We start from the raw sequence: 69564 nt of genomic DNA on the forward strand, positions 1-69564 counted from the left end.
GTGGGTGTGTGAGTGTGGCTGTATGTGTGTGTGTTTTCTAAGCAGGAAAGAGCAGAGCCTACACCAGGTCCAGGAAAGGAGCAGGGAGGGCCCCAGGCTGTCCCGGGTCAGGGCCCACCCCCCTCAACCTTCCCCCTCCTGCTGCCTGCCCTCTGAGGGCCTCCCACTTTTCTGTCCCCCTGCCAAGGTACACAGCAGCCCCGCCACTCCACAACGGGGCCTCTCACCCTCACCTACCGTCAGAGCCTGGCCTACTCCATCCCACCCGTCAGAATTGGGGGTAATTGCTAGGGGTCTTTGGGTGTGGCCTCCTGGCCTGAACTACAGGGGACCCAGACTAGGGCGCTGCCCAGAGAAGGGAGGGGTCCTGGCTGGCAGGGTGCCAAGGAGGACACCGACTGAGGGGGGATTACTGAAGCCTGACCCCGAAGCCGGTGTGGAAACTGGACCCTGCATGGGGGTCTGATGGGGGTTGAGTGTGCCTGGGGATAGACTTGGGAAGGGGTGGGAGCTAGGCAGCAGGGACTAAAGGTTGACAGCAAAGACCCTGGAGTTAGACTGCCTGGGTTCAAATCCAAGTGCCACCACCCAGCAGCCACATGCCACTGGGCAAACAACCCCTGGTGCCTCAGTTTCTCCATCTGGGAAGCTCTCATAGGCATGTTGTGAAGATGACAGTCAATCCATGCAGAGCACTTTACTCTGAGTGTGAGCTGTTCAGAGAGAAGGGAGGGAGGGCTGCATGAAGTGGGGCCTGGTGACACAAGTGGGCAAGGGAGAGACACGCTGTGTGGGGAAGGGGCTCCCACGGGCTTCACACCCACACTCGGACACAAATTCAGCTGGTCTCCCACTCAGATCCCACCCCTGGGTCTCCTGACTCACTCCTTATACTTTTCCTGGGGTCCTCAGGCCTGATTCTATGAGGTACACACCTGTCCCAGTCCCCTCCCTTTCCCCCCAACCCCTGCCCCACCTGCCCCTGCCCAGTGCCTTGCAGGGAGGGAGGGCTGCAGCTCCTTCTCCTTTCAACCAGCCCTGGACGCCAAGTCTGGGCCCTGTCTCGTGGCCAGATCCTGTGGCCCTGGTGTTCACTGGCCATCAGGGGCCTCCCCAACCCCGAGAGGTGCCTCAGCTCCCCATCCCCCAGTAGAGGCTGACAGCTGTGCCATGACCTTGTGGCCGCTGTCTCCTTATCCACCAGCTATTTGCTCAGAGGTCGTGGACTCTCACACCAAGGCTCATCTCTTGACTAGACAAGGCCAAACTCCCAGCCAGACTCCTCACCCGCCCCTACCAGGGGCTTCCACCTTGGCCTGTCTCTGGTGGTGTCTGGATATCAGTGGGTCAGCTCTGCCTGTGATCACCTGCTGTGTGGCCTTGGGCAAGTTGCTACCCCTCTCTGGGCTTCAGTTCCCTCAGCCACAACAATCAGAAGCTGGCCAGCAAGGCTTCAAGGACTGCTCTAGGCCTGGGCAGGGGTATCAAATGGGGTGGGTGGTTAAACTGAACCAGACGCAACATGTAACTTGCTTAGCACGGCCCCTGGCAGAGTCAGCTCTGGCACCAGCCTGGTGGTTCAGACAGTGGGCTGAGGAGTCCAGCAGACCTGGGTTTGGATCCCAGTGCTGCCTGTCTGTAGCTGTGGGCAAGTGACCTCATTTCTCTAAAACCTCAAATTCCTCCTTTATGAAAGGGAGATAACAGCCCCTGATGACGAACAGCAAACACTCAGGGCTCTTGCCCCATGCCAGGCACTGTTCTGAGCGCTTTATGTGGATTAACTCATTTAATCCTTACAACAGCTCTTTGAGGTTGGTCTCTTTATTGTCCCCACTTTGTAGATGGGAAAACTGAGGCACAGAGGGCTTAACTCACTCACTCATGGCCACACAGCTGGGAAGAGAGAGCTGGGATGTGGCTCCAGGCAAGCTGGCTCATCATCTTCCACTTTACCATTGTGCTATCCCGTCTCTTAGAAGAGATAGTGAGCTCCGCCTGTAATCCTAGCACTTTGGGAGGCCTAGGCAGGCAGATCACAAGGTCGAGAGATCAAGACTATCCTGGCCAATATAGTGAAACCCCGACTCTACTAAAAATACAAAAATTAGCCGGGAGTGGTGGCAGGTGCCTGTAGTCCCAGCTACTCAGGAGGCTGAGACAGGAGAATTGCTTGAACCTGGGAGGCAGAGGCTGCAGTGAGCTGAGATCGTGCCACTGCACTCCAGACGGGCAACAGAGCAAGACTCCATCTAAAAAAAAAAAAGAGAGAGAGATAATGAGCTCTCTCCACCAGGTGAGGATACAAGAAGACACACATCTATAAACCATGAAGGGGCTTTCGTCAAAAACCTGACCATGCTGGCACACCGATCTCAGACTTTCAGGCTCTAGAATGATGAGAAATAAATGTTTAAACCAAAAGAGAGAGAGAGAGAATAATAAAGGGCTTAATACAAGCCTGGCACATAGTAATGAGTCAATAATAGTTGGGCATTTAATAATAATAAATGCAGTCACAGAACTTTGGGAGGCTGGAGCGGGAGGATCACTGGAGCCCAGGAATTTGAGACTGCCCTGGGCAACATAGTGAGACCCTGTCTCTCAATAAATAAATTAGCTGGGCTGGCCAGACGCAGTGGCTTACGCCTGTAATCCCAGCACTTTGGGAGGCCAAGGCGGGCAGATCACCTGAGGTTAGGAGTTTGAGACCAGCCTGACCAATACGGAGAAACCTCATCTCTACTAAAATACAAAATTAGCCAGGCGTGGTGGCACACGCCTGTAATCCCAGCTACTCAGGAGGCTGAGGCAGGAGAATCACTTAAACCTCGAAGGCAGAGGCTGAGGTGAGCAGAGGTTGCGCCACTGCACTCCAGCCTGGGCAGCAAGAGTGAAATTGTGTCTCAAATAAATAAATAAACAAGCAGGATGTGGTGGCACACATCTGGAATCCCAGCTACTCAGGAGGCTGAGGTGGGAGAATTGCTTGAGCCCAGGAATTTGAGGCTACAGTGACCTTTGATCATGTCACTGAACTCCAGACAGGGTAATAAAGTGAGACCCTGTCTCTAATAATAATAATAATAATGATGTTAGTAATCCAGCCAGGTGCGGTGGCTCACACCTGTAATCCCAGCGCTTTGGGAAGCCAAAGTGGGTAGATTGCTTGAGGTAAGAAGTGTGAGATCAGCCTGGCCAACATGGTGAAACCCTGTCTCTACTAAAAATACAGAAATTAGCTGGGCGTGGTTGTGGGCGCCTGTAATCCCAGCTACTCGGGAGGCTGAGGCAGGAAAATCGCTTGAACCGGGGAGGCAGAGGTTGCAGTGACCTGAGTTAGCGCCATTGCACTCCAGCCTCGGTGACACAGCGAAACTTCGTCTCCAATAATAATAATAATAATAATAATAATAATAATAATAATGTTAGTTATCCTGATTACTATTACCTTATTTTCCTTTTCCTTCTAAATTTCTATTGATCTGCCAATAAGAAAACCCTCTGAGCCCCAACCGCCCCAGGTTGGAGCCTGGGAGGTCCTGGATGGGACCCTCCTTTGGCCCTCCTTTCTGTCTGTCTGGCAACCTGAAGGGAGGAGTGTGTGCACAGATGTGTGGCCCAGGATGTGCAGATAGTCTGGGGAAGAGGTGTGGTGCTCTGTATTCCTATTCCACCAAGGCCGGCCCTTCACTCCCCACATCTGCTGGAGGGCTGAACTCGTGCTTCTAAGATTCCTGGGAAGTCCTTCCCTCTGTCTAGCTCTCCTTCCTTCTTTTGAGTTGCCAACAGCCTCTCCTCCCAGGCAGGGTTGATGGAGACCCCTCCTGCAGCCCCCACCATTCTCCCTACTTCCACCCCAGGGGATCTCTTGGCCTCATCCTCAAAAATCCCAGCAATGCAGTGGAAATTAAAGTTACCTTAAATATTCTAATCTTATAACAATTTTGCTTCAATCAACATCTAAATGTGACCACATGTGTCTAGACCACCCAGCGGCCTGGTTGGTGTGGGGGAACAGAAGACAGAGGGCTGCTCTCAGACATGGGCCTGGCTCTGGGGGGCTTCCTGGGGAGAGGTCTGCTGGTCTTTGGGTCCTTCCCTCGGCTTTCTCCAGGCCTTCCCACACTGAGCTATCCTTCCCCTCTTCGCCTTCCCTCAGATAGCCCAGGGAGCCCCAGGCCTTATACTCTCTCCCTAACAACTTGGCTGGGGGAGGCTGGGGGGCAGAGGGGCTCCATAGGCAAGCGGAGGTCAGAGGTGGTTTCATGGGAGTCACACAGGGCTCCTCACTCCCGAGGGCCTGACTTAACGCTCTCCTGGGTTGTCTTGGAGTTCATAATAATTTCTGAACTAAGGGCTTCATGTTCATTTTGTGCTGAGCCCCATAAAGTATATCCTGGTGGAGGGCTCCCCTGCACTCACACCTCTCTCTCTCTGTGATCTCCCCACTCTATACTCACAGTCCATACCCAGTCAAGGCTGGGTTCAGTGGCTCACATCTGTAATCCCAGCACTTGGGGAAGCGAAGGTGGAAGGATTGCTTGAGTCCAGGAGTTTGAGACCAGCCTGGGCAACAAAGTGAGACTGTCTCTACAAAACATTAGTCCCAGCTAGGGGGCAGGAGGACCACTTGAGCCTGGAAGAGTGAGGCTGCGATGAGCTGGGATCACACCACTGCCCTCCAGCCTGGGTAGCAGAGCGAGACTCTGTCTCTAAAAAAATAATAAAATAAAAATTAAAAACATGTATTTATTTATTTTTGAGACGGAGTTTCACTCTTGTCACCCAGGCCAGAGTGCAATGGCGCGATCGCAGCTCACTGCAACCTCTGCCTCCCAGGTTCAAGTGATTCTCCTGCCTCAGCCTCCCGAGTAACTGGGATTACAGGTGCATCCATGATTACAGGTTGCACCATCCCAGGTGCAACCATGCCCAGCAAATTTTTGTATTTTTAGTAGAGACAGGGTTACGCCACATTGGCCCAGATGGTCTCAAACTCCTGACCTCAGGTGATCCACCCGCCTTGCCCTCCCAAAGTGCTGGGATTACAGGCATGAGCCACCGCACCCAGCCAATAAACATTTATTGAGCACCTACTTTGTGCTGACAAGCTGTGCTAGATGCTTGGGGCTACAGTGGGGAACAACGTAGACATGCCCTGATTTCACAAACTTACCCTCCTCACACATTCAGACATTCACATATCCATCCATGCAGTGGTTTTGCAAGATGTTCCCCAATAACAATCAAGCTCGTCATAACTGCCAGTTAGGGAATACTCAGCATAGGCCATGACATTTATATATATCATCTTGTGTCATCCTTAAAACAGCCAGCAAGGGAGGCATGATAAGTCCCATTTTCCAGATGAAAAAAACTGAGGCTCAAAGGTCAAATCATTTGTCCAGTGTCACATGGCTAATAACTAGCAGAGCCAGGACTTATCCTATTTCCTCATTTTCAATCTCTCTCCCTGACCCCACATTGCATTCAGCTGCTTCCCCATGGGCAGAAGCTCCCGGCAGGTTGGGCTAAAGTCTAGGTCAGCTCCACATCCCCAGCCCCTAACACAGAGCTACATTTTTGTTAAATGAAAGAATTCAGGCCGGCTGAGGTGGCTCACGCCTGTAATCCCAGCACTTTGGGAGGCTGAGGAGGGTGGATCACGAGGTCAGGAGTTCCAGCCAGCCACAGCCAAGATGGTGAAACCCCGTCTCTACTAGAAATACAAAATTAGCCAGGTGCCTGGCCAAGATGGAGTGAAACCTGTCTCTACTAAAAATACAAAACTTAGCCGGGCATGGTGGCAGGCGCCTGTACAGCTACTTGGGGGGCCTGAGGCAGAGAATTGCTTGAACCCAGGAGGCGGAGGTTGCAGTGAGCTGAGATCACACCACTGCACTCCAGCCTGAGTAAGAGTGAGACTCTGTCTTTAAAAAAAAAAAAAAAAGGCGGTGTGATTGGCTCAAACCTGTAATCCCAGCACTTTGGGAGAGGCAGTAGTGGATCCACGAGGAATCAGGGAATCCAGAACCTCCTGGCTAACATGTGGTGAAACCAGATCTCTACTAAAAATAAAAACTAGCGAGGTGAGTGGTGAGCCTGTAGTCAGCTACTTGGGAGGCTGAGAGGCGGGGAGAATAAGCGTGAACCCGGGAGGCGGAGCTTGCAGTGAGCCGAGATCACGCCACTGCACTCCAGCCTGGGAGCACAGCGAGACTCCGTCTCAAAAAAAAAATAAAAAAAAAATAAAAAAAATAAAAAAAGGAAAAAGAAAAAGAAAGAAAAGAAAAGAAAAGGAAGAATTTGGCCAGGCACGGTGGCTCATGCCTGTAATCCCAGCACTTTGGGAGGCCAAGGCGGGCGGATCACTTGAGGTCAGGAGTTCAAGACTAGCCTGGTCAACATTGTGAAACCCCATCTCTAAAAAAAAAAATACAAAAATTGGCCGGGCGCGGTGGCTCAAGCCTGTAATCCTAGCACTTTGGGAGGCCGAGACGGGCGGATCACGAGGTCAGGAGATCGAGACCATCCTGGCTAACACGGTGAAACCCCGTCTCTACTAAGAAATACAAAAACTAGCCGGGTGAGGTGGCGGGCGCCTGTAGTCCCAGCTACTCGGGAGGCTGAGGCCGGAGAATGGCGTGAACCCGGGAGGCGGAGCTTGCAGTGAGCTGAGATCCGGCCACTGCACTCCAGCCTGGGCTACAGAGCGAGACTCCGTCTCAAAAAAAAAAAAAAAATACAAAAATTGAGGTGGGGCATGGTGGCTCATGCCTGTAATCCCAGCACTTTAGGAGGCGTAGGCAAGCGAATCACAAGGTCAGGAGTTCGAGACCTGGCCTGGCCAATATGGTGAAACCCCCATCTACACTAAAAATACAAAAATTAGCCAGGCATGGTGCCACACGCCTGTAGTCTCAGCTACTCAGGAGGCTGACACAGAAGAATCGCTTGAACCCGGGAGGCGGAGTTTGCAGTGAGCCGAGATCATGCCACAGCACTCCAACCTGGGCAACAGAGCAAGACTCTGTTTCAAAAAACAAAAAACAAAAAAAATTACCTTGGTGTGGTGGCATATGCCTGTAGTCCCACCTACTCAGGAAGCTGAGGTAGGAGAATTGCTTGGACCTGGGAGGCAGAGGTTGCAGTGAGTTGAGATTGTGGCACTGCAGCACTTCAGCAGCATGGGTGACAGAGCCAGACTCTGTCTCAAAAAAAAAAAAAAAAAAAGGATTTCACACCAGACACAGTGCCCAAGGAACACCAGGAAACAGACACTGAAACCCAAAAACATAAATACATAACATGTAATGTACTGGATAAGAGCTTTGTGTTCAAGTCCTGATTATCTGGGTTCAAGTGCTGAATCCACCGTATACTAGCTATGCTCCTCAGTCTCCTCATCTGCAGATAGTGGTAGGGCTGTGGTGAATGCTAAATGAGAAATACATGTGAAGTACTGGCCTATCACCTGACTAGCGCTGGCACATGGCCACTCTGCAATAAAGATTAGCTATTGCTATGACTAACATTCATCCACACTCACTGGCAAATGTCCTCCCGCCCATGCGCACCACCCTCCCAATCCCTCCTCTAGCCTAGCTCAGTCATAGATGCCCTCATGATTGACAGTCCAGGCTCCCAGAGCCAAGAGGAAAGAGCAGCTGCTTCTCTGCATCCCCTGGGCTGTACCTGGGCCAGCCCATGTGAGCTCCTCACCAGCTCTGGGTTCCATCAGAGATGGCTTCCTGGAGGAGGCCTGGACCCAACGTGGGTGAGGGAGCCAGGGTGAAGCAGGAGAGTGCTACTCTGTGTCCTGGCTCCCTCCATTGTTCTTCACAACACCCTCTCCCCCAGCCTCTGCTGCAGCAGCCTCCCTCCACCCCCTTCCCCCTTCCCACAGTAGAAATTTTCCTCTCTCCTCCTGCCAGAGTGTAAATTGCCCCCAGGAATGCACTGAGTCCCACTGCTCCCCTGGCAGTGGCCGGCGGCTGTCCTGGGGTCAGGCCTGGCCCTACATCAAAGGCTGGGGATCAGTAACAGCAGCTCCTTGCCTGCCACCACCCTCCCCTCCTCTTTCCTACCCTCCCACCGGCCCTTTGGCTTCCAAAACACAGCACATGGTAGCACTTAAGCTCTGGGAGGACATTTTTCCTGCACCCCCACCCCCTACTAGCCACAATGAACTACTTGTTAGGAGACTATTTTAATTTTACTGAATGCAATTTCTGCTCCTGAGGCTTCTGTTGCCACCCGCTTCTTGGCCTTGGATGCCCAGTACAAACGTAGGGGAGGCCAACCCTCCAGGAGAAGATGAAACCTGAATGTGGAAATTTCACTGGTGTTGGAGGTCTGGGGCAGGAATGGGACAGTGTTACATCAGGGGAATGGGGCTGGTGCTCTGGCCTCCACTCAGGAAGTAAGGGGGGTTGATTAGGGGAGGGCTCAGAGCTAGCTTGTACAACTCAGGAGGCCAGCATGAGAGTTTGAAGTATGTATGTGACCAGACATCCTTGGCCAATGCTCTCTTCCAATGCCCTGGCTCCAGTAGGCAGGCGCTTAGCCTGGCAGCTATATGTGAGCTTTGCTTTCAGGTCCTGTAGGGCTGATTGGAGTGGGAGCACTTCCAGTCTCCGGTCAGCCTCTAAGATTTGCTCCATCAGGTGCATCTTCTAGCAAATTCTGAAAACCAGGGGTCCAATGGTCACTTTCTGGGACAGTACAGTGGTGGTTTGGAGACCCCTGGTGGCCAAAGGCTGAAGACCGAGACCTTTCCTTAGAGCTCCACCCAGCCAGCCCCAGGCCCGAAGGCCACCAGCATCAACCACCCAGCTCCAGAACTCCCCCAAAATCCTCATCAGTCAGCCTCTCCCATATAGCCAGGCTCACCTGCCCCATCTTGCTGGGAGGGAATGGCCTAGCCTAGGGGGCTGTCTCAGCCTCATAGTCATAGTAAGAGAGGGATGTGTAATCTACAACCAATCAACGACATGGGTGGGGACCAGGAAGTTAGTTTGCTGGGGATTGCATGCTCCAAATACTTCTGCAGTCTCCAGCTCTTTCCTTCCCTCAGCCCCAGTCGTGGGGCTGTAACTGGGAAAAGTCACTAAGGGAGCTTTGTTTCCACAGCTCCCTAATCCTGTAATGTTGCCCAAGTTTAACGTTGGGAAAGGAAATATCTAAAACCTCACAGCATACAAACCGCTGCTCAAAAGTAGGCTGTGGTACCCAGAGGAGAGGAAGGGCGAGGGTCCCCCTGGAGAAGGGAAAGGGCGGTGCGGCTGACTTTTTTTGGCAGGGTCCAGACACTACATAAAGCTTTCCACATCTGGGCCCCAACATTCATTCCCTTAATCTCTTTCATTCATTCAGACTCCATTGTGACCGGACTGAGACCCACACCGAGTGCTGACACAGTTGACCAAAATTGAGTCACTGCCCTGGGACCCCAAATTATAATATGGAGGGGGACATAAAGAGGCTCAGAGGATGTCCCTATATTTGGAGACATGAAACTGACCATCCCTCCTTGGTGGCCTAATCCAGCTAGAGCAGGTAAGTCCTGTGCAAACTGCCCCTCTCAGTGGTTCTGAAAACCCTGGTCCTTCCCTTGCACAACCAAACCACATCTCAAGCACAATGCATCAAAAACTGGCTCCCCCCATCTCAGGCCTGCACACAGACTTCAGGCAAGGCCTGGGACCCCATTTCCTTCCAACAACCTGAGTGTCTAAACCTCAGGGCCTTAGGCTATCCCTAAGCAGTGCTACCAAATACAGCCTGACACAATCTCTTGCTTCCTCCCTTTAAAAGCTATTTCAAGCTCTCTAAGCCTGGGAGAGGGAGCTGTGGGCCTGTTCCCTTTTCCCCCACAGTGCTAACCTGGCAGTAAAAGAGAATCTTCATTAAGAGCATGGGTTTTGCCCTTTGGCCCAGCTTTGAACCCTAGCTTTTCCACTTACTCACTGTATGACCTGGGCAACTTGTGGCCTCCACTCTAAAAATGGAATTCTTGTGAGCTGGCTAATGCATGCAAACTGTTCAGTAGTGTATTTCAAGTGGTAAGCACTCAATAAATGGCACCCCAACAACAGGGTCTACATGGCCTTTCTAGCCAAACCTTCCAACTTGGTGGCCAAGTGCCCTGGACAGTTCATTTTAGGTGCGTCTGGAATAATGGTCTGCTTCTAGATTTTGCTGCACACACTAGAGCCAAAAGCGACTCGGAAGGGGCTTCAGTTGCTTATACTGGCTCCCAGGTTTCCCAGACTCTCTCATCTCTGGAGAGAAGCCACTGCTAAACCAAGTCAAACACAGACAGGGCCCATGAACCTACCTGGTCGCCTCACACCATTGTAACAAAACACCTGGGGATGAGCAGAAAGAAAACAGGACATGATTGGGATTTCACTCAAGAATGTGTCTTTATTGAAGAATTTGTAAGAAAAAAGGATGTGCCCTCTGTAAAAAGAGGAGATGTTGCCTCCGAACAGCAGGGAGGAATGAGAGCTGGGTGGCTTCCCAGAAGTCAGTGTTTCCGGCATGACTGGCTCCTTTCCTGCAAGCACTACAGTGTGTCACACTACAGCTAGCAGCTCCTCCCCACTCCCTCCCAGCCCTTCCTCCCTCCACCCCACAACCCTACAGCCATTTGAGGCAAATGGCTTTTTAAAGGCCCAGGGATAGCTGTGCCAGGCTTGCCTCTTAATGGGGTCAAAGTGGGTTTTGCTTTGGAAAAATTCAAACAGGAATGTAAAAGGTTTGAGCTCTTTCTAGTCCAACAAAGGGTGATTACATCTGGCTCCTCTCAAGGGAAAGGGAGCAGAGACTGTCACTCCTGAATGTGCACACATGGGGTAAATGGACTGTACCACAGTCTGCTCTTTATTTGAATGGAGAATGGAAACAGGTTATAAGAATATGTAACATCCATGTTCAAGAGTCACTGAGTTCTGGAGGGCAGAGGGAGCACAGAGGCCTGCTGATTCCAACAGTGCTTCTGCTGGCTATCCTCGAGTCCTAGGGATGGTTACTCCTCTCCAGCTGGAAGATTGTCCTCAATCCGCCTGATGAATCTCATCCGGATTTCTGTCACACCGTCTCCTTTCAGGGTGTCCTGGACAAACTTTGCCTCCACAGCCATCTGGACCTGGGGGATAGGGAGAAAATGAAGGGGTAACTGCCTGGCCACGGCCTCTAGGGAACCAGTGGGGATGGGGCATAACTGACTCATCCACGGCAGCCAAAAAAGCGAGGCTGGTTTCCCACAAGGACAGGATTGACAGCGCCAATGTTCTGTTGCATAAGACAATGGCTCCAACCCTTAAGGAGAAACTTAGCAAAGAATACCCAAGAAAGAGACTGTCACCAAATAAGCCTATCTGAGAATGGATGTTCCTGGGCTTTGGGGACTGACAGCACCACCTTCCAGCCTGGTATGGAGGAGCATCACCATGTAAAGATGTCCAACTTGGATCCTACCTCAGCAGACTCACCATCTTAGACAGTAAAGTGCTGGGGTGAGCCAAAGCCCTGAATTTTCTCTCTTTCATTCATTCATTTATCAAGTCCCTATTGCATTTCAGGTGTCCCAGAAGATAAAGAGCTGCACTCACCATCTCCAAAGCTCCCCGCAATACCCCACACAAGAGATTGGAATAAATAAGGGATGAGTGGTTATCAGGAAGTTCCACAAAGTCCACCAAGGGGTTATTTTCCAAAATGAGGGAGAATTCATCACCAGCTGGGCTCCAATTAGTAATGCTTGGAGTGATGCCCAAGTACATCTTGAACGCCACCTGTCAGGGGACACAAAACAGCGCTTTAGGGAAGAGCAGCAGGAACTGTACCACTGGGAAGGTGACAGAACTGGCAAAGGGGAAGTGGCTCAGGAACAAACCTGTGGCCTCCGCAAGATGATGCTTTGGACACTCAGGGCAACAAAGGAGAAGCATCTGTACGTGATGCTGCACCCCTCTCCTTCACGGCATCATACAATTTTGGCTGTCGCTTTATTTTGTTTTCCCAAAAATATTTTTCTTTCTTAGGCATCATACAAGTAAGCAACAACTCACTCACTGTCTGCCTGTACTTCTCAGTGGAAGGGAGCACTAGTCTTCCGACACCGTGGCTGCCTGAGTGCAGAGGCCCCTAACCCACTTCCCTGTCCTCTGTCTGTGCTCCCTGAATGTACCTTCTTAAAAGTGAAAACACATTACTGGGCAGAGAAAAAGTCCTACCCTATCCGCCCTCCTAATTCCAAACTCTCACAAAGCTCTCTCCACTGTCAATCCTCTTTAGGATTTGGGTATGGCCAGCAAGCTTACAACAGAAAGACCACCTTCAGGTAACTGACACCACAAAGTTATGGGTGCTATGTCATTTATTAATACTGTAACAGACAGCACTAACACTAGTAATAGTAAACATTTACTATATGCACAACACTATGCTAAACACTAGCATTTAACCTAAATGTTCATGTCCATTATTGATTTACGCCTTAAAACAGCCCTGTGGGTAGCTCTTATTTTCTTCACGTTAAAGATTAGGTAACTGGTGCCAGGTACGGTGGTTCATGCCTGTAATCCCAGTACTCTGGGAGGCCAAGGTGGGCAGATCACCTGAGGCTGGAAGTTCGACACCAGCCTGACCAACACGGCGAAACCCTGTCTCTACCCAAAATACAAAATTAAAATTAGCCAGGCATGGTGGTGCATGCCTGTAATCCCAGCTACTCGGGAGGCTGAGCCAGGAGAATTGCTTGAACCCAGGGGGCGGAGGTTGCGGTGAGCCGAGATCATGCCATTGCACTCTAGTCCAGGCAACAAGAGCGAGACTCAGTCTCAAAAAAAAAAAAAAAAAAAGATGAGGTCACTGGTAATTAAAGAAATTTAAAATAACTTACCTAAAAACACATAACTAGTAAGTACTGAAGCCAGGTTTGTGAGTCTGTATTCTTTTTTTTTTTTTTTTTTGAGACGGAGTCTCGCTCTGTCACCCAGACTTGAGTGCAGTGACCTGATTTTGGCTCACTACAACCTCCAGCTCCTGGGTTCAAGCAATTCTCTGCCTCAGCCTCCCGAGTAGCTGGGATTACAGGCACCTGCCACCACGCCCAGCAAATTTTTGTATTTTTAGTAGAGACGGGGTTTCACCATTTTGGCCAGACTGGTCTTGAACTCCTGACCTCATGAACCACCCGCCTTGGCCTCCCAAAGTGCTGGGATTACAGGCATGAGCTACCATGCCCGATCAAGTCTGTATTCTTTGCCCCCATGCTACTCTGCTACACCTTCACAGTGGAAAAGCTCAGGCTTTTATTTCAGTGGGGCTTTAATCCACGGGGATTAAATAATCTATGCTATTCCTTAATGACCTGGAACGCTTTTTTGACCCAAAGAGCTGCCTAGCCAGTCTTTTGGGAGATTAAAGGCTCTCTAAGGGAGCTAGAAAGAGTGGTAAGCAGTGCCTTCCAGCAGCAATTCTTCAGCATGGACAGGTGGCCCAGAATAATGACCTTGGCAATGACATCCGCAGTTTCCCGAAAGTCATGGCACCTCCCGACATTTGACCGAGCCAAGAAATCTTCAATTAGCCGGACTCCAATGTTAAAGCCCCTGGGAAGGAAGTTAGAGAAGAGACTATGATGGAGTCTAAATGTCTTTTGTTTGAACATAAGGTTGTTGGTAGTAAAGGGAAAATGGGGATAATCTCAAAAACATCCCAGTAAATGAGTTTAGTGAGAAATGTACCCAAAATGTTGGCTGAGAAAGACAGAGAACCCTGTTTTAAGCTCTAAAGGACAATGTAGACTCAATGTGCTGGGAGGCCCCATTTCTGTCTCTCCTGTGAAGGAGCTCACTCACATTTTGTCCAGCTGTTTATTCACATCTTCATCATTTTCATAGTCCTTGCATAGCTGGGTGACCAGAGCACCATAGGTCAGGGTGAAGAGCTCAGAGCTCTAAAAGAGATTCAAAAGGCAGTTGGGACCAAGTAGCACAAAAGAGAAAGTGTGGTGAGAGTCTGTATCAGCCTTGATGCAACTGTCAGGATTCCCTCTAAGTGTGTCTAGAGGAAAAGAACATCATCCCAACGGAGGAGCCAGAAAATCTGGCCCACAAGGTCAAAGTGGCAGGGCTGCAGCCAGAACTACTGCAAAATGGGCTGTAAAAGGCACCTCACGCACTAAGCAATCACTCTTCCAACACACCAAGGTAGGCTTCAGTCAACCCAAGTCTCCACCACAGCTGTCAAACCTCAGGTCAGGTCACCAGAATCTGGTATGGGAGCAACAGTCATTCACTAGAAGCTGTGAAACACTGAAACAGACATTTACAAACTCATCTCTGTGGCTGGCAGATGTGACCAATGGCTTCCACATGTCTTAGAATGTCCTGGCCTAGAGTAAACTGCACTCCCAAGGCCCCTCCCAGGAGAAACAGAGGACCCGGGGCCCAGTCTATGGGGAAGGAAGGAAGTCCCAGATCAAGTTCATCACCCTGATGACAACCCCTTTCCAAAGTCACCAGCATGGGAGAAAAGAATGTTCCTCTTAACGCACAGCTAAAATATTTCCAGGAAAAGAGGTGACTCTTCAGAATCAACTGGTTCCTATTACAATAGCAGCTAAAATCACAGAAACCCTTTCTCAGATGAAGAATTCTGGGGCTGGGAGCAGTGGCTCATGCTTGCAATACCAGCACTTTGGGAGGCCGAGGCGGGCAGATGACAAGGTCAGGAGACTAAGACCATCCTGGCTAACACGGTGAAACCCCGTCTCTACTAAAAATACAAAAAATTAGCTGGGCGTGGTGGCGGGCACCTGTAGTTCCAGCTACTCGGGAGGCTGAGGCAGGAGAATGGCGTGAACCCGGGAGGCAGAGCTTGCAGTGAGCCGAAATCGCACCACTGCACTGCAGCCTGGGCGACAGAGCGAGACTCCGTCTCAAAAAAAAAAAAAAAATTCTGTCACCTATCTACCAAGAAATCAATGTAGAAGGTGAAATGAGTGACAAATACCAAGACCACAGAATGAAAGCAGCAGGCAGGGTGAAAGGTATTATCAGGGTTAAAGCAAGAAACATATTAACAGCACATCTGGACCAATGGATTAACTCAGAAATAAGGCTGAAAAATCAGGATAACCACCCACTGACTTCCTTCTGAATGGAGGCTTGTCAGATTTGAAGCAAAGAACCTTGTCAGATTCGAAGCAAAGAAGCTTCCTCTCTTCAAGTTTTCTGGGGAAGAAAGTGTAAGAAATATAAAAGCCCAGGCTCTCAGAACCCAATGCTCCTCATGCCATCCCCATGACCTGATGATGGGGGCATTACAAGAATAACAATTTGAATGCCTTTTGCTTAAATACTGCATTCTACTTGTATCTCATTATCTATCCCATGATAACACAGTAATCTAGGAAAGGCAAGAATTAATCCCACTTTAGAGATGAGGAAACTGAGACCCAGAATGGTTAAAGAATGTGCCCAAGGGCCGGGCACGGTGGCTCAAGCCTGTAATCCCAGAACTTTGGGAGGTTGAGACAGGTGGATCACGAGGTCAGGAGATCGAGACCATCCTGGCTAACACAGTGAAACCCCGTCTCTACTAAAAAATACAAAAAACTAGCCAGGCGAGGTAGCAGGTGCCTGTAGTCCAGCTACTCGGGAGGCTGAGGCAGGAGAATGGCGTAAACCCGGGAGGCGGAGCTTGCAGTGAGCTGAGATCACAGCACTGCACTCCAGCCCGGGCAACAGAGCGAGACTCTGTCTCCAAAAAAACAAAACAAAACAAAACAAAACAAAACAAAACAAAAAGAATGTGCCCAAAGACAAACAGCTAATTATTGAAATAAGTAATTTGGGGAGGAAAAAAATCAAAGGTTTCCAAGCCAGAGGTCAACCTATCCACTCTTCCCCACAACTGCAATATTAATAAGCCCTACTCAATAAAAAGAAAAACAGGAGGAAAAAAAAATACCCAAAAAACTTAGCAGTACTAGAGTCAAAGAAAGTAAGTTTCAGGATCAGGAGGCCCTTTGAACTCAACTAAACAGTCAGATCAGTATCTCCAAGAGACTATTTACCAAATATGGCAATTAAGGGGAAGCTGTTAAGGAGGGGAAGGATTTTTTTAGTAAAGTCAAGGGCTTGGCACTAGAATGGTTTGGGCATGAATGGATGGAAACAATCCAGCAGTTACCAGTCCAGAGAATTGGCACCACTGCATTAAATCAGGAGAGCTTTCATTCCATTATTAATGAGCCCTTGGATGGAGACTCCAAGAGCCTCAGGCCACCATGATGCCAAGTGACAAGCAAATCATGATCTTATCAAGCACCTTATACATGCAGCTACCTCCTATTTACCAATAAGAAAAATCAAGGTCCTGGACAGATCTGCTGGTGGTCATGGAATCAATATACCTGGGATCTGGGAATGGGATCCCTAAGTTAGGCTCTCCATACCCTCTCTTGATTTGCAAGTCTATCTTCATCTTCAATTACGAACCAAGCCTCTGTGGAACCGTGAGTGACATAAATGTATAACTTAAAGGCCTTTATGCTTTAAAAATGGAAGGGAGGGCCAGGTGTGCTGGCTCACACTGGTAATTCCGGCACTTTGGGAGGCTGAGGCGGGAGGATCACTTGAGCCCAGGGATTTGAGACCAGCCTGGGCAAATAGTGAGACCCCCCAACTTGACAAAAATTTTAAAAAATTAGCCAAGCATGGTCGTGGATGCCTATTGTCTCAGCTACTTGGGAGGCTGAGGGGGAGGATGGCTTGAGCCTGGGACGTCAAGCCTGCAATGAACTGTAATTGCACCACTGTACTCCCGCCTAGGTAAAAGAGTGAGACCCTGTCTCAAAAAATAAAAATAAATATAAATATAAACAAATAAAATAGGAGTGGGCTATGGTATAATGAAAACAAATCATTCATTCAACATTTACTGTGTACCAGGCTATCTAACAGGAGGGGAAGAGACAACAAAGCCAAATAAAATACATGATTTGCCAAACGGTGATAGGTGCTATGGAGAAAAATAAAGCACAAAAACAGATTGGGGGTATTTATGTGTGTACGTATGTGTGTGTGTGTGTGTGTTGGGGGGTGGTTAATTTTAATAGAATAATCAGGGAAGGCCTCACTAAGGTAGTATTTGGTAAGCCATGAAGATATCTGGATAGATATCTGGTCTAAAAAAATTCTAGGCACTATTTCTAAAGATTCTGAGGTAGAAGTATGCCTGGTGTGTTTGAGAAACAGCGGGAGACTCTTGGCATTAGAGACGAGTAAGCAAGAGAGAACAGAAGAGGAAATCAGATAAGTGACAGGAGGTTGCAGAGTCGGAAGATCTGGGTTTTCAGCCCTTGTGACCTTTAAAACAAAAGTTCTCATGGGATCATAAACGTCAACCAGCCCAATCTCTTCACTGAACATAAGCACCACATCTCCGCTACCACCAGAAACATGAATATCTTCTGCAACACATCTATTTTTGAGACAGAGTCTCGCTCTGTCGCCCAGGCTGGGGTGCAGTGGCATGATCTCAGCTCACTGCAAGCTCCGCCTCCTGAGTTCATGCCGTTCTTCTGCCTCAGCCTCCTGAGTAGCTGGGACTGCAGGTGCCCACCACCACGCCTGGCTAATTTTTTGTATTTTTAGTAGAGGCAGGGTTTCACCGTGTTAGCCAGGATGGTCTCGATCTCCTGACCTCGTGATCCGCCCGCCTCAGCCTCCCAAAGTGCTGGGATTACAGGCGTGAGCCACCGTGCCCAGCCAACACATCTATTTTGGTAACAGTTTCTCTTAACAACCATGAGAGTCTAGCGGCACAAATATTATTCATCCCCATTTAACAGATGACAGGTTAAATAACTGAAACTCAACAGCCTTCTTATAGTTGAGCATTTATCCTGTAAAAAGCTTTGTTATCCTAAGCTGCTGCTTAACCTTCCTGAACATTAGTTTTTCCCATCTGTAAAATGGTGACAATGTTACCTGCCTTTCAGAGTTACTGTGCAATTCCAGCAAAATTCCAATCAGATAATGATGTTTGTGGAGCACCCACTGCACAGCAGGTACTCAAGAAATACATGCTTATTTTTATTCTTAAACTGGTTCCATGTGGTGTGGTGCTAGAGAGCACCCTGAACTAGGTTCAAGGAGGGCAAGTACAGCACTTTGGGAGGCCGAGGCGGACAGATCACCTGAGGTCTGGAGTTTGAGACCAGCCTGGCCAACACGGTGAAACCCATTCTCTACTAAAACTACAAAAATTAGCCGGGCGTGGTGGCAGGCGCCTGTAATCCCAGCTACTTAGGAGGCTGTGGCAGGAGAATTGCTTGAACCCAGGAGGCGGAGATTACGGTGAGCCAAGATCGCGCCACTGCACTTCAGCCTGGGAGACAAGAGTTAGACCCTGTCTCAGAAAAAAAAAAAGGAGGGCAAGTAATAAGGAAAGAAAGAGATTTTGAATTAATATAAACAACTTTCTGGCTGGGCATGGTGGCTCATGCCTATAATCCCAGCACTTTAGGAGGCCGAGGCAGGGGTCAGAAGTGGTCACCTGAGCCCAGGAGTTTGAGACTAGCCTAGGAAACACAATGAGAACCCATCTTTAAAAAAATAGAACAAATTGGCCGGGCGCAGTGGTTCAAGCCTGTAATCCCAGCACTTTGGGAGGCCGAGACGGGCGGATCACGAGGTCAGGAGATCGAGACCATCCTGACTAACACAGTGAAACCCCGTCTCTACTAAAAAATACAAAAAAATAGCCGGGCGAGGTGGTGAGCGCCTGTCGTCCCAGCTACTCGGGAGGCTGAGGCAGGAGAATGGCGCAAACCCGGGAGGCGGAGCTTGCAGTGAGCTGAGATCCGGCCACAGCACTCCAGCCTGGGCGACAGCGCAAGACTCCCTCTCAAAAAAAAAAAAAATAGAACAAATTAGCTGGATGTGGTGGCCCATGCCTGTAGTCCCAGCTACTCAGGAGGCTGAGGTGAGAGGATGGCTTGAGCCTAAGAAGTCAAGGCTGCAGTGAACTGTGATTACACCACTGCATTCCAGCCTAGACGACACAGCAAGATCCTGAAAGCCTGATTCGGAGTCTGGACTTGCTGCTTAACAGCTGTGAATACTTAGGTAAATCAATTCACTGGGCTAAGCCTCAATCTTCTAACTCAAAAAAAGTAACAGTAAAACAGTAAAATCTGCCATGCCATTCACAGGGCTGTTGGTAGGATCTAGTAAGATAATGGACTTGAATGTGCTTTGCAGACAAGAAACCACAGGATTTATAGCAGCTATGCTAACATGATCTCCAACTACTTCAGGTACAACATGAACAAAGTAAATGAAACCAGCTCTACACTCAGGTGAGACACCACTTGACAGTTTTCAGGAGGCCTTTCTTCCAGTCAGTGCCCCAAACAAAATGTCAAATCTCCTTAAGGAGGTTGTTTTTTTTTTTGGAGACAGAGTCTCGCTCTGTTGCCCAGGCTGGAGCGCAGTGGCGCCATCTTGGCTCCCTGCGAGCTCCACCTCCCAGGTTCACACCATTCTCCTTCCTCAGCCTCCCGAGTAGCTGGAACTACAGGTGTGTGCCACCACACCCAGCTAATTTGTCTATTTTTAGTAGAGACAGTGTTTCACCATGTTGGCCAGGATGGTCTCGAGTCTCTTGACCTCGTGATCCATACGCCTCAGCCTCCCAAAGTGCTGGGTTACAGGCATGAGCCACCGCACCCGGCCTACTTCCTTTATTTAAAAAAAAAAAAAAAAAAAGATGACGAAGCTGATGCTAGAATAATGAACAAACTTGCCCAAGGTAACACAGCAAGTAAGTGGTGAAACTAGAACTCAGGTGCAGCCGGTACTATACCTCTGTATGGCATACATTTCTTTTCATTTTTCCACTGCTAGAAGATACACAGTATATATGGTATACATTTCTGTCTCCCTCACAGAGTATGTGCTTCTCAAAGTTAGGGACTAGGACTTCATCCTTGCATCTCCCACAGCATCTAGCACAGAGCTCTGCATATAGTTGGGGCTGAGGAAAAGTTTATTGGACAAAAGGGCTGTTTCTGTTTGCACAGACTAAAATCTAGTTACTTGGGCATATTAACAATTTAGGTGGCTCTTGAGCCGTTTGCTCAATCCTGCTCCTGCTTCGTGGAGTGTACTTTCATTTTAATAAATCAATGCTAAAAAAGAAGGCTGGGTGCAGTGGCTCAGACCTGTAATCCCAGCAATTTGAGAGGCTGAGGTGGGCAGATCACTTGAGGTCAGGAGTTTGAGACCAACCTAGGAATACAAAACTCAGCCAGGCGTAGTGGTGGGTGCCTGTAATCCTAGCTATTTGGGAGGCTGAGGCAGGAGAATCTTTTGAACCTGGGAGGTGGAGGTTGCAGTGAGCTGAGATCGGGCCACTGCACTCCAGCCTAGGTGACAGAGCAAGACTGTCTCAAAACACAAAACAAAACAATTTAGGTCTTGGAAAGCTTAAATGGAACACAAATGCAATCCCAGTAATTTGTAAGGCGGAGCTGGAGGGATTGCTTGAACCTAGAAGTTTGAGACCTCGAGACCAACCAGAGCAACACAGGGAGACCCCTAGCTAAAAAAATAAAAAACAAAAAACAAAAAACATTAGCCAGGCATGGTGGTGCACACCTATAGTACCAGCTACTTGGGAGGCTGAGGTGGGAGGATTGCTTGAACTCTGGAGGTCAGGCTGGATGAGCCCCGATCATGCCACTGCACTCCAGCCTGGGTAAATCATATTAAAATTTAAAATTAAACAGTGCTATGAAGACAATCAGCATAGAGTTAGAGGTTAGAGAATTAGGTAACCAGGAGGAAAGGTCTCTCAAAGGAGGTGACATGTAAGTAACTATGAATGAAGCCAGGAGTGGGCCAGGTGACTATCTAGAGGAAGGGAGTTCCAAGAGCCTTGAGGGCAGGAGTATGCTGCTGCCCCTCCCTAATTACCTTACTTCACTGAAACAAAGAATACTGGGAGTTGGGGGTAGAGTCTGCAGGTTTTTGTTAAAAGATTTCAATATTGATTTCAGGTTTAAAAAATGGATAAAATGAGAGCAAACTACGAAAACTAACCAGGAAGACCTCTGCTCATCTCACAGGAAAAGGAGAAGGAAACATTTACCACACCCCTCACATTTTACACCACCCCATGTAATATTAGGTAGACGTTACTATCCCCATTTTATAGATAAAGAAATTGAAGATCTATCAAGTCAGAATTCCAATCAAGGTCCATGTGTTTCCCCTAACCTGACATTGTTTCCTAACAAAATATTCTCATCTTTTGGCCGGCGCGGTGGCTCACCCTGTAATCCCAGCACTCTGGGAGTCCGAACAGGCAGGCAGATCACCACGAGTTCGAGACCAGGCTGGCCAATATGGTGAAACCCCATCTCAACTAAAAATACAAAAATTGGCTGGGCGAGGTGGCTCACGCCTGTAATCCCAGCACTTTGGGAGGCCGAGGAAGGCGGATCACCTGAGGTCAGGAGTTCGAGACCAGCCTGGCCAACATGGTGAAACCCCATCTCTACTAAAAATACAAAAATTAACCAGGCGTGGTCGTGGGCACCTGTAATCCCAGCTACTCGGGAGGCTGAGGCAGGAGAACTGCTTGAACCTGGCAGGTTGCAGTGAGCCAAGTTAGTGCCACCGCACTACAGCCTGGGTGAGAGAGAGAGACTTCGTCTGGGGATGGGACGGGGGAGAAAAAATGAAAAATGACCTAAGTCTGCAGCCCCAGCCCCTAGTCCAACTTTATAGGACCATATGGTGTCCAACTATTCCCCGGGAAAGAAGGGAGCCACCCACTCCATAAAGCGCACCACTCACTGCTTACTCTGGCCCATCTCTTATTTCATTGAATAAAACGTTCCTTTCTGGCATGACCAGTAACTGAACATCTCTCACAATACCCACGCCACAGTGCGAGTCACTATAGCCTAAGAGTATAGCCTAACAGTATGAAGCATTAGCTTTGGAGTTAAACACGGGTCCAAGTCCTAACTTTCCAGGTGTAAATGTGAGCAAATTACGTAAGCTCTCCAAGCTGTAAAAACGGCAATCATGTTATCTATCTGATACGGGCTACTCTGCAGATTAACTGAGATACTGGAATGCATGTAACGTGCGTGGCCCGGTGCCTAACACACAGTAAGAGAGCAGTAAGTGGCAGTTACTGGTATTTATTACCGTCGTCGTTGTTGGCTTAGGACACAGCGGCACTCAGGCCTTGGGGGCGGGGTCTCCACGGGAAAGAGGTCTCCTCCGCGGAACTTCTCCGACGGTCCCCTAACCTGCCTGGGACGCCCCGGAGTGATCCAGCAAGAGGCTTCCCCCGCCAGAGCTCACAAAAGGGCCCTTTTCCAAACGCGCCTCGCGCTCGGGGCCGGGCCCCTTCCCTGTATGCCTCAATTTCGCCCCGCCCGCCGAGGTCACGCGCTCCAAGTTACCATTTTCTTGCTCTCGGTGCCACGGTTCGCCTGCCTGGACATGGTGCCGGCCGCCCCGCCCCACTCTCCTAGCCAAGGGTTAGCTCGGCGACCCCTGCAGACGCCTCCCGCCTAACCGCTGCCCCTCAGCCCAAGGGACTGACCGGCACTGACTCACTGCGCCTGCGCGGCCTGCCGCGGGGCACCACGGGACTCGTGGTCCGGCCGACGAGGGTAACTCCCGCCCAACAAACGTCGGACTACAACACCCAATAGCCTCTTTGGCAGCACCGCCTCTTAACGCAGTCAACTACCACTCCCGGAGTGCTCCGCGCGCGCCTGCCTGGTAGAGCTCAGCTCGCCCTGGACAGCATCCCAGCCACTGGGTGGCGTCCGCAGCCTTCGGTAATCCTGGGCAATCCACACGGTTCCCCCGGACTCCCTCCCCCCCGCGCCCGGCTCAGAGATGATGCTCCACAAATTCCTCTCTCGCCAGGGTTGGTCTTGGAAAGTCCCTCTTTCGAGCTAGCTTCTTCCGCTGTTGCGATTCAGCTCCAGAAGCTCCCAAGATGTCCCAGAAAACTAGCAATGACTCACACAGAATTGGCTTCTTCATTAGAAAAATATTTAATGACCTACTATGTGCCAAGCATTTCGCTAGTGCCGTTCTCTTCAGACTGCCATCTGTTCCCAAACCCCAAATGCTGCCAGCATCTGCATTCTACCACCTGTGGCTTCGTGATGGAATATCCAGTCTTTTAGATAAAGTTCAAGTCACTTTCTCCCCCTCCATCCCCCTAGAACAGCTACACTGCCTGGTTCCCAGGAAACAAAGATCACTAACTGTCGTGGCCGTCAGTTCTGAGTTCTAATCCCAGCTTTGCCATTTTAGGCAAGTTGCTGAATCTTTCTCAGTTGTTGTAAAGATTGGTGAGCCACGCATGCCCAGCACTTGGGCGCATAAAAGGCATAAAATAAACGTGTATTCCCTTCCAGCCACCCTCCAAAAACAAGCCAACAAACAGGCCCCAGAAACACGAAGGGAATGTGCTGGCTGAACCCTCACCCATCACCAAGGGGAAGTCTACAGTCCCTGACCACAGCTCTTTGGTTTCAGCTCCAGCGGTCTCTCAGCTGATCAACTCTGAGAAAGCTGGGCTGGGGGGTCCCTGAGCACTCTCTGTTCACTTAGGCCTGGTAGCCTGACTGTAGCAGCTGCATTCTGGCCCCTAGCCCTCACCATGACAACCAGCCTGTCCAGACATGAGCCAGCCAGGCTAGGGAGGGCTGGGGGGGCTGCTCAGGCTGCAAGCTGGTGCCCAGGGTTCCCCCAGTCCCTCCCTCAGGTTGCAGGACCAATCATTATTATACCCCTTTCCCCAGACATTCTGTTTTCTCCCTAGAGGCAGTGACCCCTCACTCTCCATCCTGTGTAATGCCACAGGGGAAGGAGCCAAGGGCCGAGGTCTCTGGGAAGGAACTTGAGGGTTGGTTGGGGTTGGGGGAGGAAAGCAGGGGTCAACTAGCCCCCAAGGGCCAGCTCATCTTGAGAAGAGGCCTCTGCATTCCCAGGAGAGAGGACAGCTGAGGTGAAAGCTGCAGTTGGCCAGCCTGTCTGTCGGTCTGGGCTCCTCCCTGCCGGCTGCCCTTGGCTGCCCACAGAAACCTGAGTCATACTCACGGCCAGCCACCCGACCCCACCCTGCCTGCTGTCAAGCAGGGCGGTTCTAGAGAGACTGGAGGTGGAGCCTTTCCCTGCCTGTCCAACAGCCTCTGAGATTTTGCCTCTCTCTGCCTGGGATTCCTCCACTTGGCGTCTCTTCCTCTTTGGGACTTGCAATGTCATTAGTCCTGAATTAACAGTGGGGGTGGGGGCCATCTCAGGTTGATCTATATGATCCCCTCCTCACTCAGATGGGTTCTTAAAGGCTTCTTAGGCTGAGCACAGTGGCTCATGCCAGTAACCCCAGCATACTGGGAGGCAAAGGCAGGAGGAACACTGTAGCCCAGGAGTTTGAGACCAGCCTGGGCAACATAGTGAGACCCCCATCTCCATAAAAAATAATTTTTAAAAAGGCTGTTCTGTTATGAAATAGTCACTCTTTTGTTTCTTTACTAACAAAAATAAATAAAAATTATTAAAAAAAAACAAAAACAAAAACGAGCTGAGCATTGTGGCGTGCACCTGTGGTCCCCAGCTACTAGGAAGGCTAAGGTGGGAAGACTGCTTGAACCCAGGAGGTGGAGGCTGCAGTGAGCCATGTTTGCACTACTGCATTCCAGCCTGGGTGACAGAACTGAAACCTTGTCTTAAAAAAAAAAAAAAAAAAAAAAAAAACTCCTTAGACAGCTGTTCCAAGGATTCTCCCTACGGTTTCCATCATTCCCAAATCCCAAACCCTCCCTACAACCTCTAGGGGCCAGGACATTGAGGAACACCAGATGTCCCCTCGCCACCCTCTTCTCCTTCTCCCTAGAAAACAACACAAGGGATAGCTTTCTGTTCCTATCAGGGGCTCTAGACAAAGACTCTCTCCTAGGAACCCAAAGGGTTGAACCTATTTAGTCCTGTATCTGAGTTCCCCGCCTCCCCAAGAGCTGGAGGGAGAGGGGCAGTTGGCATCACCAGCCCCAGGGAGTGGGCCCCGGAGGCTGTGGCCCCCCAGGAAGGCCGGTGCTGGTTAGAGACCCCTTGTTGCTGCAGTCCCTTGAGGCTGGGGCAGTGCCTTGAGGCTGGGGTGGGAGTGAGAATGTGATGCCTATTCTCTCTGCCCCCACTGTGAGGCCCCTCCCACTTCCTGCAGTACTCTGTGGGTGTGGGAGCAGCATCCAGGGCCTCAGTCATGAGATTTGTAACTTTGTTAACTCCCCCTGTGATTTCCTTCACCTCTCCATCAGGTGCATCCTGGATCCTGCCCCACCACACCTAGGAGGCTGAAAATGCCCTTGCCTTTCTTCCCCTAGGGGAAACAGGATGGAAACATATTTCTTTTTCTTTTTTTTTTTCTCCTTTTTTTTTTTTTTTTTTTTTGGAGAGAGTCTTGCTCTGTTGCCCAGGCTGGAGTGCAGTGGTAGTGGTGTGATCTTGGCTCACTGCAACCTCCGCCTCCCAAGTTCAAGTGATTCTCCTGCCTCAGCCTCCTGAGCAGCTGGGACTACAGGCATGTGCCACCACGCTTGGCTAATGTTTTTGTATTTTTGGTAGAGACTGGGTTTCGACATGTTGGCCAGGTTGGTCATGAACTCCTGACCTCAGGTCATCTGCCCACCTTCACCTCCTAAGGTGCTGGGATTACAGGCATGAGCCACCCCGCCTGGCCAAAAATTTTTCTATTATACTCTTTTTTTATATATATTTTTTTCTCTCTCTTTTTTCAGACAAGGTCTCTGTCATCCAGGCTGGAGTGCAGTGGTACAAACATGGCTTATTGCAGCCTTGATCTCCTGGGCTCAAGTGATCCTCCCACCTCAGCCTCCTGAGTAGTTCAGACTACAGGCACGCACCACCATGCCTGGTTAATTTTTTGTATTTTTGATGGAGACTTTTTTATATTTTTGATGGATTTCACCACGTTGCCCAGGCTGGTCTCGAACTCCTGAGCTCAAGCAATCCGCCTGCGTCGGCCTTCCAAAGGGAAAAGAACAGCTCACTCATGCCTGTTTCCATGCAGAAGGAGGAGACTGCCCTGGGCCACAATCTCCTCCTGCCCTGAGGAGACTGCCCTGGTCCAGAGGTCCCTGTCCCTCGCGCAAAGACTGCAGAGAATGCTGTTGGGACTTCAGCCTCTTATGTTAGGGTTTCAACAAGTACCCAACTTGCTCCTTCTCTGGGATGTCTAATATTTGTGGTGCCCCATGCAGCGTCACCTAGCCCCAAACTCAGAGAGACGTCCACTATTAACCCTCTTGGTTGCTGGGGCCTGGGATCCACCAGGGATCCTGGCCAGTGAGGAGGAGAATGGAGAGGAGTCCACTTTCTCTGTCCACCGACTGTCTCAATCACGGAAAATGGGTGCTCTCCAGACACCCCCTCAGCCATCCTTCCCGCACTCCCCATGGACTTGTCAGCAGTGCAGGAAGTCTTCGGGTCTGGCCAGGAGAACTGTCATTTAAGCTGCCAAACTCCCAGATGCTCTGCTGGTCTCCAGAATCAACATATTATGAGTGCCTCACCCTCAGGCTAGGGAAGGGTTCCTCAACCTTAGCACTACTGACATTTTGCACCTGAGAATTCCTTATTGTGAGGATGGTCCTACACAATGTAGGATGGTAAGCAGTATCCCTGGCTTCTACGCAGTAGCTGCCATGTTTACAGACACACCCTCCCCACACCGCCATGTGTCTCTAAACATGGCTAAATGTCTCCTGGGGGGCAAAATTACCCTTGGTTGAGAACCCCTGACGTAGGCTAATACCACGCGCTGTCTCTTTTTAGTGAGCTCCCCACAGTCAATCTCGAAGACAATAGATTTCCAGTTCTAAAGTCTGCTCTCCCTTCCTCTACTGAAAACCCTCATGATCTTCAATAGCTCCCCATGCTCATTTCCAAGCCATTTGGCATTCAAGTCCTCCTGCGTGGGCTGTCCCTGACCTATCTGTTCATTTTTAGCTGCCATTTCCGCCTCCACTATTCTTTTTGTTTGTTTGGCTGTTTGTTTGTTTTGTTGTGGCAGGGTCTCATTCTGTTGCCCAGGCTGGAGCGCAGTGGCACGATCTTGGCTCACTGCAACCTCCGCCTCCGAGGTTCAAGCGATTCTCCTGCCTCAGCCTCTGGAGTAGCTGGGATTACAGGCGCACACCACCACACCTGGCTAACTTTTGTATTTTAGGTAGAGACAGGGTTTCACCATGTTGGCCAGCCTGATCTCGAACTCCTGACTTCAAGCAATCCTCTCACCTTGGCTTCCCAAATTGCTGGGATTACAGTGTGAGCCACCACAGCCAGACACTATTCTTGAACCGTAGCCAATGGTGGGTATCTCACTACTCCCATCCATCCATCCATCCATCTATCTTCATCCCTGCAGTAATCTCAAGACAAGGGGTGGGAGGTGGGAGAAGAACCATCCCAGAGGGCTCTCCCCATACGTGTTCCTGAATTCTGCTGTCTGGCCACTGCCTGGGTCAGGTCTGGCCTGTCCAGCTTTGGAAGAGGCAGGCTGTGAGGCCTCTGACCTCACAAAGGACTGTCATGAACTCCAACATCCCGGCAGTCCCTCCACCCTGCAGATAAGATGACTGACACAAAGATGCGGGATCTGCTTCTCGTCCTTCCACTTTTACTCATCAATGCCTTCATCACCATTATACTTATTTACTGAGCACTTCCTAGATGCCAGGTTCTGTGCTCAGCACTTCATTTCCATTGCCTTATTTAATCTTTACAAAGACCCCCAAGATACCTCATGGCACTATTATTTTTCTGATTTTGTAGGAAAGCAAATTAGATTTTAGAAAAGTTAAGTCACTAGCTCAAGGTTGCCGGCTCCAGTTGCCGCCCTTCTATCATCATCCTTTTCTAATGTTTTTGGGCCAGAAGGGACACTATTCCCTTCCCAGGCCTTCCCAAGAGTGTCCAAGCCCCCGGGTATGCACACATCCCAGGACAGGCTGCTCCCAGGTTGCCTGAGCTGGTGACGCTTTTGTTTCCCACTCTATCCCTCCAAATGGCCGCTTTCTGGAGCTGCTAAAAGGAAGGAGGCACTGGCGGGAAGGGGGGCAAGGGGGACAGTATCTCACTGGGCCTAATCTCTGGACAATGAAGAACTAGAGAACTGACCTTCTAGAAGTCAGGACAAAGGGCAGGGCCAGGGTGCGCAGGGCCCAGCTGCCCCTCCTCCTCCCCACCAACCCAAGTCCCTGCAGCAGCACCATCATCCATCCACCTTCCCAGCAAGCTCCCCACTCTGCCCCGGGCTGGGCCTGGCTTGGCTTGAAGCCCTCACCTCAGCTGGCACCAACAAGGGGGCTGGGAGTCCACTCTGGAGGGCTGGGAAAAAGGGCTACTTTAGGGAGTGGATTCTGGAGGGGGTCGCCACCCCCTCATCGACAGACCACGGGGAGAAAATCCTTCTGGGGTGATTGGCGGGGTCGTCTGGTGGGGGTGGGGGAGGTTCAGGGCTAGGACCACCCAGTTTGGAGCCGGGAGGGACCCAGCAGATTAGAGACCTGGGTAAGGCAGCTGCGCAGGGCTGTAATTACCCCAGAGGAGCAGGGAAGACACAAGCCCAGGATGCCGGAGCAAGGGCGGCAGCAAGGCTCCAGGACCTCTCCCCAGCCCAGCCATCAGCAGGGGAGAGAAAGCGAAGCCCTTTCAGGGGCCTCCTTGTGACTCTCCTTCATGCCTCCCGACGTCCCCCGGGCCGCTTTGGTTTAGGTGGGTTTGAGAAAGAATTTGGACTCGAAGCTGCCCTCTCAGCCCCAGCGCCAGAGCCCCCAAACTCCAGGGTGGGAAAAGGGAGTCCCAGCCCTGCTCCCCCTCTCCCCCAGTCCCCGCGGCGGGTGAGTCACCCGAGCGCTCCCTACATAGTCCTCTGGCGCTGCGGCGCGTACCAAGGCGCGGACGCAGGGGGAGGCATCTGGCGCGGCGAACTCCTGGAGCCGTGGCGCCCGCTCGGCCGTGGCCGTGGAAGAGGCGCCGGAAGGCTGCGGGCGCGGGGCTCCGGGGCGGGGGCGGCGCGGACGACGCGGCCGCGAGGGGCTGGGTCCCGGGGCGCTGCTGGGGCGGACTCCCCCGCGTCGAACTTGGTACGCGCCAGCGAGAGGCCAGGCCCAGCCCGGGCGGTACAATAGGGTTGGACCGAGGCCGGGACTGGGCCGGCGCCGGGCAGGGAACGGGATCGCGGCCGCAGCCGAGAGACCCTGGGCAACCGGCACCTCCGAGCCTCGCGGGCCACCTGCCTCGACCTTCCCCGGAGCGCCCCCGCCTCCGAGTTGTTGCTTGCCGGGCCGGGCGTGATGCGCCGCGGGACCCCTGTCCTGGCCGCTGGCCGCCGCCGCCGCCGCCGCTGAGACCCCGAGACCCCCAGTGACGCCGCAGCCATGGAGAGCGGCCCGCGTGCGGAGCTGGGGGCGGGCGCACCCCCAGGTATGCCGGGAGCCACGCGGAGGCGAGATGGGGGTAGATGGAGGGGCTGCGGGGCGGCCGAGGATGAGGCCGGCCGGCTGGGCGGGGACCCCTCTGCCGCCGCGCCCTCTGACCACTTGGTAGTTTAAAAATAAAGGCTGCGGCAGCGGCGGCTCCCGATGCATCCTCTGACAGCTGCCCCCTCCCCCACCCCGGGTGCCGGACGCATCGGGCGTCGGGAACCGCGGGGACCCCGCGCGGGAGTTGCTGGGGTGACCCTTCTGCCCCAGCTTAGTGCCATCTCAGCTTCCCCGCCCCCACATCCCTTCCCGATCCACCCCGGGCCCTGAAGATCCTCTTCTACCGAGCTAGGGCTTCCGTCCCCTTCCCCATCCCCCGTGGCACATGTGACCCCAGCCTGAGTGTGTCGGGGGTCCAGATTCTCAGGCCTGGGCCCTGCATACCGACGCCTCGGCCTTAGTGCCCGTACCCTCACGCCCTGGCCCAGACCTCGCCCCCACCCCATCCGTCCAGCTGCCGCGCAAAGGGCCTGTTGCTGCTGCGGGCCGGCGGGGAGGGGAAAGCAGGGAGGGGAGGGGAGAGGGAGGTCTCTAGCCGCGGCTGCCAAGTAACCCGCCGGATAAAGGCGAGGGGGAGGGGGAGGCGGCATTGTTTGGGGCGAGGGCGGGAGCTGGGGAGTGGGCCGCCTCCCCTGCAGCCAGGCCCACTCTGGAGCCCACCCAGCCCGATTCGGGGAGGAGGGGGACAGAAGTAAATCTGCTTCTCCTGCCTGCCCTCCTTCCCAGCCTCTCTGGGCCGGAATCTCTCACTAGAGAATGAGGTAAAGGCTCCAAGCCGGCACTCCCTGGACCTGCCACATCATTCCCCAACCTGAGGCTTTGAGACCTCCCCGCTTACTCTTTTTCTCTTTCTGCCCACACCTCAGACCACCAAAGCTCCCCCCCGCACCGCTCACCCCACCAACCACCAGTGCTCAGGACTTCTGCAAATCCCATTCGGATCTGGGAGCAGCTGATGAGGGGGTGGGGACAGGTTTCTGGTTGGGCTTGGTTTTGGAAGGAGGCGATTTCTCTTTCTTCCTGGAAGGGGAGGGAAGAACATGATTACTGAGGACCCAAGTCCTGTTCCCATTGACTCAGGGGGGAGGTGGCTCCATCCCCACACCTCCATGGAGTCCTGAGCCTAATCCTGTCACCTCCCTGCCCCTTGGGGTGTGGGCCCAGGATGAAACAGTGTGTGGGTGCCGAGAGAGCCCAGGATAAGGTAGGGCTGATGGGCTGTAGATGGGCTCCTCCCCATGCCAGCAAGGATGCTTCTAGGGGACTGTCTGGGTGTGGAATCTAGGAGAATGCGGAGGGGAGGCTACCATCAGACTGGTGGGTTTCAGGAGGCTTGTAGGCTGGGCTGGAAACAAGGGTGGCTGGGTCTGTCCCCGTTTGGCTGAGCCTGAGAGGGGACACCCAGGGAGGCCCAGCCTGAGTCCAACCTCAGCTTACTGGCCTTCTGCACCTGAGGGCCTCTGGCACTGGTGTATAGTTGGGGGCCTGAATGGGGGTGGTGACTGGGATACAGAGAGCCTGAGCTGTGGCTACTTTATAATTAGGATACTTGGGTAGGATGCCTAGACTGAATATGAGAGCATGGGTGAGATGCTTGGCTCTACGGGGGCAGTGGGGAGGCTGGGTTGAGGGGGAGGGCTGGGTCAGGGGCCGGTGGGGGGACTGCATATAGGCTTCATGCATTGGGAGGACTCTTCTATACACAGGGATCTAGATGGAGTCACATGAGAACCTGGATCAGGATAGTGGCGGTTCCCCACACAGAATAGTCAAAGGTGACAGGAGTCCTCTATGGGGCTTTGTGGGAGTAAATGTGCTCACAGCATGTGCCCTGTGATAGTCTGAGGCATGGGCCTGACACTCCGAGAGCATGTGACACGATCCCTGCTCCCTTTGAGTTCCTTTTTACACTTGGACACTGAGCAGTAACAGAGGGTGGCATGGGGTAGAGGACAAGTGTGGGGCCCACTTTCAGGTCAGAAAACCTGGATGGAAATCCCAGTTAGCCATGTACCGGCTACTGGACTGGAGCAAGTGACTTACCTCCTGGAGCCACGGTTTCTGCCCCTGGAAAATAGGGGCAGTATTGTCAATCTTGTGGGGTTAATGTGAGGGTTAGAGATGATGTAACTCAAGGAATCTGGCACGCAGACACCAGACACCTGCAGTAAAGTGTTATTACCATTATTGTGGTTATGCTCCGGCAACCGGTGCCAGCAGGGAGGTATGAAATATAGAGGAGGGTGGGAGCAGGAATTGGGAGTCAATTTGTTTAAGAGCGTAGATTCTGGAATCAAACAGTTTAAGTCTCCACTTTGTAACTTACCTCTGTGTGATCTCAGTAAGTTGCTTAACCTAAGTCTTAAGTTTGCCCATCTGTAAAATGAGAATAATGCTAGAAATTATCTCATAGAGACATTGGCATCATTAAATTAGATGAACACAGAAAAACTTAGGCTAGGTCCTGGCACATAGTTAGTGCTCAGTAAGTGCTAGCTATTTGTTATTTATTTATTTATTTATTTATTTATTTATTTATTTTGAGACAGAGTCTTGCTCTTGTCACCCAGGCTGGAGTGCAGTGGCACGATCTCGGCTCTCTGCAACCTCCGCCTCCCGGGTTCAAGCGATTCTCCTGCCTCAGCCTCCCGAGTAGCTGGGATTACAGGCGCCTGCCTCCGCGCCCGGCTAATTTTTGTATTTTTACTAGAGATGGGGTTTCGCCATGTTGGCCAGGCTGGTCTCTAACTCCTGACCTCGTGATCTTCCCGCCTTGACCTCCCAAAGTGTGGGGATTACAGGCATGAGCCACCATGCCTGGCCTAGCTATTTGTTTTTTGTTGTTATTTTTAATTCCGTCAGAAGCCTGAGATGTGATTGATTAGAATTATAGGAGGTAAGTATAGGACAAGAAGGCAGGGGAGAGGGGAGTTCTAGGCAGACATGAGCTAGGGTGTATCCAGGGATCAGAGGGGCCCCATACCTGAAGTAGGACACTGGGAATAGGAGAGAAGACCCAAGAAACAGGTGCAGCCGGCTATCTAGCACACCCATGCTGATGCCCCACCGTATGCCAGCTCAGTGCAGTCTATGTGGATGGCAGAAAAGTGAATCAGATGGAGTTTTGACCCTTGGGGAGGTCTTAACCTGGCCAGGGAGGCAGATGTGTTCACTGCAGGGAACCAGGTATAATGGTGATAGTGTGCAGTGGGCTGTGCTTGTGGAAGGCTTCACGGAGGAGGCAGCATTTGAGGTGGATCTGAAAGGACGAATAGACATTGGTAAGACTGGCACAGGGGGCTTTGGCCATACATCCAGCAGCCAGCTGGCTGGCACCTCCCAATGACAGCTTCCTAGTCCCTTCTTGGGCTGGTGGGCCCAATAATGAGGCCTCTAATGAGCCCCTAATGTGCAGTCATGCATATGCAAATGAGGTGGAAGGGACACTAGGCCAACGCAGGTCCCCTTTCCCAACAGGCTAGTGGGCAAGGGCTGAGGGAAGGGACTGAAAGCCGGGTCCAGACTAGAATGGCCATACTTGAGGGCCATCAGGTCAGGTCTCACGTCTGACCCAGGCTGGAAGTTAGGCCACAGGCAGCTAGGACCCACGTCCTTAGGTCCCTGCTGGGCCTTGGGGCTAGTAAGGGAGCCAACTAGCCAGGCCCAGATAATGCAGCTTTGTTGGCTGGTGGTATCTCTGCCTGGCACCCAGGGGCACAGCCTTCAGTGTTTCCTCCACCACTTCTCAGCTGCAGCTCTGCCCTGAGGGGAGCAGAGAGCCTGGGAGGGCGTAGGGAACATGGTATTGCTGCCCTTACTAGCGCTCCTCAGCAGTTGTAAGAGATGATGTGAGCCAGCTAGAGACTCCCCGGTGAACCAAGTTATTTCCCATTAATTATCTCTGACTTATTATCTCCTACTCATTAAGGGCCTTCTCTGTGCCAGGCACAATGCTCAGCATGTCACGGGCATTGTCTCATTTGTTCCTCACCACAGTCCCATGAGTAGGGACTAGCATTATCCCCATTTTACAGATGAGACTCAGGAAGATGAAGTCACTTGCCTGAAGTCACTTGCCTAAATTCACACAGCTAGCAACTGGCAGAGGCAGGATTTGAACTCAAATCCATCTGACTCTGAAGTCTGTGCCCCAAACCTCTAAGCTGAATTATGGCTAAGCCAGCCAGTGACAAGGTCTGGCCTGCTTCCCTCCCATGACTGGCCTGTGTGGGCATCTTGATCTTGGGGACCCCATAATCTTTTCTCTGGCAGGCAGAGGTAGCCCCAGCAGAGCCCTGGGTCCTCTGGGAAGCCTGCCAGGTTGAAGCCTAAGCAGTTGAACCAGGAGGAAGGCCCTGGACCCAGGTAGTGGTAATAGTCCAGCTGAGGGGCATCTCCAGGCCTTGGCCTGAGGTTGGGCCTCTGTCTTCAGCGCCTCGGCAGCCCTGCTGGGGCTGAGGGAGGGATGTGGTGGGGCCCAGGCTGCGGGATGGGGTCATTTCCTGCCGCCTAAAATAACAGGAAGTGGGTGCTCCTGATTGGAGGCTGGGAACAATGGCCGCCAGCCGGGCCAGAGAGCTCCTTCAGATCTGTAGTCTCAGTTGGGTTCCCGGCTTTATCACCCCCAGAAGCCGGTGGCCTGGTCCCAGTGCCCCACTGCCCAACTGCTGGAGCAGGCTGCCCCCCGCCAGGGCACTCCCTCTCGGAACTGGCTTAGCTCTGTCCAGGCCAGGGATAATGCTGCCCCTAAGGGTACCTCCTCTCCCGGTCCCACAATTCGGCATTCCCCAGAGTTTGTCCTTTCTACCGACCTCCTATTCTCCCCGCCCAGATCTCTCCAGGAGAGGAAACCCAGGAGGCTGTCCCCACTGGGATGCAGGCAGAGTAAAGACAGTCACGCTGATCGGGTGCAAACCCCAGCTTTGCTACTCACTAGCTGTGGAGCTTAAGCAAGTGTCTTAATCTCTGAGTCTGTTTCCTCGTTTGTAAAATGGGGTAATAATATCTACCTCATAGGATTGTGGCAAAGATTAAATGAACTAATGAGTTTAACGTATTTAGCTGTGCCTGACAAAAGCATTAGCTGTTACTCTTGTTAATTGGACTTTCTCTGGGCCCAGGGAAATAATTTGCTCAGAAGGAGCAGAAGTGACCTGGATGATGCGGTATACATATTCCGGGGACTTTGTGTCTCTGTGTGCTGTATGTGTCTCTGAGGCTTTGTCTGTGCCTTAGAGGAGGTACCTGGCCCTGTACTTGTGTGGGTATGTCTGTGTGTCTCAGATATGTGTAGAGTTTTTTGGTTGTTGTTGTTGTTTGGTTTTTTGGTTTTTTTGGTTTTTTGGTTTTTGAGATGGAGTCTCGCTCTGTCGCCCAGGCTGGGGTGCAGTGGCGCGATCTCTGCTTACTGCAAGCTCCGCCTCCCGGGTTCACGCCATTCTCCTGCCTCAGCCTCCCGAGTAGCTGGGACTACAGGCGCCCGCCACCACGCCCGGCTAATTTTTTGTATTTTTTAGTAGAGACGGGGTTTCACCGTGTTAGCCAGGATGGTCTTGATCTCCTGACCTCGTGATCCGTCCGCCTCAGCCTCCCAAAGTGCTGGGATTACAGGCGTGAGCCACCGCACCCGGCCTGACCTGTGTAGAGTTTTGAATCCCAGTAAGTCTGTTTCCTCTGCATGTGTGTGTGTATGTATGTGTGTGTGAGTGTGTGTGTGTGAGAGTGTGTGTGTGAGAGAGAGAGAGAGAGAAGAATGGGTCTTGTCTCTTGCCATTGTGCAGGCCCTGTTTACATTGTCTGGTGTCTGTCTCTGTTGTGTGCACATGTCTGTCTCCCGGTGTGTCTCTGCCCTCTGCCTGCCTCTCTGTCTTCACCTGCTCTAGTGTTGTCACCTAGGAATCTGTGTGAGGGCCAGGAGGGGTCTTGCTAGAGGTGCTGATCTCTGTTCTGTCTTCTCTCGGCCTCATGCCTCTCCCATGCTTCCTGCCTGAGGTGCTGTCTGTGCACCCCCCACCCCACAACCAGCCCTCACCCAGGCACTCCCTTGCGCTGCCCTTGGAGGTGGGCTGCTCTCCCCCACCTCACTTCCCGCCTCCTGGGAGCCAGCCTGGGCAGGAGCCTGCCTTCCCTACATTCCTGTGCTCTGAGCTCAGTGCCTGCTTGCCCCACCTGCACCCTTGACTTTTGTAGGGGAAGTCTCCCTGGGGGAACCACGGAATCACTTCCTTCTTCAGAGAACACGCAGGAGCTTCAGGGCGGGGTGATGTGACCCGCCCACCAGAAATAGCATGACATAAGGGTTTTGAGGGTTTTGTCATCGGACAACTCTGGATTCAAATCCTACCTCTGACACTGACATGCACAATCCACTTAATCTAAGTAAGTTATCTCACCTGTGAAATGGGGGCCATCATAGAACTATCCTTTTAGGATTGTCATTAGAATCACATGAGATAAGGGAAAGTGCTTGGTTCATGTTAGAGCTTCAGTAAATTAGTTTGGGCCTGGAAACTGGCTGGGGACGTGCAGGCTCTGAGATGAACATGACATTTAGTGTTTAGAGAGACTAAACTTTGGAGCAGCTTGAGGGTCTAAATACACACTAGCTAGGTAGCTTTCTACAGTACCCCCACCCACACATCTACATGCCCAGCCACCCACCCACCCATCGGACATTCATTAAACAGACACAGAATTCCCACTCTGTGCCAGACAGGTCCTGTATAAGACTCTGGGGCTGCAAAAAGGACTTAGACTGAGTTTCTTCTATTGATAAGCTCTCACACTGATGGGGCAGGGGGTGGCAGGCAAACAGAACAGCTAGACTGAGTTATCAGTATTGTGAGAGGAATATTTGGCCCAGCAAGAGTTGTTGGGGTGGGAGGAGGGAGAGACAAAAGGAAAGGAGTGCCAGCTCCCAGAGGGTGGAGATGGGGTGTTAGTATTCTGAGACATGTGAGAGTCTGTCTGAGGGACTTGGCCCTGATCTTTCTGCAGACCCCAGGCACAGCCCTTCTTGGGGCTCTTAGGAAGACAGGACTTTTTGACCCTACAATGCAACCCACCACTGCACCTTTGCCCTGCTAATGCTCTTTGCGCCAAGAAATAAATACAAATTATTTGTCTCTTATCTCGTTCTTAACAAATACTTCTGGTAGATATTAGTGTAGCAAAATAAAACCGACAGTGGCAAAACCTCACAATCTGGCATAGACCAAAAATAAGATAAAATTAAGTAGCCGAAGGATCATATTTGATGGTTAAAAACGAGAGTGATCATATATAGATTAACCGTACTGTATAGATAACTAACCAAGGAGTTAATTGGCTTAATGTGATTTGCTCCACATAACACCGTCCCAATGACATTTCATCAGGGTTGGCGTAATTGTGAAGAAAATATTTGTATTCAGGGTCAACAGTGTGCCAGGTCACAAGAGGAGTTCCAAACTTCTTGTTTGCCTCTTGAGATGTTTTTCTTGTTGAGCTGCTGGAGTAAACACTCATTATTATTTTTATTAACTTCTACCTGTGTGGCTTAGTCCAGGAAGCTGTCCAAACACTATTGAGATGGAGTTGTTTTGCTTCTCTTCAAATGTTTATCTTTTTGCAGTAAGTTGCCACATAGATCTATACTTTTTTTTTTTTTTTTTTTTTTGAGACAGGGTCTGATTCTGTCACCCAGGCTGGAGTGCAGTGGTGCAATCTCAGATCACTGCGGCCTCCACCTCTGGGTTCAAGGGATCCTTCTCTCAGCCTCCCAAGTAGCTGGGACTACACGTGTGCACAACCACGCCCAGCTAATTTTTGTATTTTTAGCAGACATGGGGTTTTGCCATTTGCCCAGACTGCCTCTGAACTCCTGGGCTCAAACAATCTGCTCGCCTTGGCCTCCCAAAGTGCTGGGATTATAGGCATGAGCCACTGCACCCAGCCTGGATCTACTCTTTATTAATAGAGTAAAAATCTTCTATATGCACTTGCTTTAGGCTAGGGCAGCCTCATAGTATAGCACTTTATTTGTGCTGTACTGTTTATTCAACTATTTTATGACTGTCTCCATGTACTTGACACTGTGGTAGCTGCTGGCGATGAGGCAGTGAGCAAAGTAGAGATGGCCAGCTCTTGTGGGTCTCCCTCACCTTCTAGGAGGAGGCTGACAATAAGGAAAAAACCATGCAAGGAAGTTTAAAATCATAACAGTGACAGTGTTGCAGAGGTACATGAGGCCATGGCTGTATAAAACAAGGGAATTTATCCTAATCAGAGAAGCCAAGGAAAGCTTCCATGAGTAAGTGATGACTGAACTAACATATGAAGGGCAAATAGGAGTTAGCTAAGAAAAGAGGGAGAGTATGTGCAAAGGCCCTGTGGCAGGAGGGAGTGTGGATGGTCATCAGCATTAAAGGAAGGTCAGTGTGGATGGAGTTCAGAGAGCAAGCGGGGAGCAGGGTAGGAGATCCAAGAAGTAAGGGGAGGGAGTCAGGGACTTCAGACTATACTGGACTAGTAGGGTGAGTTCAAGAAGAGGAAGCCACTGGCAAGTTTCAAGTGGCAAAGAGTACCATGATCAGATTTGTATTTGCTGTGGCTGCTCAGTGGAGCAGACAGTGGGAATGGGTACAGGCGAGCAGTGAGAGGACTTTGTAGTCATCCAGGTGAGAGCGATGATGGTGGTGACGGTATCAGCCTGGGTGGAGTTCATTCATTTCTTCCTTCAGCAGATGGTTATGGAGCACCTATGTGCCAGGCTCTGTTGGCCCTAGAGATAGACCAGCTAACAAAATAGGCAAAAATTTGTGCCCCCTAGAGATTATATTGTAGCAGTGGGAGACTGTTAAAATGGTGTTAATGCCTATGGAGAAAAAGAAGACTTGGAAAGAAAAATCTACAGTTGGAGCTGGGAGGGAGACTTTTAATGCAGTTTGTAGTTTTATTTTTTTTTCTTTTTCTGAGACAGCATCTTACTCTGTTGTCCAAACTGGAATACAGTGGTACAATCATCGCTTACTGTAGCCTCAAACTCCTGGGCTCAAGGTATCCTCCTGCCTTAGCCTCCCGAGTAGCGGAGACTACAGGTGTGCACCACCATGCCCAGCTGTTTTTTACTTTTTCGTTGAGATAGGGTCTCGCTGTGTTGCCTAGGCTGTTCTCAAGCTCCTGGCCTTAAGTGATCCTCTCACCTTGGCCTCCCAAATTGCTGGGATTACAGGTGTGAGCCACCTTGCCTGACCTTTATTTAATTTTATTTAAAATTTTTCTTTTTTCTTTTTTTTTAAGAGACAGGGTTTTGCTTTGTCACCCAGGCTGGAGTACAGCACCATGATCATAGTTCACTGTAACCTCAATCTCTATTTCAACACGTCATGACGCCTGGGTAATTAAAAACATTTTTTTAGAGATGGAATCTCACTGTGTTGTCCAGGCTGATCTCAAACTCCTGGCCTGAAGGGATCCTCCTGTCTCGGTCTCCCAAAGTGTTGGGATTACAGGCATAAGCCACCACACCAGGCCTGCAGTTTGTAGCTTTTTTTTTTTTTTTTGAGACAGAGTCTCACTCTGTCGCCCAGGCTGGAGTGTAGTGGCAGGATCTCGGCTCACTGCAACCTCCACCTCTTGGGTTCAAGTGATTCACCAGCGTCAGCCTCCCAAGTAGCTAGGATTACAGGTACGTGCTACCACATCCAGCTAATTTTTGTATTTTTTAGTAGAGATAGGGTTTTGCCATGTTTACCAGGCTGGTTTTGAACTCCTGACCTCAGGTGATCCACCTGTCTTGGCCTCCCGAGGTGCTGGGATTACAGACATGAGCCACCGCACCCAGCCCAGTTTGTAGTTTTAAATAGGGGCGAAGGGAATACTCCATTTAAAAGTGACATCAAAGTAAAGACCTGAAGGGGGGGAGGGAATGAGGCACGCAGAATCTGGGGGCAGATAATTCAAGGCAGAGAAACAGCCACTGAGGAAATACTCTTTCCTCAGTGCAAAGCCCTGAGGCGGAAACCTCCCCAACACCCTTAAGGGACAGTGACTGAAAACTTGAGCAGGGGGAGAAGAGGAGAGAAGGTCAAAGAGGTCAGGATCTGCTGGGCGCGGTGGCTCAAGCCTGTAATCCCAGCACTTTGGGAGGCCGAGACGGGCGGATCACGAGGTCAGAAGATTGAGACCATCCTGGCTAACACAGTGAAACCCCGTCTCTACTAAAAAATATAAAAAACTAGCCGGGCGAGGTGGCAGGCGCCTGTAGTCCCAGCTACTCGGGAGGCTGAGGCAGGAGAATGGTGTAAACCCGGGAGGCGGAGCTTGCAGTGAGCTGAGATCTGGCCACTGCACTCCAGCCTGGGCAACAGAGCGAGACTCTGTCTCAAAAAAAAAAAAAAAAAGAGGTCAGGATCCTGGGGAGTCCTTGATAGGCTAATGTGATGACTTTGGCTTTTTCTTCCGCTCAGACCAGGAGTCTTTGCAGGATTTTGTCAGAGGAGTAATGTGATCTTTTTTTTTTTTTTTTTTTTTTTGAGACGAAGTCTTGCTGTGTTGCCCAGGCTGGAGTGCAGTGGCACGATCTCCGCTCACCGCAAGCTCCACCTCCCGGGTTCAAGCAGTTCTCCTGCCTCAGCCTCCCAAGTAGCTGGGATTACAGGTGCCCGCCACCTCGCCCGGCTAATTTTTTGTATATTTAGTAGAGTTGGGGTTTCACTGTGTTGGCCAGGATGGTCTCTATCTCCTGACCTCATGATCCGCCTGCCTCAGCCTCCCAAAGTGCGGGGATTACAGGCATGAGCCACCGCGCCCGGCTAATCTGATTTATTTTTAAACAGAATCACTCTGGCTACTGTGTTGAGAAAAGACCCAGGGGAAACAAAGACTGGAGCAGGGAATCTTTTATCAGAGCTGGTAGTAGCTCTGACCCAAGTGATAGAAGTGGAGACAGTGAGAAGTGATTAGATTTGAGATCTGTTTTGAAGATAAAGGCAGAAGGATTTCCTGAGAGATGACACACGGGGTGTGATGTAGTTGCCATTAACTGAGATGGGGAAAATGGGGAGAAGTAGGCTTTTGGGGGAAGAGCAGGAGCTCCGTTTGGGATGTGTTAAATTGGGGGTATCTGTGAGACACCCAGGGGTATCAAGCAGGGAGTTGCAGGAGTGAAACTAGACCTCAAGGGAGAGGCCTGGGCTAGAGACACAAATTTGGTTGTCGTCAGCAGTGATGGTATTTAAATCTGTGAGTCTGGATGAGGTCACCAAGGGAGTGTGTGTGGACAGAAAAGAAATGAGGTCCTCCACTCAGCCCTAGGGCACTCCAGTGCTGAGAGGTTGGGAAGTTCAGGCAGGATCAGCACAGATGACTGAGAAGTGACAGTCAGCAAGGTAGAAGGAAAACGAAGAGAATGTGCTGTCTTCAAAGCCAGGTGAAGACAGTGTTGCAAGGAGCAGTCAGAAATCAACGGTGGCAGATGCAGCTGCATAGTGACCAAGGAAGATGAGGGCTGGAAAACTGCCTGTTGGATTTAGCAGCATGGAGGTCCTTGAGAAGTGCAGTGTTGCACAGCAGTGGGGGTAAGGCCTGGCCGAAGCATTTCCTCCTGGCAGAGATGGGGAGACGTGGATATATTCTTCAGGGCAGGTGCTGCTTACCAAGCCCCTGCCAGGTGCCACCAATGATATACCCATCTGTACCAACTCCCTATGTGTACCAACAACTCCATGAGAGAACTGTGGTTACACAGGCTCAGGGCTTGCCCAAGGTTCACCTGGAGACGAGGTCCTCAGTCAGGCCTGTCCAACTCTGAAGCCTATGACCTTTCTGCTCCACTGCATCTGATGCCTGGGTGCAGGTTCTTCCAAACCTCACTCCTCTACCTCCTCCCAGCCTCCCTTCACATGGCGAGTCGGGACCTAGCTGGGGACTCACTGACTGTCTTGCCTGGTGGGTGTGATTTGCCTAGGTGTAGACAAACACCCGCCTACCAGTTTTCCTTGCAACACCTGCAGCACGCACAGGTGATTGGAGAATGCAATAAACAGGCCTCACCCTCAACCTTCAAGCTTCATACTTACTCACCCAGGCTTTGGCTTCAAACAGTCCTGAGTTCAAATCCCAATTCTGGGCCAGGCGCAGTGGCTCACGCCTGCAATCCCAGCACTTTGTGAGGCTGAGATGGGCGGATCACGAGGTCAAGAGAGGGAGACCAGACTGGCCAACATGGTGAAACCCCGTCTCTACTAAAAATACAAAAAATTAGCTGGGTGTGGTGGTGCATGCCTGTTGTCCCCTACTCTGGAGGCTGAGGCAAGAGAATTGCTTGAACCTGGGAAGCGGAGGTTGCAGTGAGCTGAGAGTGCGCCACTGCACTCCAACCTGGCAACAGAGTGAGACTCCATCTAAAAAAAATATATATATATCCCAACTCTGCCACATACTAGTTATATGACTGTGCAGATCAATTAGCAGGTTGGGCCTTGGTTGCCTCACTTGTATAATGGGGATTAAAAGTCTCTGCCTCTCAGAGTTGTGAGGACACAGGATGCATCACTGTTAGTGAATAGTAAGCACTCACTAGAGTGAGTAACTGGTTTTGCTGACTATTGGAATTGGTGAAGGAGTTTGCAGCTGGCTGGGAAATAGATTAGCAGTGACGAGGCAGCCGTCTCCTGCTGGTATGGGAAGAGATGGGCATCTTGTCATGGTGCCTCGGAGTTGGTGGAGTTGGAGGGGTAATGGGGGAGACAGGGCCTCAGCTGGGGCTCTTGCCTGGAGCCCAGAAAGCTGGGTGGGAAGGAATGAGAGAAAAACAGTGTGAGCCTCAGATAATTTATTGCATAACACCTATTCCCTCATACTGTCAGTGAGGATTAAAACTAATAACATAAGCCAGGCGCGGTGGCTCACGCCTGTAATCCCAGCACTTTGGGAGGCCGAGGCAGGCGGATCACGAGGTCAGGAGATCGAGACCATCCTGGCTAACACGGTGAAATCCCGTCTCTACTAAAAATCCAAAAAAGTAGCCGGGCATGGTGGTGCGTGCCTGTAGTCCCAGCTACTCGGAGGCTGAGGCAGGAGAATGGCGTGAACCCAGGAGGCGGAGCTTGCAGTGAGCCGAGATGGTGCCACTGCACTCCAGCCTGGGTGACAAAGCGAGACTCCGTCTCAAAAAAAAAAAAAAAAAAACTAATAACATATAAGGCCAGGCGCAGTGACTCACACCTGTAATCCCAGCACTTTGGGAGGCTGAGGTGGGCGGATCATTTGAGGCCAGGAGTTCGAGACCAGCCTGGCCAACATGGCACAAACCCATCTCTACTAAAAATACAAAAATTAGCCAGGTATGGTGGTTCATGCCTGTAATCCCAGCTACTCGGGAGGCTGAGTCACAAGAATTACTTGAGCCTGGGAGGCAGAAGTTGCAGTGGGCCGAGATCACACCATTGCACTCCAACCTGGGCAACAGAGTGAGACTTTGACTCAAAAAAAAAAAAGAACTAATGCGTATAAAAATTATGAGGCTGGCCACGGTGGCTCACGCCTGTAATCCCGGCACTTTGGGAGGTCAAGGCGGGCAGATCACCTGAGGTCGGGGGTTCGAGACCAGCCTGGCCAACATGGTGAAGCCCCATCTCTACTAAAAATACAAAAATTAGCTGGGCGTGGTGGCAGGCACTTGTAATCCCAGCTACTCGGGAGGCTGAGGCAGGATAATCACTTGAACTTGGAAGGCAGAGGTTGCAGTGAGCCAAGATCATGCCACTGCACTCCAGCCTGAGCAACAGAGCAGGGTTCTGTCTTGAAAAAAAAAAAAAAAAGCCGGGCGCGGTGGCTCACGCCTGTAATCCCAGAACTTTGGGAGGCTGAGTCGGGTGGATCACGAGGCCAGGAGATCAAGACCATCCTGGCTAACCAGGTGAAATGCTATCTCTACTAAAAATACAAAAAATTAGCCAGGCGTGGTGGCGGGCGCCTGTAGTCCCAGCTAGTCGGGAGGCTGAGGCAGGAGAATGGCATGAACCTGGGAGGTGGAGCTTGCAGTGAGCCAAGATTGCGCCACTGCACTCTAGCCTGGGCGACAGAGTGAGACTCCATCTCGAAAAAAAAAAAGAAAAGAATGAAAAACATTTCCTTAGATGAAGCTTCCCACAGATGCTGGCCCTGCTTCCTAAGCCCAAGTTGGTAGCTGTGTTCCCATTGATCTCCTCAGTGCCTGGATGGTAGCAGCAGATGGCACCAGGACTCAATATACAGAAACTTCTGTTTGGGAGACCAGGAGGCTTCATCAGACCAACAGGGAGTGCTGTTTGCTGGCATGTGGATAGTGCCAGGCACTTTGCTGACATTCCCTACTAGCTTGGCTTATTATCCCTGTTTTACAGATATCAAAACTGAGGCTGAGCCAGGCATAGTGGTAGGTACCTGTAATCCCAGCTACTTGGGAGACTGAGGCAAAAGGATGTCTTGAACTCAGGAGTTTGAATCCAGCCTGGGCAACATAGCAAGACCCTATCTCTTAAAAAGTAAAAATTGGCCAGGCACAGTGACTCACGCCTGTAATCCCAGCACTTTGGGAGCCCGAGGCGGGCAGATCACGAGGTCAGGAGATCGAGACCATCCTGGCTAACATGGTGAAACCCCGTCTCTACTAAAAATACAAAAAATTAGCCGGGCATTGTGGCGGGAGCCTGTAGTCCCAGTTACTGGGGAGGCTGAGGCAGGAGAATGGCATGAACCTGGGAGGCAGAGCTTGCAGTGAGCCGAGATCGTACCACTGCACTCCAGCAATAAAAATAAATAAAAATTAAGAAAAAGGGACTTAAAGGAACTAACTAGACCCTTAATTCCCTAGCAGCAAGCGGACTTGGGGGGAAACAAAACAAAACAAAAAAACCTGAGGCTGAGAGAGGTTGGCTGGCTTGTCCATGGTTGTCTGCTGGGGAAGCAAGCCCTCCCTTCCCATCCTCATCTGACTGACTCTCAGGCCTGTCTCTCAATGGCCCCACATGTGTATATGTCAAATCGTGTGGCTCCCTTCCTTCACTTCGATGTCTTTTACAGGGTTCCTACAATAGTCATATGTTAAAAGCACAAATTTGGGGTAGCTTGTTGCCAGTGGGAATCTTCACAACAAAGCATCCCACTAGAGCCCATACTTACGTCCTTCCTCTTGGTCAGTCCCATGTGCCCAGCACTGGCACCCTCTGTGAACAGACCTTGGGTTGGGCACAGTCACCCAGAGATAAAGCAGAAAGGAGAGGGAGGCAGACATGGAAACAAATCGGTGCGTTTGGTGTCTCAATAAGTGCTGCAAGCTTGTTCTTAGCTTTTCCAACACACCCTGCTCCATTCTGCCCCTTCGCATATACTCTTCTCTGCCAAGATCTCTCCTCCTCGCTTTGCTGACTCCAGTTTATCCTTCGGATCTCAGCTTGGTTGTTACTTCTTCAGCAAGCCCTCCCCATGTAGGTTAACCATCTCTGCTGTGCTGCCCCAGACATAGTATTTATTCTCTACTGTAGTTGCCTAGCTATTTGTCTGTCTGCCCTGCTAGAGGGTAAGCGCCACAGAGGCAGGGATCATGGCTATTTTCTCACTATTATATCATGAGTATCTGGAACAGGGCCTGGCACATAGAAATAACTCAAACACACGTGAATGAAGAAGTCAGTTGAACAAGGGAGAGGGCCACATATTGAGCTGATGGCACAGATGTGCAATCTGACCTCTCTCCTCTCTTGTGTTGGTCTTTCAGTTGTGGTCGCCAGGACCCCCCCAGAGCCAAGACCTTCTCCAGAAGGTGACCCTTCCCCCCCACCACCACCGATGTCAGCCGTGGTCCCTGACACTCCCCCGGACACCCCACCTGCCATGAAGAATGCCACTAGCTCTAAGCAGCTCCCACTGGAACCAGAGAGCCTCTCAGGGCAGGTTGGGCCTAGGCCAGCCCCCGTGCAGGAAGAGTCTCCTTCCTCTGAAGCAAAGAGCAGAGGACCCACCCCACCAGCCACGGGCCCACGGGATGCCAGACCTCCTCGAAGGAGCAGCCAGCCATCTCCAACAGCAGTGCCAGCCTCTGACAGCCCTCCCACCAAGCAAGGTGTGTGTAATGATCCCGGCCTGGGCCTAAACCCCTTGGCTCAGGGTCCTGGCCCTGGATCATGCCAACTGAAAGAGTCCTGTTTGCCCTAGAGGAGATGAGGAAAGGATGGGGTGAGGCCCAGAGGGAGGGATCTGAGGCTGACTCCTCTTTGGGGACAGCCTTTTGACCTGTCTGTTCTTGTTCCCTCTGCTCAGAGGTGAAGAAGGCAGGAGAGAGACACAAGCTGGCAAAGGAGCGGCGAGAAGAGCGGGCCAAGTACCTGGGTGAGTGCGCAGGAAGTCTCATCATCTTCTTCATCATCATGATCAGCATCCTAATAATAACACCAACAGGCTGGGCGCAGTGGCTCACGCCTGTAATCCCAGCACTTTGGGAGGCCGAGGCGGGCGAATCACCTGAGGTCGGGAGTCTGAGACCAGCCTGACCAAGCGTGAAGAAACCCCGTCTCTACTAAAAATATAAAAAATTAGCCGGGCATGGTGGCACATCCCTGTAATCCCAGCTACTCAGTAGGCTGAGATAGAAGAATCACTTGAACCTGGGAGGCGGAGGTTGTGGTGAGCCGAGATTGCGCCAATGCACTCCAGCCTGGGCAACAAGAGCGAAACTCCGTCTCAAAAAAATAATAATAATAATAACATCAACACTTCTGCAACACTTAATTATGTGCACTGTGCTAAGAGCAGGACACGCGTTATCTAATTTAATCCTCAACCCATTTTGAGGAGGAAACAGAGGCTCAGAGAGATGAAATCATTTGCTTAAGCCACACAGCTAGTACAGTAGCTGAGATTCAGACCCAGAAGCCTCCTGTCACCCCAGATCTCATGCATGCTCTTAATCACAGTATGTGGACCTCTGTCTGGTAGCCCCCCAAGTCAGATGGGGATCTTGCACTAAAGCATTCATTTCTCCTTCAATCCTGAGAGCCCATAAGGCCAATGGAGGAGAAATAGGCCTCTCCTGAGTCCTGTCTTCAGTAAGCCTCTCAGTTTGAGGGGGTTGTCTCAGACTGAAAGCTCCACCTAAGCAGGCAGGAGAAAAACCCACCCAGGATGTGGGTAGCAGGGCTGGCCACTTGGAGGAAATGTCCTTGGCCCAGGCCTGCTGCAGAACCCTTCACATGCCACTGGGCTCCTTTGTCCACAGCGGCCAAGAAGGCAGTGTGGCTGGAGAAGGAGGAGAAGGCCAAGGCGCTGCGGGAGAAGCAGCTCCAGGAGCGCCGGCGCCGGCTGGAGGAGCAACGTCTTAAAGCCGAGCAACGTCGTGCAGCCCTGGAGGAACGGCAGCGGCAGAAGCTCGAGAAAAACAAGGTGCGGCATGGGTCTCCATGAATCCGTGTACACGTGTGCTCACTGTCTGCATACCGGTGCAGTGTGTATGCATATCCATGTTCACGGCTCTGCATTATCTGTGTCTACGTGGTCCTATTTGTGCTCACATCTACAGTTGTGTCCCTGTGTTAGAATATCTGGGGACCTGTGCAACTGCAGGCACATTTGCTTCTGAATGTGCCACTGTAGGCCCCTGTAACTGTTTACTGTCAGTACCTGTGTTCGTCCGTGTGCCCCATGCGTCTGTGTGTGTGTCTGCAGGTATGTGTCTGTGTGTGTATCTGCAGGTATGCGTCTGTGTGAGCGTGCCTAGCTCTGTCATGTGGGTAAAGCCCTAGCTTGAGTGCTGGTGAGGAAATGAAGGAAATGGCCACCTGGCCCTACCTGGGGGGCCTCAGGCTAGAGGGAACACATAGCCCCAAGGTCAGGACCCTCAGTGCCTGAGATACGGCCTTGCCTGGGAGCCCCAGGTAGGGAGAGTCCCACCAAATCATCAGAGAAGCAACTCATACACTCAGGAAATGACTCAAGAACAGTGAAAAGCTCCCCAAGAACAAGTCAAAAGGGATCTTGGTCCTTAATCATAGCAAGGATTTAGTAACCTTGGATACCTGCAATGAGTCAGGAAAAGACTCGGAGGGAAGGGAGTGGGGGAGGCATTGACACAGGAGGAAGAAGGGCCTCTATCCCAAATTCAATGAATGTTTTCAGTCCACATCTCTCTTCTCCCCACCTTCCCCCAGGAGCGCTATGAAGCAGCCATCCAACGGTCAGTGAAGAAGACGTGGGCTGAAATCCGGCAGCAGCGCTGGTCCTGGGCAGGGGCCCTGCACCACAGCTCTCCAGGACATAAGACCAGTGAGTAGGCTGGAGGGGCTGAGGAGTGGGTGGGCAAGGCTGGGATGGCAAGTAAAGGAAGGGAACAACTTCCCTACAAAGAGCTGGTGGCTCCCTGCAGCAGGTGTGCCTTGCTTTATGTGACTTGTGTCTTCTAGAATGGTCCGTAAGCCAAACTGTCCCTTTCCAAGGACTTCCACTATCAAATCAGAGATGGATTCTCTCCATTTGGTTTGCTCTTCAAACCTCTGTCATTTTAGGATTAGCCTTCTTTGCGCCTGTCAATTATTATTAGTTGTTGATACATAAAAGACTTTAATGCCCTACAGACACTGGATCTTAAAGAAACTGTCACTCCTTGTCTCAGAAGGTAGATTTTTGTCTCTGAGTTTTCTCCGCGTAGGGCCACCATGGATTTTGGTCTGATTCTTTGCTGGCATGTATGTACCACTGTGCTTGGATGTCTTTATGCAATGGCAAGTTTCAGTATTTCTAGCTGTGTATCTTCGGTGTATGTGCTCCTGGACCCGTGCATTGTGTGTCTTAATATGTGTTTGCCTTGGCGTGTTTGTGGCCTTGTGTACCTCAGTGAGGGCTCCTAAGTCAAGACAGACTTGGGTTCCAGCTCTGGCACTTGCAGCGCGACCTTTAACTTCTTGAAGTCTCACTTTCTTCATCTATAAACTGGGGATAATGCTACTACTTGCCCCTGAGGTGGTAGATAGATGTTCGAAGGATCAAATGAGGTTACATGTGTGTGGTGCCCCACACAGTACCTGGCACATGGTAAGCATCAACAAATGTGAGCTGCTACAAATGTCATGATGAGGTTGCTTCGATGTGTTTGTGGCTTGTGTGCATCTGGGTCTGACACACTATCTGTTAGTGTTTGTGTCTCTGTCCCTGTGCATGTCTGTACACATGTGTGCATGCCAAAGTATCTGCCACTCTATATGCCTGTATCTGCATGTCTTTTTGTGATTCTGGATGAATACGTGGATTTGTGCAAGTGACTGTGACTGTGTAGGTCCTGTTTAGGAGCGTTTTTGCATTTATCCCAGTACATGGGTGTTGTATCCGTAACGCGTTGGCTGGGCAGTGTCAGCAAGTGCCAGTGCTGGGGGGTTATGGGGAGGTTGCAGTACCCAGCCATAAGGAATGGCTTCCTTGGTCTGGCCAGGAAAGCTGTAGTTTCTCTAGTTTTACTCATCTCCCCCCTTTGTTTCTTCTCCGTCGGCTCCCCCAAGCCAGGTTGTCTCTGGTCACCTACCTGCCACCCTCCCTCTCCCAGGGCCAAGGCTGCCTCCTGCTCCTCATCCTAGCCTGCCCACTCCTCCCTCTCCCACCCTGCCCTCGGAGCATCCTGCATGGAAGGCCTCGGTGCCCCCCACTGGCTCCTGCCTGGCCCGGCCCTAATGCCGTGTCTTTTCCCCTCCAGGTGGGAGCAGGTGCTCCGTGTCGGCAGTTAACCTGCCCAAACACGTGGACTCTATAATCAACAAGCGGCTCTCAAAGTCCTCTGCCACGCTCTGGAACTCCCCCAGTAGAAGTAAGAGAAGGCCCAGCCCTTCCCCCTCCAGAGCCCCTTGTAGCTCCCACCAAGTTTCCTCCAGAGCTCAGCAAGAACACCAGGTCCCTGGAGCCCTCACATACTCCAGGTCCCCATCCCCACTCTACCTTACCCAGGGCTCTGTGCCCCTCGGGGGAGCCGGCATATGGGTCTGGACCCTGAGGACAGAGGTTGCCCTGTAGGAGAGGAGAAGGGAGACAAAGCACAATGCCTCAGAGGGCAGGAAGTCTGGCAGGGGCCTCAAGAGCAAGTCGGAGGTGGTGGCTGGGGGTGGGGACAGGCAGGCAGCCTTTTCTGCAACCACAGCCAGCTGGCCTGGCCAACCTTAGCCAGGTGGCATTGTCCCCATGTGTCAGACTGGCCTGGGTGCTGTGGGGTGGAGGGGTCCCTCATTCTGGCTCTACCCTAAAGGGCCCATGCAATCCTGCCCTCTCTGCCTTCAGAGCCCCAGCCATGGGCTTGGCTGGTTCCAGAGTTGAGCCAACCAAGGTGGCATAGCCCCTGCATTCCCACCATGCCCTGGTGCTCATATGTGAAGGAGCCATGGTGGGAGTTATTTATAAGTTTCTCTTGCATTTGTTTGGTTGCTTTGTTGCCTAGCAACCAAATCAGCTGCTGTACCAACCCCACCTGACTGAGGCTTAAAAATAGCCCAGCAGCTGAGGGGACAGAGCAGGGTGGCCTAGGGCAGGCAGGCACCCTAGCAGCCTCTCCTTGGCACAGGACTGCTAAAAGCTGGGTCACAGGAGCACAACGACCCTCACTGTCCCAAATCCATGGGACAGCTTCAGCTGGGTCAGCCCTCTGAGAGCAGGAGGGGCAAGACCTTACACTGGGACATGGCAGAGGGCAATTGGGTCGTCTTCCAATCCTGGATGGCTCCTTCCTATATGCGCAGTTCAGGGCCCTTTCACCTGGGGACCGTTGTAGGCAGGGACCCTCATCTGATGCAGGATGTTGCCCTGGGAAGTGTCTGGTTGCCTGGGTCTGCAGTGGAAGTCCAGATCGTAGGGAGGACAAGTGTGGCCCCGGTGTGATTGTGGGGAGAGGCCTCCCGGGTGAGCAGCCTTGGCCTTGGCATGGGGATGGTGTCTGGTCTGCCCCCATGCCTCTCCCTGCCTCCTGCGGCCCCCACAGTGACCGGCTTCGCCTGGCCTTCTACCCCCAGATCGCAGCCTGCAGCTGAGCGCATGGGAGAGCAGCATCGTGGATCGTCTGATGACGCCCACCCTCTCCTTCCTTGCTCGGAGTCGCAGCGCGGTCACACTGCCCCGCAACGGCCGGGACCAGGGTAGGGGCTGCGACCCTGGGAGAGGCCCTACGTGGGGCCGGGCAGGGGCCAGCCTGGCGCGCGGGCCGCAACCCGACCGCACTCATCCCTCTGCAGCCGTGCCGGTGTGCCCGCGCTCGGCCTCCGCCAGCCCTCTGACGCCGTGCAGCGCCCCCCGAAGCGTGCACCGCTGCGCCCCCGCCGGTGAGCGCGGGGAGCGCCGCAAGCCCAGCGCCGGGGGCAGCCCCGCTCCGGTGCGCCGCCGGCCGGAGGCCTCGCCGGTGAGTGGCTCGACTGGTTCGAGCGGCCGCGCAGGTGGGACAGGCAGCCTGGAACTGGGGAACGCGGGCGCTGCTGACCTCTACTCTCCTCTTCCGTTCCTTCTTCCCTGCCAGGTGCAGAAAAAGGAGAAGAAGGACAAGGAGCGGGAAAACGAGAAGGAGAAGAGTGCCCTAGCCCGGGAGCGCAGCCTCAAGAAGCGCCAGTCGCTGCCCGCCTCACCGCGCACCCGCCTCTCCGCCAGCGCCGCCTCAGAGCTCAGGTGGGCGCGGGCGGTGCGAGGGACCCTACCCCTCACCGGGTCATTTATTCATCACTCACAAATATTTATTGGGCATCCCACCTCTAGAATGCAATTTCCTTGAGGGCAAATTTCTCTGTTTTTTTGTTTGTTTGAGACAGGGTCTCCCTCTGTCACCCAGGCTGGAGTGCAGCCGCACAGTCTCGGCTCACTGCAGCCTCGACGTCCCGGGCTCAAGCTATCCTCCCACCTCAGCCTTCCAAGTGGCTGGGACTACAGGCGCGCCACCACACCCGGCTAATTTTTTGTGTTTTTTGGTAGAAGGAGGTTTCACTACGTTGTGCAGGCTTATCTCGAACTCCTGAGCTCAGGTGATCCACCTGTCTCGGCCTCCCAAAGTGCTGGGATTACAGGTGTGAGTGTGAGCCACCTCGCCCAGCCTCCATTTTTTTAAATTGTTTTCTTTTTTTCCTTTTTCTTTTTCTTTTTTTTAAGTATTTTGGTTACTGAAGTACCGCATCATCTAAAACAGTGCCTGGGCCGGGCGCGGTGGCTCAAGCCTGTAATCCCAGCACTTTGGGAGGCCGAGGCGGGTGGATCACAAGGTCAGGAGATCGAGACCATCCTGGCTAACATGGTGAACCCCGCCTCTACTAAAATACAAAAACTAGCCGGGCGTGCAGGCGAAGCCTGTAGTCCCAGCTACTCTGGAGGCTGAGGCGGAGAATGGCGTGAACCCGGAGGTGGAGCTTGCAGTGAGCTGGAGATTGGCGCCACTGCACTCCAGCCTGGCGATACAGGAGCTTAGACTCCGTCCTGAAAAAAAAAAAAAAAAAAAAAAAAAACAGTGCCTGGCACCTGGTAACCACTCCGTGAATGCCTACTGAAGGCAAGAGTAGTGCCTCACGCCTGTAATCCCAGCACTTTGGGAGGCCAAGGGGAGGATTGTTTGAGCCCAGGAGGTCGAGGCTGCAGTGAGCTAGGTATGATCATGCCACTGCACTCCAGCCTGGGGGACAGCCAGATTCTGTCTTAAAAACAACAAAACCTGCTGAATGAATGGACCTTCCAGGTAGCACTCATGGTGCTGAGGACACGTTGCTGAGCTAAGCCAGGCGTGGTTTTTTTCTCTTATTAAACTTACAGGCTATTGGTGGGGCACAGACAGTAGTCAATCCCACAGAAACATATGTCATTACAAACTGGGGTATATAATCTAAAAGGGAATGGTGCGTTTCTGTGAGAGCAAGGGGGAGCGGTGCTGATGTAGGCTGGAGGAGGGGGCACCTCCCAGAGGAAGGGACAAGTTCTCAGCATGTGGGTGTGTGTGTCTCCTAACTCTTCCCTTTTCCCTTTTCTCTTAGCCCCAAATCCAAGGCCCGGCCATCCTCTCCCTCCACATCCTGGCACAGGCCTGCCTCCCCCTGCCCCAGCCCAGGGCCAGGCCACACTCTGCCTCCAAAGCCACCGTCCCCGCGAGGCACCACTGCATCCCCCAAAGGGCGGGTTCGGAGGAAGGAGGAGGCAAAGGAGAGCCCCAGCGCCGCAGGGCCCGAGGACAAGAGCCAGAGCAAGTTCAGGGCCAGTGACGAGAAGGAGCCAGCAGCCCCAGCCTCACCGGCACCTTCTCCGGCGCCCTCGCCCACCCCATCCCCGCCCCAGAAGGAGCAGCCCCCCGCGGAGACCCCTGCAGGTAGGCATGAAGAGAGGGGAGGGGTGAGCGTAGCGAGAGAAGCCAGCTTCTCCTGCGTGGGGATGTGGGCCGCCAGAGATGCCTGAGGACTGGGAGTGGGACATGGAAGGAGGAGACTCCTGCCCTCAGCAGTCCCAGGCCCACAACATAGGCCGCTGGGAGCTGACGGCAGGAAGGGATGCTGGCGGTGCCTGCGTGGGTGTGCTGACTGACGCCTGGTCCCGGATCCCCCTCCAGACGCTGCTGTCTTGACGTCACCCCCAGCCCCTGCTCCCCCGGTGACCCCTAGCAAACCAATGGCCGGCACCACAGACAGAGAAGAAGCCACTCGGCTCCTGGCTGAGAAGCGGCGCCAGGCCCGGGAGCAGCGGGAGCGCGAGGAGCAGGAGCGGAGGCTGCAGGCAGAAAGAGACAAGTGAGTGCGCCTCGGGGACTGAGGGGGCCCTCGTGGGCGCTGGAGAAGAAGCAGAGTCCGAGCCTGAGCCGTTTGCTCCGTCCCCCAGGCGAATGCGAGAGGAGCAGCTGGCGCGGGAGGCCGAGGCCCGGGCGGAGCGGGAGGCGGAGGCCCGGAGGCGGGAGGAGCAGGAGGCACGAGAGAAGGCGCAGGCCGAGCAGGAGGAGCAGGAGCGGCTGCAGAAGCAGGTGCCCCCGGCGGGCGGGCGGGAGGCGGCTGGGCGCGGGCGCCGCGGGCCGGGAAGGCTGGAGTCAGGTGCCCCACGCTCATGGGGGTCTTTGGCAGAAAGAGGAGGCCGAAGCTCGGTCGCGGGAAGAGGCGGAGCGGCAGCGTCTGGAGCGGGAAAAGCACTTCCAGCAGCAGGAGCAGGAGCGGCAAGAACGCAGAAAGGTGTGCGGACGTGGGCGGGGATTTGTGGGCGGGCCTGGGCAGGGCGGCCAGGTGGGCGGGGCCTGGGCTTAGAGCGGGTGGGACGGAAAAGCGCTGGGGCAGATTCCAGCTCCTGTCCTGGAGAGGGCTGCTATGAATTGGGAGGCCCTAAGACCACAAGGCCGGGGCTGGCTGGTGGGAGGTTTAGGATTAGGGGCGGAGCTCGAGACTAACTGATATGCGGCCTCCAAACAGCGTCTGGAGGAGATCATGAAGAGGACTCGGAAGTCAGAAGTTTCTGAAACCAAGGTCAGAATTTCCCCGAAGGGCAGTGCTGGGCGTGGGGGCAGGGGTGGGAAAAGGAGGCTGCAGAAAGGCATCTATGGCCAAGGAGAGCGGGGCTGTCGGGGAGGCCGCTGCGGCCCGGGCAAGGGGAGGGCAGAACTCAGTCCTAAGTGGATGGGACCGGCTGTCCCTTGAGCCTGACTGCTCTTCCTCTTCAAAGCAGAAGCAGGACAGCAAGGAGGCCAACGCCAACGGTTCCAGCCCAGGTAAAGCCCCCGTTCCCCTCACCTCCCTTCCCTTTGCCACCCTCCTCCTCCATCCTCATCTCTCTTGCCAGCCCTTGGCTGATGGCGCCTCTTTCCCTGTGACAGAACCTGTGAAAGCTGTGGAGGCTCGGCCCCCAGGGCTGCAGAAGGAGGCTGTGCAGAAAGAGGAGCCCACCCCACAGGAGCCTCAGTGGAGGTACCAGCTTCCAATCCCAGGGTCCCTGAGCAGGGAGGCAGACTGCAGCTGGAGCTGCGGGGTGGCCTGGGCTTTCCCGGGAGGTGAGCTGCTGAGCCTTGGCCTCTGCATCCACAGTCTCCCAAGCAAGGAGTTGCCAGGGTCCCTGGTGAATGGCCTGCAGCCTCTCCCAGCACACCAGGAGAATGGCTTCTCCCCCAAGGGACCCTCTGGGGACAAGAGTCTGAGCCGAACACCAGAGGCACTCCTGCCCTTTGCAGAGGCAGAAGCCTTCCTCAAGAAAGCTGTGGTGCAGTCTCCGCAGGTCACAGGTAGGTCTCCTGATTCCTGGACCTAGCTCTATTCCTCCCAGCAGCCTTCCCTGTACTCCCTAGCCCTGCCTTCTCTTCTGGCTCTGCCAGGCCCCCTCTCCTGCTCCGCCTTGAAGACCCCCAGCTATCTGGGTTTGAGTGCTGTTTGCCGTGACTGTTTCCTTTCCCCTTTTTCCCCAGAAGTCCTTTAAGAGGGTTTGCCTTGGATCCGGGCACAGCTGTGAGGGCTCCTCTGCATCACCTACCAGGATGTCTGGAGGAGAAAAAGACAGAGCAAAGATGGAAGTGGCCTGGGCCCCTGGGGGTGGGTCCTCTCTGTTGTTTTTAATCTGCACCTTATAGACTGATGTCTCTTTGGCTGGAGCCAGATCTGCCCCTCAGTGCATTTGTGTGCTCGCACGCGCAGACATCCCCTCTCCCCCATACACACACATACACTCACAGCCTCTCTGGCCTCTTCCCTTGGGGAGGGGCCACCTGTAGTATTTGCCTTGGTTTGGTGGGGTACAGTGGATGTGAATACTGTAAATAGCTTGTGCTCAGACTCCTCTGCGTGGAGAGGGTGGGTGCAGGAGGCAGACCCTCCCCGCAAAGCCCCCTGGGGAGATCTTCCTCTCTCTATTTAACTATAACTGAGGGGGATCCCAGGTCTGGGGATGGGGGACACCTTGGGCCACAGGATACTGGTTGCTTCAGGGGTACCCATGCCCCCTGCCCTTGCCTGGAATCAGTGTTACTGCATCTGATTAAATGTCTCCAGAAATAAAGTGAGAATAATTCTGCCAATCCTGCCTGTTCTTGGAGCTGGTGGTGGAGGTGGGAGCAGGTGGCCTCCTGAGTTCTAAGAACTGAAGAAGGCCGGGCGCGGTGGCTCAAGCCTGTAATCCCAGCACTTTGGGAGGCCGAGGCGGGTGGATCACGAGGTCAGGAGATCGAGACCATCCTGGCTAACATGGTGAAACCCCGTCTCTACTAAAAATACAAAAAACTAGCCGGGCGTGGTGGCGGGCGCCTGTAGTCCCAGCTACTCGGAGGCTGAGGCAGGAGAATGGCGTGAACCTGGGAGGCGGAGCTTGCAGTGAGCCGAGATCGCGCCACTGCACTCCAGCCTGGGTGACACAGCGCGAGACTCCGTCTCAAAAAAAAAAAAAAAAAAAAAAAAAAGAACTGAAGAAGCCTCGGGCTAGTGATACTAGTCCTGAACCCCTGCCCTATGGTCTTCCAGTTTAGTCATGAATTCATTCATTTATTCATTCAACAAATACTGTTGCATCTACTCTGTATCAGGCAGTGGGCTATGCACTGGGGATGCAATAGTCAGAAAAGATGTAACCTCTGTTACATACACTACTCCTTGTGCAGTTTATAGTCTAGTGGGTGAGTGTCGTGGACACTGTGGGCTGCCCACTCAACAACTTTTCCCATTGCCCCTTCCTCATTCCAAACAGAATCTCTATTCAGGTAGCCATCTTTCTCTTAGACGGCGCCCTGTGCTTCAGCAGAGGTGGATCTTAGCTGCGGGGTGAATCATGATTGTGATTGAGACCAAAAACAATGGTCCCAAATCCCTCATGATTGACTGGTGTAGGCATGGACATGTGACAGTTTCAGCCAGTAGACATGAAGGGAAGCCTCCTGGGGGCTTCAGGAAAGGTGTCCTCATTTATTTTTTTTGAGACGGAGTCTCTGTCGCCCAGGCTGGAGTGCAGTGGCGCGATCGCAGCTCACTGCAAGCTTTGCCTCCTGGGTTCAAGCGATTCTCCTGCCTCAGCCTCCTGAGTAGCTGGGACTACAGGCGCCCGCCACCACACCTGGCTAATTTTTGTATTTTTAGTAGAGATGTGGTTTCACCATGTTAACCAGGATGGTTTCTATCTCCTGACCTCATGATCTGCTTGCCTTGCCTCCCAAAGCACTGGGATTACAGGTGTGAGCCACCGGCATTCTCATTTTTGACAATGTGGTCATCAGCCTCGGTGATGACCTCTTGATGATGTCCCCTACCTCCTAGTACTCACACCCTTGTGTAGTTCCTTCCTATGTTGTATCACAGATGGGTTGAGTGGCCAATAGAACATGGCAGAAGTGACGGTGTGTCACGTCTGAGATTAGGTATAAAAAACACTGCACTCGCCGGGCGCGGTGGCTCACGCCTATAATCCCAGCACTTTGGGAGGCCGAGGCGGGTGGATCATGAGGTCAGGAGATCGAGACCATTCTGGCTGACATGGTGAAACCCCGTCTCTACTAAAAATACTAAAAAATTAGCCAGGCGTGGTGGCGGGCGCCTGTAGTCCCAGCTACTCGGGAGGCTGAGGCAGGAGAATGGCATAAACCCGGGAGGCGGAGCTTGCAGTGAGCTGAGATCCGGCCACTGCACTCCAGCCTGGGTGACACAGCGCGAGACTCCATCTCAAAAAAAAAAAAAAAATACAAAAAAACACTAGCCGGGCGAGGTGGTGGGCGCCTGTAGTCCCAGCTACTCGGGAGGCGGAGGCAGGAGAATGGCGTGAACCTGGGAGGCGGAGCTTGCAGTGAGCCGAGATCTGGCCACTGCACTCCAGCCTGGGCGACAGAGCGAGACTCCGTCTCAAAAAAAAAAAAAAAAAAGGCAGCATTTAGGCCAGGCACAGTGGCTCATGCCTGTAATCCCAGCACTTTGACAGTGGCTCATGCCTGTAATCCCAGCACTTTGGGAGGCTGAGGCGGATGGTTGTGAGGTCAAGAGTTCAAGACCAGTCTGGCCAACATGGTGAAACCTCATCTCTACTAAAAATACAAAAAATTAGCTGGGTGTGGTGGCGCGCACCTGTAGTCCCAGCTACTCAATAGGCTGAGGCAGGAGAATCGCTTGAACCTGGGAGGCGGAGGTTGCAGTGAGTCGAGATCTCGCTACTGCACTCTAGCCCAGGTGACAGTGTGAGACTCCATCTCAAAAAGAAAAAAAAAAAAAGCATTTAAACTGGACCTGAAGAAGGATAGGGAGGAGCCAGCCTTGTGAAAGGAAGCAGGAGGCAAGTTGCAGGTGGAGGGGTAAGTATGCAGGAGGCTGGGAATTCTAGGGACAAAGAGCAGGAGCTCCTCTTGCTGAAGCATCAAAGGGGACAGGAGCTAGGTGGGGTTGGAGAGGTGGGCAGGGCTAAGTCACAGCGCTCTAGGGACAAGAAGGGGCAGGAAGGGACTAATACACTCATTCAGCTCTCTCCTTGGTGAGAGCTTTTATGTACGCCCCTCCAGGCCTCCCCTCCTCAGCCATCACCCACCAGCTCCTAGGCACAGTGAGGCAGAGGTGCCAACATTTCCCTCAAGGGCAGAACTCTGAATGCTCTTGTGGGGGAATCGTTTACTCATTCATTTAGTCAATCAGTAAATTGCCTGTGGAGCACCAGCTGAGCACTGGAGGGAAACCATGGTAAGCAAAAACCGACACAGAAGCTCCTGGCACTTCCTGGTGGGGAAGGTGGGTATAAACCAAGTCACCAAATCACCACAGGAACAAGTGTAAAAATAGAACGTGTGTTGAGTGCTGTGAAGTCAAATATAAGGAGCAGTTAAGAGTGTATACAGGGGGACCTAAGCTAGCTTCAGTTCGGATAAGATATCCCTGAATGAATGGTATGTAATCAGATCTGATGGATGGGTGAGTAGGTGTTGACCGGGCAAAGTCAGGAAGGTAGAGAAAGAAGGAGAGGGAAAGGACTGGATTCCAGAACAAGAGAAACGACATGCACAGGCTGTGAATGGGAAGGAGGTATGTTCAAGTATCTAGAGGACTAAGCAGAGCTGAAGGAGTCTGTTTTTGCTCACCCCAGTGCCTGGTGGAACAGGCGCTTAGTATTTGTTGAATTAAGAAATGTCAGTTGAGGAGGTGGAGCTTGGCATGAGGTGAGCCATACCATGCAAGGCCTTGTAAGGCTGTCGTCAGGAGCTTGGATTTTATTCCAAGGGCCATGGGAAGCCACTGAAGGCTATTCAACAGGGGGTGGAAGGGTGGCATGATCAGATAGGCAGCTTTTGGGTTTGTTTTTTTTTTTGAGATGGAGTCTTGCTCTGTGGCCCAGGCTAGAGTGCAGTTGTATGATCTCTGCTCACTATAACCTCTGCCTCCTGGGTTCCAGCAATTCTCCTGTCTCAGCCTCCCAAGTAGCTGAGACTTCAGTCGCACACCACCACCTCCGGCAAATTTTTTTTTTTTTTTTTTTGAGGCGGAGTCTCACTCTGTCTCCCAGGCTGGAGTGCAGTGGTGTGATCTCGACTCACTGCAAGCTCCGCCTCCTGGATTCATGCCATTCTTCTGTCTCAGCCTCCCGATAGCTGGGACTACAGGCGCCCGCCACCACACTTGGCTAATTGTTTGTATTTTTAGTAGAGATGGGGTTTCACTGCGTTAGTCAGGATGGTCTCGATCTCCTGACCTCGTGATCCGCCCACCTCGGCCTCCCAAAGTGCTAGGATTACAGGCGTGAGCCACCGTGCCCAGCCAGATAGGCTATTTTATTAGACCACTCTGGCTTTTGGGTGGGAAACTGATTGACAGAAACTTGATTATAAACTGGAAGACAAACCAAAAAGTGATTGCTGAGGTTCAGATAAGAGATGATAGAGGCTCATGCTTGGGAGATAGAGATGGAGAGGAGTGTGTGATATAAATGTACTTATTCATTCAAAAAACATTTATTGAGCATCTTGCTGGGCACAGTAGCTCACACCTGTAATTCCAGCACTTTGGGAGGCTGAGACGAGTGGATTGCCTGAGCTCAGGAGTTTGAGACCAGCCCAGGAAACCAGGTGGAAGCCTGCCTCGATAAAATATATATATATGCAGGGCCGGGCGTGGTGGCTCACGCCTGTAATCCCAGCACTTTAGGAGGCTGAGGTGGGCGGATCACGAAGTCAGGAAATTGAGACCATCCTGGCTAACATGGTGAAACCCCATCTCTACTAAAAATACAAAAAATTACCCAAGTGTGGTGGTGGGCACCTTGCATACACAAACACACACACACACACACACACACATATATATGCAAAATTTGGTCCAGTGTGGTGGTGCATGCCTGTAGTCCCTGCTACTTGGGAGACTGAGATGGGAGGATCGCTTGAGCCCAGGAGGCTGAGGTTGCAGTGAGCTGAGATCACACCACTGCACTCAATCCTGGGTGACAGAGTGAGACCCTATCTCAACAAAACCAAAAAACAAAAACAACAAACAACAAACATCTATTGAGCATCTATTATGTGCCAGGTTCAGAGGTGCTGCAGATTTTTAGATGAGCAAGAATTGACATGATTCTTACCTCATAGAGCTTTAATAATAATTAATTAAATAATATTATAAACAAATGCACAATTACAATTACAATTACAATTATGACAAACAGTGGCTCACTCCTACAATCCCGGCACTTTGGGAAGCCGAAGAGGGAGGATCGTTTGAGTACAGGAGCTTGAGACCAGCCTGAGCAACATGGCAAAACCCTGTCTCTATAAAAAAATACCAAAAATATAGTCAGGTGTGGTGGTGCACACCTGTAGTCTCAGATACTCAAGAGGCTGAGTGGGAGGATTACTTGAGCCCTGGAGGTTGAGGCTGCAGTGAGCCGTGATTGTGCCACTGCACTCCAGCCTGGGCAACAGAGTGAGATCCTGTCTCAAACAATAAAAAACCCAAACCAAACTAAAATTTTAAAAGACAGTGAATAAGCCGGACGCAGTGGCTCACGCCTGTAATCCCAGCACTCTGGGAAGCCAAGGCGGGCAGATCACCTGACCAGGTTCAAGACCAGCCTGACCAACATGGTGAAATCCCATCTCTACTAAAAATACAAAATTAGGCTGGGTGAAGTGGCTCACGCCTGTAATCCCAGCACTTTGGGAGGCCGAGGCAGGCAGATCACCACGTCAGGAGATCGAGACCATCCTGACTAACACAGTGAAGCCCCGTCTCTACTAAAATTACAAAAAAAGAAAAAAAAATTAGCCGGGTATGGTGGCGGGCACCTGTAGTCCCAGCCACTCGGGAGGCTGAGGCAGGAGAATGGCGTGAACCCGGGAGGCGGAGCTTGCAGTGAGCTGAGATCGCGCCACTGCACTCCAGCCTGGGCGACAGAGTGAGATTCTGTCTCAAAAAAAAATTTTTTTTTAAAGAGGTGTGAGGTTCCAGGCAGAGGAAACAGCACACGTGAAGGCCCCGTGATGAGCATGGGCAGTGTAGCCAGAACCTAGAGATTGAGAGGGAGCATGCTGTCAGAGAGGTGGGAAGGACCAGACCATGAAGGACCTATGCGCCATACTAAGTAAGAGTTTAAGCCGGGCGTGGTGGCTCAAGCCTGTAATCCCAGCACTTTGGGAGGCTGAGACGGGCGGATCACGAGGTCAGGAGATCGAGACCATCCTGGCTAATACGGTGAAACCCCGTCTCTACTAAAAAATACAATAACAAAAAAAACTAGCCGGGCGAGGTGGCAGGCGCCTGTAGTCCCAGCTACTCGGGAGGCTGAGGCAGGAGAATGGCGTAAACCCAGGAGGCGGAGGTTGCAGTGAGCTGAGATCCGGCCACTGCACTCCAGCCTGGGCGATAGAGCGAGACTCCGTCTCAAAAAAAAAAAAAAAAAAAAAAGAGTTTATCACAAGAGTGCTGGGAAAGCGCCTGAAAGGTTCCAGCAGATGGACAACATAGTCAGATTAACAATCTGAAAAGATGATCAGCACTACCACCTGGAGAAGGGACTAAGGAAAGACGGGGAGAAGAGTGGTAGTGAGAAGTCCAGACAGGAGCACCAATCCTGGTGAGAGATGGGGACAGACCATGAGTTTGACTTGACTTGGTACTCTGTGGATAGAGATTTCCCTTTTTTTCTTTTTTCTTTTTTTCAGGGGTGGGGGAGATGGAGTTTTGCTCTGTTTCCCAGGCTGGAATGCAGTGATGAGATCTTGGCTTACTGCAACCTCCATCTCCCCGGCTCAAACCATCCCCTAACCCCAGCCTCCCAAGTAGCTGAGACTACAGGCACATGCCACCATGCCTGGCTAAGTTTTGTATTTTTGGCAGAGACAGGGTTTCACCATCTTGCCCAGAGTGGTCTTGAACTCCTGGCCTCAAGTAATCCTCCCGCCTCAGCCTCCCAAAGTGCTAGGATTAATTACAGGCATGAGCCACCGCACCAGGCCTCTTCTTTTTTTTTTTCTCTTTGAGACTGTCACCCAAGTTGGAGTGCAGTGGCACCATCATGGCTCACTGCAGCCTCAACCTTCTGGGCGCAAGGGATCCTCCTGTCTCAGCCTCCTGAATAGCTGGGAATACAGGCACACACCACCATGCCTTGTTAATTATTTTTAATTTTTTCCTGTAGAGACAGGGTCTCCCTATATTACTCACAATGGTCTTGAACTCCTGGACTCAAGTGATCATCCTGCCTCAGCCTCCCAAAGTGTCGGGATTACAGGTGTGAGCCACCACGCCGGGATAGCAATTTCTTATGCAGATGTGGTGCTCACAGAAGGGTCTGATCCCGTAGCCCAGGAAAGAGGAGCCAGGAGGGAAGGAGGGAAGAACACAGAAGTTCTAGGAGAGACTCAGCCTTCAGGAGCCTGGAGGGTGGCTCCTCTGAGGCAGCAGGGCCCTGGGGGCAGTGAGGGCTTTGGAAGAGCTGGCCCAGGCTGCAGGGAGGTAGCCTCCAGGTCTGATTTCCTGGTTTTCAGCTGGAGATTGAGGAATGTCCGGTCCATTCTAGGCCCTGACTGAGCGTGAAGAGAACGGAGGTGGAGGCAGAGCCATCCCCTCTGGAGATCCCTCCCTTTCCCCAGCTCTGCCCTTTTCCCAATAGGGCCAGAGCAGGCAGGGCCAGAAGGAGGCAGCAAAATGCCCTTCCCCTCCTCCTCTCTTCATCCCAGTCGCCAACACTCCTGAACTCCAGTTCTGTTACAACACCCCCGCCCCTCAACACACACACAATCTTTCTTTAACAGGACTCCCCAGCTCCACTGTGTGTGCCCGTGGGCCCTCTCAAAGAACATTCAGTCCAACCCGAAGCCTGTGCCCTGCTTCCCCATGAACGGCTATCTCGCTCCCCCTGGTGGTTACATGCGCACATTGGCAAGGCAGCTGAGGTTGGAACTGCCGGGCCCACCGTGGACCAGACCACAGGCCTATGGCCCGATGTCCTGGTTGTAGGAAATGTGTGCTCTGCTCTAGGCTTGGCCAGTGACTCACTCTATAACTGGGCAACCCTCCTTACGTCTGTGAGCTTCAATTTCCTTATCTGGAAATTAGGGCTAGTGGTATGGGTAAGGTATTCCTTGAACTGATACGCAGAGTAAGAGTCTTAGTTGCAAGGTGCCCTTCCCACCATGAGGGGCCATGATATCCTGAGGTAGCTTAACATCACCTCCTGTGTACTGCCAGTCCCTTCCCCAAATCACTCCACTTTGGGACAGCCTTATTAGACATGTCCCAATGTGGCCAGAACATTGAGCCCTAATTGACCAACAGGGCATGGAATGCAGTGGCGTGATCATGGCTCACTGCAGCCTGGACCTCTCGGGCTTGAGTGATTCTCCCACCTCAGCTTCCTAAGTAGCGGGGACCACAGGTGCACACCATCATGCCTGGCTAATTTTTAAATTTTTTGTGGAAACGGAGCTCGCTTGTTGTCCAGGTTGGTCTTGAACTCCTGGCCTTAAATGATCCTCCTGCCTCCGCCTCCCAAAGTGCTAGGATTACAGGTGTGAGCCACTGTACTTGGCTGGTAAGGACATGGTCTTTGGCGTCAATGCATTTGGCCTAGAAGTAGAAGAATACGTAAAAATAGAATACAGTGTGAGGTCAGTGACAGAATTAAGCACACGGTGCTTTGGGAATATAAAACGTAATTTAAAAAAAAAAAAAAACTCTTTAGAGATGAGGGTCTTATTATGTTGCCCAGGCTAGACTCAAACTCCTGGGCTCAAGGGACCCACCTGCTCCAGCCTTCCTAGTAGCTGGGACTTCAAGTGTACACCACCATACCTGACAAGGAAAAATATTTGACCTGGGTTCAAGCAGGGAGAGACTGTCAAAGGGAGGCCTCCTATAGGAGGTAACACCTGAGAATATCCTCTGAATTAAGTGTTAAAAACTTGAATGACTCCCAAGGGGCAGCCCCTGTCCCTCCCCTCCTGTCCACAGTTGCCAGGTCGAATCGGGTTCCAGTATGGCTTGCAGTGGCCTATCAAGGGTAGGATGATGGGCAGGGTCTACCGCAGGTGTGGGAAATAAAAGTGCATCATATGTAGAGAATTTAAGAACCAAAATAAAAATGACTAAAAGTCAGTTTGCTTTTTATTATTACCTTGCATTGGCATTCTAAACAACATTTAAAAAATACTTCTTGAAAAAAAATTTCACCGTCTGAGTTCTAAATAATGGCTCTATTTATTGTTGAATCTTCTGTTTTTTTCCTTATTATTATTATTATTTTTTTTTTGAGACAGTGTCTTGCTCTGTTGCCCAGGCTTGGTGTGCAGTGGCACAATCATGGGTCACTGCAGCCTGGACTTCCCAGGCTCAAATGATCTCCCATCTCACTCCCCCAGTAGCTGGGCCTACAGGCATATGCCACCATACCCGGCTAATATTTGTATATTTTTGTAGAGATGGGGTTTCACCCTGTTGCCCAGGCGGGTCTCGAACTCCTGGACTCAAGTGGTCTGCCTACCTCGGCCTCCCAAAGTGCTAGGATTACAAGCATGAGATACTGTGCCCAGCTGAGCTTTTTTATTTATTTATTTTTTAGGCAGACTTTCATGACATCGCCCAGGCTGGAGTGCAATGGCATGATCTCAGCTCACTGCAACCTCCGCCTCCCCAGTTCAAGTGATTCTCCCACCTCAGCCTCCTGAGTAGCTGGGATTATAGGCGCCTGCCACCACGCCCAGCTGATTTTTGTATTTGTAGTAGAGATGGGTTCTCACCATGCTGGTCAGGCTGATCTTGAACTCCTGACCTCGTGATCCGCCCACCTCGGCCTCCCAAAGTGCTGGGATTACAGGTGTGAGCCACTGTGCAGGGCCATTCATGTTTTATTTCCCTTGGACATCTCTCTTCCTCTGTCTACCCTTTAAATATTTGTGTCCCCCAGGACTCTAAGTTTTTCATCTCTTCTTGGCCTGCGTGATATTTCTGGGCACATATTTGAATGGTTTTAATTACCACCTATGTATTTACGGCTCCCAATCTCTTTCTCCAGTCCAAAGGCAGTCTCCCGAATAGTTAGGATTACAGGTGCCCACCATCATACCTGGCTAATTTTTGTATTTTTAGTAGAGACAGGATTTTTGCCATGTTGGTCAGGCTGGTTTGGAACTACTGACCTCAAGTGATCTGCCCACCTCGACCTCCCAAAGTGCTGGGATTATGTGCGTGAACCACCACACCGGGCAACAGCCGAGCTTTAACACTATATATTTAAGCTTCAAATTAGCAGATTGGCCAGGCGCAGTGGCTGACGCCTGTAATCCCAGCACTTTGGGAGGCCCAGGCAGGCAGATTACTGAAGGCCAGGAGTTCAAGACCAGCCTGGCCAACATGGCAAAACCCCATCTCTACTAAAAAATCAAAAAGTTAGCCAGGCATGGTGGCGCAGGCCTGTAATCCCAGCTACTCGGGAGGCTGAGGCAGGATAATTTCTTGGACCTGAGAAGCAGAGGTTGCAGTGAGCTGAGATAGCGCCACTGCACTCCAGCCTGGGAGATAGAGCAAGACTCCGTCTCAAAAAAAAAAAAAAAAAAAATTGCACAGATTTATTATTGTTGTCCCACTATATTCTCAGGGGATTGGTCCCAGGACCCTAGGGATATCAAAATCCTTGGATGCTCAAGTCTCTGATAGAAAATTGCTTAATATGCCAGGTGCGGTGGCTCACGCCTGTAATCCCAGCACTTTGGGAGTCCGAGGCAGGCGGATCACCTGAGGTCAGGAGTTCCAGACCAGCCTGACCAACACGGTGAAACCCCATCTCTAGTAAAAATACAAAAATTAGCTGGGCGTGGTGGCGGGCGCCTGTAATCCCAGCTATGCAGAAGGCTGAGGCAGGAGAATCTCTTGAACCTAGGAGGTGGAGATTGCAGTGAGCCAAGATCGCGCCACTGCTCTTCGGCCTGGGCGACAGAGCGAGGCTCTGTTTCAAAAAAAAAGAAAAAATTGCTTCATATTTACATATAATCTATGTACATCCTCCCATATATTTTGTCATCTCTAGATTACTTATAATACCTAATACAATGTAAATGCCATGTAAATAGTGTATTGTTTTTAAAATTTGTATTATTTTAATTGTATTGTTATATTTTATTCATTTTTTCCCCCCATTTTTTTTTTTTTTTTGAGGCGGAGTCTCACTCTGTTGCCCAGGCTGGAGTGCAGTGGCATGATCTCGGTTCACTGCAACCTCTGTCTCCAGGGTTCAAGCGTTTCTCCTGCCTCAGCCTCCAGCTGGGACTACAGGTGCATGCCACCACACCCAGCTAATTTTTGTATTTTTAGGAGAGGTGGGGTTTCACCATGTTGACCAGGCTGTTCTCAAACTCTTGACCTCAAGTGATCTGCCCACTGTGGCCTCCCAAAGTGCTGGGATTACAGGTGTTAGCCATCATGCCCAGCCTTCCCCAGTTTTTTTTGTTTTTTTTTTTTTGAGGAGTCCACCCTGGCCAACATGGTGAAACTCTGTCTCTAGTAAAAATAGAAAAATTAGCTGTCCATGGTGGCACACACCTGTAATCCCAGCTACTTGGGAGGCCAAGGCAAGAGAGTCGCTTGAACCCAGGAGGCAGAGGTTGCAGTGAGCCTAGATCACACCACTGCACTCCAGCCTGGTGACAGAGTGAGACTTCGTCTCAAAAAAAAAAAAAAAAGAAAGAAAAGGGGAAGGAGTCTCCCTCTGTTGCCCAGTCTGCAGTGCAGTGGCACCATCTCGGCTCCACGCAACCTCCGCCTCCTGGTTCAAGCAATTCTTCTGACTCAGCCTCTGGAGTATCTGGGACTACAGACACATGCCACCATGCCCAGCTATTTTGTTTGTTTGTTTGTTTGTTTATTTTGAGACAAAGTCTTGCTCTGTCACCCAGCCTGGAGTGCAGTGGCGCGATCTAGGCTCACTGCGCCCTCCACCTCCCAGGTTCAAGCGCTTCTCTTCCTCAGCCTCTCGAGTAGCTGTGATTACAGGCGCCTGCCACCATGCCGGGCTAATTTTTATATTTTTAGTAGAGACCGAGTTTCACCATCTTGGCCAGGCTGGTCTTGAACTCCTTACCTTGGGATCCACCTGCCTCGGCCTCCCAATCCAATCTCTTGGCTGGGATTACAGGCGTGAGCCACTACACCTGGCCCCAAATATTTTTTATCCGCAGTTGGTGGCATCCACCAATGCAAAACTCCCGAATACACAGGGCCAATTGTATTTAGTTTTTTGTTTTTTTTTTTTTTGAGATGGAGTCTCGCTCTGTCTCCCAGGCTGGAGTGCAGTGGTGCTATCTCCACTCACTGCAACCTCCACCTCCCGGGTTCAAGCGATTCTCCCGCCTCAGCCTCCTGAGTAGTTGGTACTACAGGCGCATGCCACCATGCCCAGCTAATTTTTTGTAGTTTTAGTAGAGATGGGGTTTCACCGTGTTAGGCTGGTCTCAAACTTCTGACAGGTGACCCGCCCACCTTGGCCTCCTAAAGTGCTGGGATTACAGGCATGAGCCACCACGCCCAGCCCGTATTTAGCTTTTTTGTTTTGTTTTGTTTTGTTTTTGAGATGGAGTCTTGCTCTGTCGCCCAGGCTGGAGTGCAGTGGCCAGATCTCAGCTCACTGCAAGCTCTGCCTTCCGGGTTTACACCATTCTCCTGCCTCAGCCTCCCGAGTAGCTGGGACTTCAGGTGCCCGCCACCTCACCCTGCTAGTTTTTTGTTGTTGTTGTTGTTGTTGTTGTTTTTGAGACCGAGTCTTGCTCTGTCACCCAGGCTGGAGTGCAGTGGCGCGATCTCGGCTCACTGCAAGCTCCGTCTCCCGGGTTCACGCCATTCTCCTGCCTCAGCCTCCCCAGTAGCTGGAACTACCGGCACCCGCCACCACGCTGGGCTAATTTTTTTTTTTGTATTTTAGTAGAGACTGGGTTTCACCGTGTTAGCCAGGATGGTCTTGATCTCCTGACCTCGTGATCCACCTGTCTTGGCCTCCCAAAGTGCTGGGATTACAGACGTGAGCCACAGCGCCCCGCCCGTATTTAGCTTTTAATAAACGTATGTGCCAAAGTCAATTGGGAGAAATCCCACTTGTATAACTTGCCTCTTGACACACGCAGACTCAGCTAAACACATTCATTTTGAAAGTAATTTCTTAATAGTTTGGAATCATTCAAGCTTGCTTTGAGCTCTGTTGGTGTCTCCAGCTCCAGGAAGCAACATATTCCTGAGATTAAACAGTTATTGCAGAATAAGCAATGATGACACAGTGATTTTAAAGGTGAAGAAACAAAACTTAAGTTACTTTAATTCTATGTGACCACCTGTGCTAATTTATTTATTTATTTGTTTGTTTTTCGAGACAGGGCCTCACTCTGTCATCTAGGCTGGAGTGCAGTGGTGTGATCATAGCTCACTGCAGCCTCAACCTCCCAGGCTCAAGCGATCCTCCCATCTCAGCCTCTCAGGTAGCTGGGACTATAGGCACATGCCACCACACTTGGCTAATTTTTAAAGTTTTTGTAAAGACAGGGTCCACTATGTTACCCAAGCTGGTCTGAACTCCTGCGCTCGAGCGATCCTCCTGCCTCTGCCTCTGAAAATGCTAGGATTACCGGTGTGAGCCACCATGCCTGGCTCTTGTGTTAATTTAAAATTTACAAGTATTATTAAAACTCAATCATGGGCCAGGCGAGGTCGCTCATGCCTGTAATCCCAGCACTTTGGGAGGCCGAGGCAGGCAGATTGCTTGAGGTCAGGAGTCTGTGACCAGCCTGGTCAAGATGGTGAAACCCTGTCTCCACTAAAAATACAAAAATTAGCGGAGCATGGTGTCGTGGTGTCGCACATCTGTAATCCCAGCTACTCGGGAGGCTAAGGCAGGAGAATCACTTGAATCTCGGAGGAGAAGGTTGCAGTGAGCCAAGATCCTGCCACTGCACTCCAGCCTGGGCAACAGAGGGAGACTCCATCTCAAAAAAAAAAAAAAAAAAAAGATAAAAACAAAACAAAAAAACAAAAAATCCCAATGATGACCAGAAGTTTGTGTTTAAAATTAAAAACAATGAGAACTGAAAAATGTAATATTTTTCTTTTCTAAGAGCAAATTTTAGTAATCCCAGCACTTTGGAAGGCTGAGGCAGGTGAATTACCTGAGGTCAGGAGTTTGAGACCAGCCTGGCCAACAGGGTGAAACCCTGCCTCTACTAAAATACAAAAAATGAGCTGGGTATGGTGGCATATGCCTATAATCCCAGCTACTAGGGAGGCTGAGGCAGAATTGCTTGAACCTGGGAGGTGGAGGTTGCAGTGAGCCAAGACTGTGCCACTGCACCCCAGCCTGGGCAACAAGAGTAAAACTCAGTCTCAAAAAAAAAAAAAAAAAAAAAAAAAAGAACAAATTTTAATTCAAACATGAAGTGTTTTACCAAATTTAAAAGTTAAAGTTAATCAGCCGGGCATGGTGGAAGAAGACACCTGTAATCCCAGCTACTCGGGAGGACGAAGTAGGAGAATCACTTGAACCCGGGAGGC

The 69564-nt window shown here is 51.7% G+C and overlaps 2 protein-coding genes across 9 annotated transcripts; one reads left to right on the top strand and one right to left on the bottom strand.

Moving 5' to 3' along the window:
- Window positions 1–10405: 10405 nt before the first annotated feature.
- Window positions 10406–22683, bottom strand: TRAPPC3 (trafficking protein particle complex 3). 4 transcript variants are annotated; one of them, XM_003891589.3, is made up of 5 exons: window positions 22511–22683; window positions 13875–13972; window positions 13526–13625; window positions 11622–11804; window positions 10406–11155 (listed from the first exon to the last, which is right to left on the bottom strand). In XM_003891589.3, the coding sequence occupies exons 1-5, from the start codon at window positions 22550–22552 to the stop codon at window positions 11036–11038; spliced, it is 543 nt and encodes a 180-aa protein (XP_003891638.1). In that variant the 5' UTR covers window positions 22553–22683; the 3' UTR covers window positions 10406–11035. The 4 variants fall into 4 exon arrangements, with proteins under 4 accessions (XP_003891638.1, XP_003891640.1, XP_009203084.1 ...); XM_003891591.3 differs by having other exon boundaries at window positions 13526–13649; XM_009204820.2 differs by having other exon boundaries at window positions 22251–22671.
- Window positions 22684–29096: 6413 nt separating this feature from the next.
- On the top strand, window positions 29097–55613 carry MAP7D1 (MAP7 domain containing 1). 5 transcript variants are annotated; one of them, XM_017959738.2, is made up of 18 exons: window positions 29283–29576; window positions 45375–45719; window positions 45917–45985; window positions 46872–47035; window positions 47800–47914; window positions 49332–49442; window positions 50632–50754; window positions 50851–51014; window positions 51129–51274; window positions 52618–52946; window positions 53184–53361; window positions 53450–53588; window positions 53686–53790; window positions 54025–54078; window positions 54278–54320; window positions 54426–54516; window positions 54634–54827; window positions 55008–55613. In XM_017959738.2, exons 1-18 carry the CDS (start codon window positions 29531–29533, stop codon window positions 55016–55018), a joined length of 2427 nt encoding a protein of 808 aa, XP_017815227.2. In that variant the 5' UTR covers window positions 29283–29530; the 3' UTR covers window positions 55019–55613. The 5 variants fall into 5 exon arrangements, with proteins under 5 accessions (XP_017815234.2, XP_017815227.2, XP_017815224.2 ...); XM_017959735.2 differs by having other exon boundaries at window positions 50632–51014; window positions 54275–54320; XM_017959736.2 differs by having other exon boundaries at window positions 29301–29576; window positions 50632–51014.
- The last annotated feature ends 13951 nt before the right edge of the window (window positions 55614–69564 follow it).

Source organism: Papio anubis, chromosome 1 (assembly GCF_008728515.1).
Source record: "Papio anubis isolate 15944 chromosome 1, Panubis1.0, whole genome shotgun sequence".
NCBI classification, from domain to species: Eukaryota; Metazoa; Chordata; class Mammalia; order Primates; family Cercopithecidae; genus Papio; species Papio anubis.

Coding starts and splice junctions, on each gene's coding strand:
- MAP7D1 (XM_017959735.2), top strand. CDS start 29,531: ATGGAGAGCGGCCCGCGTGCGGAGCTGGGGGCGGGCGCACCCCCAG. Junction 51,275..52,617: donor AGCGCCGCCTCAGAGCTCAG/GTGGGCGCGGGC, acceptor CTTTTCTCTTAG/CCCCAAATCCAAGGCCCGGC. Junction 54,079..54,274: donor CAGAAGTTTCTGAAACCAAG/GTCAGAATTTCC, acceptor TCCTCTTCAAAG/CAGAAGCAGGACAGCAAGGA.
- TRAPPC3 (XM_003891591.3), bottom strand. CDS start 22,552: ATGTCCAGGCAGGCGAACCGTGGCACCGAGAGCAAGAAAATG. Junction 13,650..13,874: donor AATAAACAGCTGGACAAAAT/GTGAGTGAGCTC, acceptor ACTCCATCATAG/TCTCTTCTCTAACTTCCTTC. Junction 11,156..11,621: donor TGCGGGGAGCTTTGGAGATG/GTGAGTGCAGCT, acceptor CCTATCCCCCAG/GTCCAGATGGCTGTGGAGGC.